We start from the raw sequence: 72,089 nt of genomic DNA on the forward strand, positions 1-72,089 counted from the left end.
GCATACACCTAAAGCCTCCAAATGGCATGCACTCTTAACCAAAGCTTCCTCTTGTCTTGTTATACCTCATATTACATTTTCAACTCTTAACTCAATCTATAGCCTCATTTTTTTCTTTTTGATACTTACATTTTCATAAGAAAGTGCTTAATTTAAATAGGATGAATCCAATGCAATGTCTAACTTCAACCTTTCATCAAGTGCATCAAAATTTTGTACTTCTAATACTACATGTGACCTTGATAGATTTTTTTCTTTAACAAATACCTCTTTAAATTCTTTAACATGTTTTCTCAATTCATCTTTCTAATTGTTATTGTTGTTATCAGTTCTTCTAGAATTTATGTTACTATTCCTTGCAAAATTTGGATTCTTTTTGATGTTCCTCATCTCCATTCTACTAATTATTGCTATATGACCAAAATTGTTGCATAGCTAAGATAATGGTTTACTTCTTATCTAATTAGGTTCATTCTTATTAATTGGTACTCAACGATTTCTAGCAATGTGTCCAAAGTTGTTACATTTGTAATATGTAATATGATTCCTTGCTACATTAGGTCTTTCTCCTCCACTAGATTTCCTTTCACTAGATCTAGTTCTCTCATTTCTTGTAGGTTTAGTTTCTCTAAACATTCTACTATTTCTATTATTACTATCAAATCTAGGTTTCTTATAATCAATTGCTTTATGATCAAAACCATGACAATTATAACAATAAAAATTTATAATAGGTTTGATATTTGGCTTACCTATATAGTCTCTCTTCATATGATCAACTTCATTAAATAGAAAACATCTTACTATATATTCATACCTTACCTCTTTAGATGATTCAACTTTCTCTATTCACTTTTCTCAAGTTGACTTGCTTGTTCAACTTTAGTTGGTACATCTTTAGTTTGACTAGATTAAATCTAATTTTGATCACTTTTCTTTGGGTCAAGATGTTCAATAACTAGGTCTAATTCCTTTTAGCTTCAAATTTCTTTTCTCACTTTTCTCAAATGAGATATCCAAGACCAGTCTTATCATAGAAAGGTCTTTGAAAATATAGTTGCTCACCAATTTTCTCACTAATGGAATATAGCTTTTGTAATTTGTGTTTTTCCTAGATTAATTATCCTTTCACAATAGTGTTTTACTTCTCAAGTTATGCATACTCTATCTTGATGGATTCAAGTTTAGATGTCACTTTTGTAATATGGGATCTTAGATTTGCATTTTCAAATTTCAAATCTAATCCAATCTTGCTATCATCTTTCTTCAAACTCAGCTTTAGTTCAATGATCTTCCACTCATGTTTCAGAATCTCATTTTCTTTTTTTAATGTTGATATTGTTGATATCTAAGCCTAAATTGCCTATTAATTTATCTAATATAGTCATTTCAAAGGTGGAATTCGATTATCATCACTGAAACCAATCCATCTAGAGATGATCGATCTATTAAAGGAATTTTTTTTATTTTTCACCACATGCTAGGCAAGTTAAAAATTGTTTAGCACCCCAATTGAGACTAAGCAAGCATATAAGCCAAGTAACATAGTTGAGACTGAGAAAGCATACAATTAGTTATTGTCTAGTGTACATAATATGCAAAATCCAAGTGACAACATGAATGCTAGTTATGAATCAGTTTTAGAATATTTAAGTGCAGAGTAAACTAGTACTGACATATGAACTTGTAATTTAATAACATATGATAAAAATTAAAAAAGTCAGACCATCAACCAAAATACAAGTACCCTTTAAGACTGCTTGTATTTTTAGACTTTGGTAGATTGAAGATTTATGTTCTATTTTTATCTTTGATTTTCATCTTTTAGTTGAGTGTGTTAGTTGGTGTTGGTGTTTAGATATTCATTTGTTGATAGGATTGTTGTTTGAGTATTCTATTGCAATCTTTATGATCCTTGTATATTGGTTTTTGTGTGCATCTATACTTGTTTTAAAAACATATATATATTAGCTTCTATTTATCCTTGTTCCAAGGATCTTTGAGTGGGGAATTACATTCATGGTGCTGGACAAGGAAATATTCATTGAGGAATTTTACTTGGGAAGCCCTATGTCATTGCCAACTAACATAGACAAATTTAATGAAAAGTTCAAAAGCCACAAGAATTTTTATTTGGTTAGGGTTATGACTAGACATATCTCTCAAGTACACAAAGAGAAAGGTGTATAATAGGGTCTAGTGTTGGATTTTATTTCTCCAACTCAATCTCTTTCTCTTTGGCTTCCTTTTCTTCTTTCTGCTCTATCTTGTCCTTGACTTTATTTGCTATGTCTTGGACCTCACTCAACAACTATTCAAGTTGTGCCAATCTTTCTCTTAAAGACCTATTGTCTTACTCTTTCTCTTCTACTTTCCTCTATTTTTCTTCTACCTTCTTGGAAAATTCAGCATTGGTCACCGTTGTGTTGGAACCATTGGATTCACTAGGTGATAGCATTCACCTTGCTTTGCACTTACTTTTCCCACATCTTTTGTGAGCTCTGATACCACTTGATAGGGAGATTTAGGGATGAACCAATCACTGATTCATGCTTCTGGTCTACCTGTAAGACTTAGGGTGTCTTGCTAGACCACCACATGGATTTATAGGACCTTTTCCAAACAAAGATCCCCAAATCCAAAATCCTACTCCACTATCTTGATCAATTTCCACTTCTTGTTGCCTGTCAGGCTCTCATAGTGAATGAAGAACATTTGAGGTCTTCAACAAAACTAGGTCTTTTTGACCATTCTTCTCAAACACTTGTAGGATCATGGAATTAGTCTCAAAACCTTGCAATGTATTCCTTTGGCATGCTAAAAAAACTTTCAATGGTTAGGCTTCCTACCAATTTCATCCTTTTCTCTCAAAATAGGGCTACAAGGAAGAGCCCCAATTAGTCCTATTTCACCTAAAAAATAGGGATTTTATCACTTTTATTTCACTAAACCTTCCAAGGTGTCTTCATGGAGCTCTATTCATTTTTTGAGAGCTTTTTCATTTTCTAGGTTTTATGCCCTAGAATGGTTATACAGTACTAGTGCTGAAATGGAGGGTTTTTGAGGGTTTACTAGGCCAACTTGTTGTTTGACTTGGTAAGGTGCCTCAGTGGATTTTCCACACCTTCTCCTTCCACTCAAGGGGTCTCCTCTTACTACCTTACAACCTTAATTTTTAGTTCACTTCCTAAAATATCTCCACAATCCCTACAAAGAACAAGCTCTATTATCTATTTCTTCCCTAGTGAGGCATGCTTTGGTTCACCTAGGGAAAGAGCTTATAAATTCTTGCCATGGCTTTGAAGGGTCATATTTTTTCCATAATATGGTACATTGAGTATACTCACTATCCCCAAGAGGTCATTCAATTCCTACAATGGGATGATGAGTTATCTAATTTCTTATGCAAATTGTTGATAACCGGACAAGAGATTGGTTGAAAGTAAAAGATTTTTAAAACTAATGAAAGATAAAATTTCAAAAAAAACTTTCTAAAACATAAATGTTCTAAACTATCTTATCTAAAATATCAAAAGGTACAATACAAAAAAAAAAGTTGCAAAAACCTTCAAAAAGTTAGTTTCATAGTCTTTCTACACTCAAAAATTATGCTACAATATGTTGTCCATACAAATGACAATTACTTCTACCTATGTTAGGGTTTGGAAGGTATTTATATGTCTCCTTAGGTGTTTCCCTTTCATATTAGGGCATGTATCAGCCTTCTTCATGGTTTTGAAAGAAAATCAGCATTTTCTTGCAAAATTAACATTTCTTGCAAAAATTGCAATATAGCAATATACCAAAGAAAAAGGAAGGGGATTGAATCATGCCTTTTGAATTATTTTAGAGGTATATGATGAATATTTTCTTTTCTTTAAATAAATTCTTGGGTTCAGATTGAACCATGTATGCCACTAGAGCACATTACATCATGGCATTAAATATTCAGGATACCAACACAAATGTGGGATATGATTTTGTTGAGTACATCATCACCAAAATGCATGATCGAATTGTTTCTACTTAGGAGGGAAGAATGGATAATTTTAAATTCTTTAACTACTCCATGCTCATGCATATGATATGTTAAAAAATGTAGATATTTTTTATTAGAGTTTCTTCAAGTACATAGAGGAGTGGGGAGAAACATCACTTGTGCAACGATGAACAAGCATATGTCACATATTCTACCCTTATTCTAATGTTATTTATTTCTATAATGACTCTGTGCATTGTGTGTTAAATATGATAGGAACTATTAATGAAAGCATACCACATAGGGTGAAGAAGATAGTTAAGCCAAATTTATCCTTTGATGGGGGAAAACAAATAGGAAATAATTTGGGTAGTGTTTTCCTTATTGAAGATTATACTATCATTAGGGTTTTTGGATGTTCTCAGCCCCCTCATCTTCCTCCAAAATTTGTGCCAAAGAGGTTAGGAATTGTAGAAATATTCTAGCAATTGATTTTATTAAACAAAGAATACTTAGAAAAAACTGTTAGGAAGGGAACTTCCTATGTAGGTGTACCAAAGTAGGAGACTTTGAGATAGGAAAAAATGCAATTGATGAAAATGATGCTTTCCTTAGGGAATACAAATTTCCAGTAGCCCTTGCTACAATTTATCACCCCAAAGATATAGTCAGGAATTCCTTGAAGAACATGAGGAATTATACCTTACCTCCAATAAAATGTCTAAGGTAGGAGGATGCCATTGCTAATAGATTGGATGAAAATGTATGTAGGGAAATAATGATAAAATTTAGGGATGTAGTAGCTTTTGTGCAAGAGATGAGGAAGGTAGATCCATTTTTAAAGGGATTTTATCCTAAAAAGGAGTGTTGGGCTATATTGAATAAATGTGTTGAGGATTATGATGAAATTTCAGCCCAAGTACATGAGGAGATCTAGAAAAGAGTAGATCCTGAGTCTTCTGACTAGGATATTATGGTAGAATTCAGTGATGATGAAGAAAACTAAGCAGAGTTTAGAGTGGGCTCAACAGAGAAGGAAGAAGTAGAAAATGGTCAAGATTCCCATAAATGATACATAGGAAGGCTTACAAATCCTCCCAAGGTGTCACTAGAATTTTGATACTATGATGAGAAATGTTTTGATAAGCTAGGCCATTGATGATGAAAAAAGGTCCAAGAAACTGGAACTCCAACCAAGATCATAGAGGAAAATTAATTCATGAGTGATGATAACTTCATCAAAATAGAGGAGTTCAAGGGTTTTCTATTTAAAGAACTAGAATGAGTTATCTATATAAATAAATCCAAAAGACTCAGATGAAGTGGTTGTTGAGATGGTTTAGAAACTATAGGAGTATGGCCATACCACTGAAACCCTCATTATGGAAGAAGCCAAAGAGCTAGCGCAAAGGATTGGTAAGATATCATCCTAGGATAGGACATTAGTTCTTAATTTTTATAGGACCAAATGAGAAGACAAGAAATAACCATCTCTTTTGAAGATGAGAATCAAATTGGAGAATTGAGAGGCTCTAGGTATAACATTGATACCCAAACTATGGCAATATGGAGCTTAGCTCTAGAAACCTAGAAGTTGACACTTATGGAAATCAAAGATTCCCCTAGGGGAAATGTTATATTCTAGAATGTTCATTCTACTTCTAGTAAATAGATATATGGATTGTAAAATTCAACAACAAGGATAAGGAAGAACAATTTCTATGTATTGGAAGAACAACTAGAAGGATCTTATGAGTGGTACATTAAAACTAGGAGGAATTATGATGTGGAAATGAAGAAGGCATATTTATTAGAATGGAGAAATCTTCAATTAGAAAAGAAAATATTAGTTTTAAATAACACTACAAGGTCCACTACAAAAATTCAAAATAAGGGCATCCAGACAGAGGGCCAAGCATTTGAGATGGAAGGTACATAAGGTAAAGTTATGGTAGTTGATGAGGAAGATTTGGAGTTAGGCAAGGAGATTGAAATTAAAACCATAAAGAAATTTCTAGCTCACAAGGTAAATGCATTTAAACTAGTCTCTCAAAATTTACACAATAATTATCTTGTTTTCTAGGGGGTTGAGTACAAATGCTCTGAGGTAGTTGCTCTATTATCTCCAAATTTTAATAGATGGTGTCCTTACACCTATTTTTTTGATAATATTGTACCTATGCTGGCACAAAAGAAATATTTTCCAAAAGTAATAATTATAAATACTAGGAAGATGATAAATAAAGTAAAGGATTTGAATGGCTTCTTTGTTGGCAAGTTGCAATTAATTCAGAACAAAATGAAAGAAATTTCCATAGGAATACCCAATTTTGTGCCTATTATTATGGATGATGATGGAGGATTTAAGGATTGGATGGTGTGGTCATCTTTTTTTGACAATATTTTGAATCATCCTAGATTTCTAGCATATTGCAATAATGAAGCAAGTGTAGTAGTAGTATATGATTTAATAGATATTCTATACAAGTTAGAAGCTGAAATGTAAAAAATAACTATAGAGGTTAGGGCCATAATAGATGAAAAGTGGTACAAACACCTTGAAGAGTTAAATGTAGTTAGGTATGCCACTTGGCCTAATGTAGACACCAATATTTCTATCTAGGAAATGATAGCGAATATACAAGCCATACCATCAGATGAAAGTGATTAGGACAGCTCAAATATGCAATTAAAGGCAGAATAGACAAAAGATAAAGAAAAGGAAAGGAAAGTGATAGGAAGTTAAAGACCAATAGAAATATGCTCAAGACACCTACAAAATGTGCCACCTACCAATTTTGCAACTGCATCCTAAATTTTGATTAAAGTACAAAGAATGTTTCTAATGTAACTGTATATGAAATATCTTTATATTTTCTTTCCAATAGTTTTTTGACATATTTCTTCCCATCTGAAGCTTGTTTCAATCCTTCTTATAAAATGATTTCCAAGATGTGGAGTGAGGGTTCAAAATCTGTATAATTTTTAGTGTTTATGCTATTTTGCAGTCACTCCAATTATTTTTGTATCAATTTAATGATGTATTCAATTGTACAAATCTGAGAATACAAATGAGTTTTGAATGATAGTTTTTGTGATGTCTTGAGTTATATTTTGAGTATAATACCAGTGATGTATTATTTTTAAAGAATATAAATATAAATAGGGACTTCTAAATATCTCTATCTCTAAATTTTGTCTCCATTTTCATATGCTCATTATTTTGGGATTGAATTAGAAAAGTTTGTGCAATTTAACTTAGTTGGGATATGTTATATGTCAATTTATTATTTCTTTTAATTCAAGGAATTAAGTAAATGCTTCCAAAAAGTGATAGGGTTTCTAGGCATATGAGAGAGATATCATAAGAATGGAGTGTAGTGTTAACAACTAATGAATTTAATTGCAAATCAATTAAATAGGTTAATTATTTACTGGTATGACTGTATATAGCAATGGATAAGGCACTAATCATCATTTTAGATGCAAATTGACAAGTTCATGTAGTTGCATAAAGAATAATTAAATCAAATCAATACTTACTTTCTATAATGAAGAATCAAACTGTTCGTCATTACTTATTTGTAATAGTTTTCTTTTGATTTATAGTTAGCTGCTATTATCAAGAAGTTAGCTACAAATCCAAGAATATTTTTTACCATTTTCTACTATAGGGGATCGATCTAAAAAGAGAGTGTGAGTGAAGGAGTTCTAAAAAGTAATATCAAATAACCAATCATTTTCATCCCTAAGGTGCACCCGCCTTGGCCCTACAAAGCCTAAAGTGTAGAGAATCCTTGTGCTCTATTTTAGTTGGTCTAGATCTAAGATGAATTTAGTTAAATATAGGAATAAGCTATTCCTTAGATTGAGTTTTGTCTTCTACATTTTCATATTAGGTATTTTGCAACATGATAGTTTTAAAACACCCATGCACTATTCTTGTTATCAAGCTTCTTATTCTTATTTTCCTCCACTCATGGGGAAAACTTGTATGCCTCTTCAATATTGTTCACTTAGACCAAAATTAACTCCTCCTTATGATTGGCATCAAACCATTGAGATAATAAACAACCTTCACCTCATTATCTTCCACATGGCCAATTTTAATGAGAACTCAGTAGAATGTGTTAGTATACTCTTAAATGAATCTTCTTGCATGCTTCAACCCTTGTATTTTCTTTAGTATATCAAGCTCATAATCTAGAGGAATGAATTATTACTTCAATTTAGCTATAATTTGATCTCATCTAGTGATTTTTTCCTATCCTCTTATGTTTTTCTCCAACTAAATCTCCTACCACTAGATCTTTGCCTGTCACTTTAGTTTTTCCTTTGTAAACTTGACCCTATTAAGATCCTAAATGTCTTCATACTCAAAGTATTCCTCTAATACATTGATCCAATTGATTAGCTCTTCTAGGTTAAGATTTCTCAAAAATGTAGGAACCTCAAACTTAGGTATTTTTCAAATCTAGGAGATGGCCTTGAAAAGTATTTGTTTGTCTAGATTTAAAATTCCCTCTTCTTTAACTTTTTCTTCTTCTCCTTTATCCCCACTTCCATCTCTTATGAAAAGATTTATCCCTCTACACATTTTTTTTGCTAATTCTTGAATTTGTCTTTGGAGGGTGCTAAAACTCTCAAGTGTAATAGCTACAACTCTCCCACCATGCTATCTTTTTGGAGCTATTTTTACACTTCTGTTGAAACCCTAGTAAAATCTACCTCATAATCGATGATCTATCTACATGCTCAGCCCAAAATATAGCTATGATGCAACTACCTCATAGTCAGAGATTTTTTTACATAGTTAGGAACTCCTACTATAATACCACTTAATGAAGGGTGCTTCCCTTAACACCACAAATACATAATAGAAAAAAAAAAAAAAAACAACAATTGGAGAGAACAAAATATAGACTCCTTATTATCACCCTAAATGTAGAATTATAAATTTTTTAAATATAATATGTAAACCCACATGGGTGTCTTCCTTACAGTAATTTACAACACAAAGCTACAAACTATCAACCAAAGTTTTCTGAGATAATTTAAGGGCATTCCTTAAATATGTATTTTAACACTACCAAATAAGTTTCTAGATATCAAGGCCTAACCCTTCAGACTGACTAACTTTAAAATTACATGTTGAGCAGCTTATACACCTTTGACACTATGTAAATTTTGGTTGGACTAAACCTTGAAGGCCATAACATTCAAACCAAAACTTTGATTTGCTATTATAACCACTTTTTAGTTTCCTTGGCTTTTGATCTATAGGTTCAAACTAGCGCAAGCTCCATTCAACCCCATTTTGAAGCCCATCTAGGGCTTCTAAGGTCCTGAATCATGAGCTTGAAGTTTTTATACCAAAATTGCACACCAAAAATCTATAATAAATCCATGAATACTCATGAGATTGAATTAAACCTCAACTGCTAGGCTGATATATCCATGGTGAACGTCCACCTCTAAAGTTAAGACATTCTAAGATTGTATGACTAACTTATGGTTGACATTTAGGTTAATTTGTCTATTATTGACTAAACGATTAGTCATATGGTTGCATTGCTACCAAGCTACATAGTTTCTATCAACCTTATCATTCATCCTATAGTGTTAACTATTATCCATAGTTGGCCTCCTACCAATAGTCATGGGTTTTCAAGTACTCAAATGATTAGATGTTATATAAGGATCTATTTAAAACTTTGGTCATATCTTTTAATCCTAAATCTTGTAGCCTTATTTTTATGTTATGCCTTGGAAAATTTCAAGTTGTGATCATACAGTCACCCTTTGGTTCACATAGTCACAGTAGTTTAAGCATCAACTAGAGTTCAAGTAGCAAAGGTGTGATGTAATTGTGTTCACGTCATCATAGAGTTAGTTGGCTCAACTAGGGTCAAGGTCTTGATAGGGTGACTATGTTATTTTCACTCAGTTGTAGGGTTAATTTGACAAACCATGGTTTAAGTTGCAACAATGCAATAAGGGAAAAATCTTTAGTGTTTCATAGATGTATATCAAACCATTAGATCTTTCAAATCTATGGACATTGCACTATCGCAATGTATTAAGAAGAAATTATGGTTAGAGTTTTGATCAGGTGATTTGCTTTGTTTCTCTTGGTCATAAGGTTAAAAGATGAACCTTGGGTTAGAGTAGTGACATTGTGAGTGTGGGTAGGATCTAAGTTTTGCAAGGTCATGATGGTCAGTGGGAAATTTTGAAGATAAGTTGCGAATTTATGCTTCTGAGTGAGAAGGTGGGCCTTTGCGATTCACACACAATTCAACATGATCCTTATCTAAAGGATCATCCTAGAATGAACATGGTATTATTCATCCAAAATGTCTAACAAGTTCATATGTTACCTCCTAACTAGAATGATTTTGCTAATTGTTCTCAAATCGAGAAACTAGCAATCAAATATCTAGAATGAAGGATTTTATAGCTAAATGAGGTGCAATATTAATCTATATGAAATGCATTTAATCTATGAATATAAAGAATTGATTAGTCTAGATGAATGCATGATTAATCTAGTATGAAAGAGATAATATAGAAGTAATAAGTAAGAATGCAAGAATAATTGATTCAATAATTCAACATAAATTCGATATAATTCACTTGCAAGCTCTTGAAATGAGCAATTGAGAGCTTCCTAAATAGAATTCTAGAATTGATCAATGGTCAAGATCAATGTGGATAAATGGTTGAGATTGGAAATGGGATTCAGTTAGAGTGGAAACTTCCTTGTGCAAATGAAGTTAACTAATTCACTTTTGAGTGTAAGAAAGAGTAAATTGAGTTAATTCCATTTCTAATTCTAGTTCACTCAAAGTTTTCATTTCTAAACTGAAGAGAGAATTCAAAGAGTATATTTAATTTAATAAAATTGAATATGACCTCATTAATGCATAATCTTAATTAATTGAATAATTAAATTCAATAAATTAAAATGAGGATATATTTAATTAAATTAAATACATTTAATTCCTTAATGTGTATTTTAGCAAAAGGGGTAATCTTAGTTTAATTAAAGTACCAGGACTTAGAATTTAATTAAATTAATTAATAAGTTTACCTTTGCTAATTTGATTAAACTTAGGAATTAAATATAATATGTAATTAATTCAAATTAGGGATTTTTTGCATTTGACACTTAGGTCAAGTAGCAATAGGACTTTAAGATTGATTAAATAGACCATAATTGGTTTAGCATGGTAGTGTGATAATTTTGTGGTATTATAATGATAGACAGTTGGTTGAAGTTTCACAAGTGATAACAGTTAATGAACAAGGGTGGTGGTGAAGCTGTGACCATGGGTGGTCAAACATGAAATATAAGGTTGAATGGTGAAACAATGAGAAAGGATGTGTTGATGTTCAAAAACTACTGAACAACAAAATTCTCAATACCAAAGTGATAATACTCGCATAATCTAAGGATTAGCCACTTCCTATTAACAATTACATGTGCTAACCACTTGGATCCAACTTCAACAATAGAAAGGATGGTTTTTTACTCTTTAGGATCTACAGAACCAAGGTGCGTATACCTAGGGGATGATTCAAATGGTTACTATTGTATGAGAATTATTTTAGTTTCATTCTAATTCTCATCTCTAGTCCCTAACACATATATAATTTATCCAATTCTTGATATTTTAGATTTGTATAAATCCCTCATAAGTAGATCTGGTCATAATCCTCCTAGGGTTCACAAATATTTCTAGAAATAATAGTTACGTAAGACTCAAAAATTAGATATAAATGAGTGGTGACCAACATTTATAACCTTGAATAGAATGGAATGGAAATGATTTAGATTTGATTTATATTTGAATATAAACTAGAGATGTAATGGTAGAATTTACTTCCATTTATTTCTAATTTATGTGACCAGTGCCTTATCCATTGTTACATAGAGTCAACTATTAGCAGGAAATTCAACTCAAATAACTTGTAAATGAATTGATCAATTGTAATCACCCATTCCCATTCTTATGAAATATCTCTTTTATAAACTCATAAACTCTATTGATCTACTAAAGAACTTTCTTAATTCCTTGAATTAAAAGCAACAATAGAACCATTATACAACCTATCCAGATTGCATTCAATCAATTAAACCTTATTTAGCTAATTTCAAAGTATACAAACTCATAAAATGGAGACAATAATCAGTGACATAGATGTCTTGTAAGTACCCCTTTGTATTATCCTTTTAGAAGACTGATACAATAACTAATAGAGACTCAATGAAAAACCCAAAATATCTTACTAATTCTATCATTTATATATAAACATCAGAAAGTACACAATCGACAGTAAACTCAAATCAATTACACACACATGGACCGATAGTACTTTTCTTGAAGAAAGTAAAATACAACTCTTGGACCCATTACAATGCCTTGAAAACTCATTTATATAAGTATGAGTTGCAACAAGCAAAGGGAAAAATGTGACTGATAAGTGTCCTTTTGGAAAAGATATTTAAACTTTGAAAACAACCATAGAAGGACAAATTTCTATGTAACAAAAAACTTAAACATCAATGTATTCTTTTGGTGGGGCCCTTCTTCTATTATATCTCCTCATTTTTTTTAATTTTTTGATTGGCCACTGCTACTTTGAATCTTTGGCATATGCAACTACTATATTGGCCGATGATGAATCTTGTTGTTGCACTTGCAAATCAATTTCTACCTGAGGATTTTCACTATTCTCATCCTGGACTAACAAAATTACTTTTACCCTTGTTTGTTCCTTTGTCATGTCAAAATCTTGGGCCTCTAGATCTAAAACTAAATTTGGTTGTTGGCCTTTATCCTCTTCCTCTCTCTGATCTAGTGTTGTTGTATCAACAATCTATACTTCATCCTCTTTCACCTCATCATCATTAGTTTGAACCTCTTCAAACTATTCACTAGAATCAATATTTGCCATCTAATTTTAAAAAAGTGTATCATTGGGCCAATTAAATTGCAAAATATCATGTTGCTTCTTAAGTGCATACTCAGCTTCACTGTCAATAATACCAAAATCTTGTTTTAAAGAATCAAATAATAATTGGATTTTAACCAATTCCTCTATAGGGGTGGCCCACCATGCATGTCCTTTTTCATTGATGACCTTATTCATCCTTAAATAGAATAAGTCATCCAATTCCTTAGCCCATTCATCTTTATTCTTCAATTTATTTTTTCTATCTAAAGCATGAGGGAATAAATCAAAATTTTCATCTTTGTACTTATTCAGATAAGAAACAAATTTTAACTACAATGCAATTCTTTTATTATCAAAATCTGGTAAATCATGGGTAACATCAAATTTTTTTTCCATTGTAGTCATGGGAAAACGTTATGATAGAGTAACACAAAAAAGTAATTTATTTTCTTCTCTTTCCCAACTTATTGACAATGGGTTTCAAAGTCTCATCATGGGCTTTCATTTGTTCCCATATTCTTATTACTTTTGCTAATTGATCATAAAAAAATAGCCATTCAATTTTATCTACCAGATACATGAGAGCCTTTCTCAATTTATCTTCATACTGCACATTCAACTCTATATGCAATGCCCACAATTTGCTCTTTTCTTCTTTGAATTCTTTAGCTGTGTAGTATTCTGGTCTCTATGGACTATTTGGCATTTCTATGAGAGGAGTGGATTTAAAAGGTTCCACTGGAGGGTGAGGATATGTACTCCTTGGTCTAGAAGACCTCCCCATCACTTTATTCTCAAGTTCAATCCTCTTCTAAACCTCTTTATTATAAGCTTCCAAAACTCTCTCATACTTACTCTATAGTCCAACCATTGCCTTCTCCTCTTTCTCTACAGTAGCTAAAACAAATTGAGATGTTTCAACACCCATATGTGCAGCATGTACATGAGTGGTATCTACTACTCTTCTTACAAAAATATTTCCCATTAGTCTTGAGTCATTTGGCTATGATGAAGTGGCCCTTGATCCTTTCCTTAACAATCAAATAACCAAGGTAGTTTGATCCTTGCTGAATGTGGTACCTTGCAATTCTTTATTGCTTGGATCTTACAAGTCCAATTTATTTGAAACATAATTAAAATTAAAGCATCTGCTATATCCCAATTGGGTAGTAGTAGAATATTTGATTCTTTTACCATCTGCCTCCCTTCTTTAGGGGTTATACTTTGGAATTCCTTTATCATTTCTCCTTTTACCTAATTCTACAAGGTTTCTTCCTCCAATTCAAGATGCTTTGTTCTCAACTTGTTACACCTTTTCTCATACTTTCCTATGTTTGCTCATCATGCAAACTGGTGGAAGGCCCTGGATTCAAGAAAACTATCATCTGACAAAAAATGATGACTAGCTTGATCTAACATAGGGTATAATTCCCTTCCTTTATAATCTACTACTATTAAATCTAAACTTGGTATAGGAGGCTCCTAGGGTTTTTCTTCATCTAATTCAGCTTGAGTAATAAAAACTCCCCTTTGTGACCCTAGCTATTAAATTTTCTCTCTACTGAGCTATTCCTCTCCAATCCACAAAGGGGATCATGTAGGTGAATATTCCTCAATTTTGGGACCTTTTTCCTTCATTTTTTTTTCTCTTAGGAGGTGGTTCATTAGGTCTCTCTTCCAAGGCAACACTAGTGGATCCTATTATTTGTTTTCCCTTATCCATAGTGGCCTTTTTATTTTGAATTATATTATAGCTTGGCCTCTTTTGGACAATCAAATGTCATGCCCCTACACTAGGAGTGAATGCCAATATTCTCATGGCCTCTTTGGCCCTATTTGGATAAGCATCAATAAAAAAATGCTTCTTCTCATTCATAGTTTCCATTATTTTAGGAAAGGTAATCATGATTTTATTTATTCTGTCTACCTCTATACTAGCATTATCTACAGGACTATAATCTACATCAAAAAAATGTATAAAATCCAAAAACCTTGAGAAAACCCTCCACTTCTCATTCTTGGTTTCTTGATCCTGTAAGGAAAACTCATTTCTTATTATGTCCTCCGAGTAATATAGTTCATGTTTTATTTTACCTAGATTGGCTCTATGCCTAAAAGCTAAGTCATAGAATCCCTCTGTGTCACAGAAACATGGATAAGAAACAACCATATTGTACTGATCTAATATTTTATACAAAAAGAGCCAACCCCCTTTTGTGATTACAAATTGGTGAGCTAAAGTACAAGTTGGGAAGATTGAGCCCCTAGCCTTTGTCAATAGATAGCTCTCCTCTAGTCTTCCTAGCTGCCACAAAAATTTAGTCACCCCTATCTCTAAAGGTACCTGGTAAGGCAATACATGAGGGTTTCCTTTAAAACCATAAACTTGAATAATAGTAGAAATAGAGTATGGGGTAGTGTCTCCCCAATTATATGAAACTTTCAAACCAATAGGATTATCGATGGGCCTAATGAGACTCATAAGTGCCTTAGGCAATCTGGAATTGTCACTTAATAAAAGGCACCTCAACTTTGAGGCAAAGTACCTATCAAACCTAATAAAACTAGCATTTTCAGCATCCCAGGTCATATTTGCACTCCACAACTAGACTGACAATGCTTCCCCATCTTGTTCTCTATTTAATTTAATTTCCTTACCAAAATATGTCACTCCTTTAAACAAAACATGTGCATTAGCAAAGAATAATGGCCAAAAGTTTTTTCCACTTTACCTTTTGCAATCCCTACTAGGCTAGTATGAATTTCCTCTATAAGAAGAAACATGAAAAATGACATTTACACCAAAAGAGGTAATTTGAGTTATCATGTACATAAAATTGATGGGCATAAAATTTTTGTCATCTTTCTCAAAAACCCAGCACAAGGTCTTGTATGCCTCCATAGCCTAAGAAGTGAAATATTCCTTTTTGATGGGTTCCCTAGAGGATGCTATAATCACTGAAAAATTCCCAATTGTTCCTATTTGTGCCCTCAGTGCACCTTGCCTAATTGCACCCTTCTTTGACATATACTCCTTTTCTAATTTTTGTAAATTAATTGACACATGATAGTCTATCAAAGGCTTTGAATGAAATACCTCTCAAATCTCTTCAGGACTAATTGTGACCAGAGGCACACCATCAACTCTCCTTACTACTCTAGTTGCTTGATATAGCTTTTTTCAATAGCTTCCAAGAGGTTGAAATCCATAAAAACACTTGGAACTACTAACTTTTCTAAGTCAAAATTCTAGGTATTGGCATGTGGGGCAAATAAATTTCTTTCTATGAACCATTTCTTAAACAAAGAAAACCTAGTTTGAGAAATTTTGGCATCCCTAACCCAAGCACCCCTATCATATAACCCCTCTACAACTTTGAGCCTAGGGTTTAATGAGGTTAACTTCTTCACCTTCATAGTTTCATTTGTGGACTTAGGGAGCAATTCAAGTAGGTCATCATGAATATTTCTAGCCAAATAATTCTCTTTCCTAGAGAACACCTTCATTGGAGGCATATTGACTATAATTCAAGAAGAAAACTAAAATACTACAAAGAAAATAGAACACGGGAACTTACTTGACCTTTGCTTGTCTCTCTCTGTAACTCTACATTGTTTTAAGAGTAGAAGGAAATTGTTTCTTATTTCAATCAATCACAACACAAATTTCTCACTAATTTCTTCTACTCTAAAAGCTTGAAATATTTTTCACACAAGATGGAAATGGTAAGATCTTTTGCAATATACTCTATCTTTTTCTCACATGTGAAGCTTTCATTCCTCGTTACTGAACTACAAGTGCAACAGATTGGTGTTACCTTCTATTTTCAAATTTGTACCATTGATCTTAGAAAATTTGATGATGTTGGAATGAAAATAGGTATGATTCATTTTCCACTTGACATGCTAGTAGTCAACCCAATGAGATTTTTCCACATATACTTTTCTTTCATTATTGGAAATATAGACTAGACCCACTAATCCTTGAGGACACATGTCATTGAGTCGCTAAATCGCTATACATAAAAAATTAGCATGTTGCCATAGAAAAAAAGTGATAACCATTGATTTCATCTCAATTTGATGGTAGACATTTTAATGCATTTTTTAATACCAGAGTGGTGGGAACCTCCTTCATTGGCCTTGTTCGCTATGTCACTATCCTTAAAACCTAAGAAACTTCCCATGGCAACAAAGAAATGATCATTGATTTCATCTTGATCTAATAGTAAGGAAACAACATCAACTTTATATAACTGTGATGGGTCCCTTGGTCACCATGTCACATTGATTAAAACAACACGCAACTTCTCATAGTGACTTGGTGATGATCGTTAATCTAATTCAATCGAATGGTCACTGTCTTCCATCTAACTTCTAACTTGGGTGTAGGTCTATGCTACTAATTATGTGGACATGTCCTATCAAACTAGCATGTCATTTAGTGTTCAAGTCCTTGTTGTGACACCATGTGATTTTGGGTCCCGTTGTATGCACATTTTTAGGATTGCACCATGTCTAGGATACTACATGGTTCATTTTTGACAGAGCATATTTTGGGACCAACTTTCAAAAATTGCAAACCATTTTCCATCGGGTCGCTATGTCACTACTAGTGAGATCCATTATCTTTCCAGTTGCAACATGGTGACCTCATGAATACTATTAAAATATGTCACCAAAAAGAGAGCTTCAGTCAATCATAAATATTTTAATTAGTACCTATCACAGAATAATGAAAGCACATGTTCATAACACCACTTGGGAAATTCACAATCACTATCATTTTTCAAAAGGCTGCCATTTTCTTCATTCACCAACAAGGTGCTATTTCACTACTAGCAAGGCACAAAGGTTTTCTAGTTATGACATAGTGACCTACCAAAAAATCTAAACTCTGGTGACAACCACTGTAACTTATTCCAAAAGGTTCCTTTCTGACACTGACAATTCTAACATGGAGCATGTGACCAATCATTTTCAAAACAATGTAGTTTTTTGGTGCCTGCCTTCCACTTTACAACACCGCCAGTCAATTTCATGAAAGTCACTATGTTGTTATCATTAAAAACCTTACATTTTCAGATAGTGACTATGGGACATCTATAGATCTTAAATAGATCAGACGGTGGGATAGAATGGGTAAAAGGTACCTAGTATAGTAAAAGATTTAAACAAGTCAAGAAATATTTGTAAATTAAAAACTTTAAACTCAAATAAATTTAAAAAGAAACAATACTTAGGGCTTCATAGGGTTTTTAAAGGCTATTAAAATTGCAAGGGAAAAAACCCAAAACCCTAGTAGTCAAGCAATGGACTCAATTCTGATTTTTTATACCTAGACTTTACAAAATTTTATTTTGTAAAAAATCAGACCAATAGGATGATTGGTCCATGTGGAAAGGCCTAAGGGTTGTCTCTGGTTGATTGATTAAATAGTTGATTTGGTGTAAGAATGATAGAGGAAGAAACTCTTTGATGATTGATCTGATCTTTTCAATCTCATGCAACCACTTTCATTATTCCTCAAGTTTGTTAAATTCAAAAGAAAACTCATTGTTGCCTATTGATCCATCTACTTAGTCAGAAGTTAATGGCCATTTTTCCTAACCTCTAAGAGATTTTTTTGGTGGACAAGTGAATTTCCAATATCCAATTTCTTACCATGATTAGATATTTTCTAGATTTTCAATTGTGGTTGGATGTAGTGGTTGTAAAGTAACTCTTAGTTAGAAACATCTACATTATGATTAAGCTATAAAAGTACATTTTCTAACCCCTCCAGGGTCTAGTCAATTCTTCTCTATTCTCTTTGGCATGTTTTGGTATGCACATTGTAAATTCCTTTCACCTCTAAGGTATTCATGATATGTTGCCTTACCATTTTCAGCCATTGATAGACTATGCAAGATCTATTTGCTTCTCTTCAATGTTTTGTGGCTATCTGCAATTTGTTTGATTGTATCTATTTTAACTTGTGAATGATATATAAATGAACTCTCTTCTTCCTTGCATTATTCACGTTGATTGTCTAATCTACATGTGATTGTTGGATTTAAAAAAGTTTGGATCTATATACCTTTGATCTCATAATAGTTCAAGTGTGCATATATGGGCAGAGATAGGATTGAACACTCTATTTTGGTGCATCAACTCCTTAGAATATATTAGGTAGTTTCTTTCATGTATTCATTCTCCCTTTTCCTCTTCAAGTATAGTTTAGGTGCATCATAATAGTAAAGGAAGTTGGCCTTGTCGAAAGACTCAACCTCATAGTTCAAGTCCCACAGCTTCAAGATTGTTTTCATGTTTCACAAGGTTGTCATTAGGTAAAAAATTTGGACAAGGGTGCAAGCTTTTGTGACAATAGTTTTTGGCACACCCAGTGGAACAATATTCAAAAGATTAAAAGTTCACTAGTGTCAAAGAAGAATAATTACAATATGTGTTGAGTAGATAGTGTTGCTCTAAGTATTTTTAGGTCATTAAGAGGCTCATATCAAAGTACTTGGAAACTCAATTCCATCTCACATCTAGTATCTAGACCAAGTTGTTGTAGTTCATGCCTAAAGATGAAAGAAGGGAATATTCTAGAGGTAAGTTCCAATGCTAGGGGCTTTCATTTTTTTATCCAACAAGAAATAGTAGGGTATCTCTATCACTAGTTAGGAGTGAGTAGTAACATATACCCCTACAAGATCCATCTCCAATCCTCATATTGTTAGATCTCAGCTTAGAATACCATCTACTTATATCAATAGATCACTTGCTTACCTAGCTATAGCACATGCTTTCGCCACCTTTAAGAGTGGAAGTCCTCTCCTTTTGGCTAAAAGACATGATATTTCAATGTCATTTCTTAAGAGTATACCTTACTTCACTGGTGAAACTTCCATCTCTCCATTAGAATACATCCAAGAAGTTGAAAATGTTTGTAATATATGAAAAATATTTGAGGATGATGTTGCTATTAGGTTTCTAGCTTCACCCTTGAAAGGAAAAATACTACAATAGTATAGAGGTTTCCTTCATAACTCTATTATTGATTGAGATGGGTTAGGAGTAGGACTTTGTAAGAATTTTGAGGTCAAAAGTGATCACCTATCACTTTTGGAGTAGCTAAGAACTATCAAGAGGGCACCCCATGAGTGTATGATTGATTTTAATCACAGATTTCAAAAGACATGGGACAAAATATTTACTATAATGAAGCCTTCTCCTAAGTATTACCTTAGAGCCTTCAATAGTGATATTTCCACCACTCTATATTCTATGGGATGGGACACTTTACCAAATTCTTATGAGGTTTCCATAAGGGAAGAAAATATCTTGATACAAGGAGGGAAGTTAGCTCCAATACCTCCAATGCCATTCTTTCCTAACATGCCCAATCATCATCTTATTATAGCCCTTATTCATACTTTCTCTATAAGTCAACTTCTTTTTGTGGTCCCAATAGATTCCAAATCCTCTAATGGAGTTGATAGGATTGAGTACATGATGTAGAATATGGACAGGAGGATGCAAGACCAAGAAAAAAAGATGGAGGACAACAGTGCAGTAGTACAAAAAATGGGTAATGATTTGGTAACAATGAAGAGGCAACAAGCTCATAATAATAAGCCTCCACAACTTCAACATCAAAGTCCCATACATAATTGATCACCAAACTAGAGTCATGTTCCCTACAATTAGAATAGATCTAATGAAAACACCTAGAATACAAAGACCAACCTAAAAAGGGCTTTAGTCCCTTAGAACAATCTTTCTCAAGATCAATATTTTTTCCCTTATTATAACTACTCCTATGGATATTGCATGTGTTAGAAGGAAGAATGTTACTTGGCATTAACTATACTAGAATAGGTAGTTTCCCAACAACACAATGTTAATCAACTTGTTGATGCTCTTTAGCAAGGTAGTTGTTCTTTCATGAATCATTAGGTGGAAGAGCATTGTAATTTATTCATGTGCTTACAGTACTAGGAGAAAGAAAAAAGATGTTGAAGATTTTAGTCCTCCTCCTCTCAATTAGGCTTCAACATCTAGTGCAATACCTCATCTACAAGCAGTGGATCAGCAACATAGTGCTAATCAACCTACTAATGCTCCTTGGAAACAAAGAAAAAAAAATAGCAGAGGATATGTGAATGACCCTCAAGTTGTTCCATCTCAACTTCCTATATGTTTAGTTCCCAAGGTTTCTACCAAAGAACCTAATGCATGATTCAATGTGCTAGAAAAAATGAAGAAAAATGTGAATATTTGTATGTGGGATGTTATTTCTACTATACCATCACAAAAGAAGCTACTATAGTAAGAATTGGAGAGCACTGAATCAAAGGATCAGCTGCCTAACATGGAGAGTGCTACAAATTTTTGTACAACCATCAAAAGAGGTAAAAAGTAAAAAGGTTAGACCTCCTCCATTTTATGTTTCTTCAATTATAGGAGATAAACTAGTCAACAATTACATGATTTATTTAGGGGCTAGTAGTTTAGTAATTCCTAAGTGTGTTGTTGATATCTTATAAATGAAATATGAGCCCATTGTTAGAGATGTATTGTAGTTGGATGGTAGTACAATAAAGACTATATGAGTGCTTAAGAATTTTGAAATGGCCCTACATGCATACCCTAGTTGTACTTTAGTTTAAGATATATTAGTTGTTGAGGTTAAACCACACTTTTCCATTTGTCCCTCAAGAGATTTCACTATCCAAATAGGTGGTTACATATCCTTTGATTGGTCATACATTTTTTTAAGAAAAAGATATGGAACTAAAGCCTCAATAAAAGAAAATCCCTTAGCTCTCCATCATATTGAGCCCTACACTCCTAACCTCATCAATATGAATTGCACCATCCTAGAGATAGATGAAAGTAACATAAAAAATGAGCGTAACACTTCTCTAGAGGAGATACTTAATTTTATCTAAGATGAATAGGTAATGCATATCATTTTGATCCTATATTAGAAACCTTGGAGATAGGCATTTGTACTTATTGTATATCAAAGAAGGATGCTCTTGTCCCTAACCTAATGAAGGGCAAAGACGATACAAATGAAGTATGGAGCATGTAATTTGATGGATCAAGAAACAAAAATTGATTAGGAGCTGGTGTGATGTTGGTTTCTCCTAGACTAGAAAGGTACTACTTCTCATTTAGGCTTCAATTTAGTTGTACTAATAATGTGGCTAAATATGATGCATTAATCCAAGGTCTTCTACTTGCTCAAAAAAAAGGAATTCAAGTCTTAAGTGTATATGGAGATAGGAAGCTGGTGGTTAATTAGGTAAGAAATCAAAATATCACTCAGAATGGTTTGCTCAGGTCTTATAAACATAGAGTATGGAATTTTCTTAAAAGTTTCAATGCATTTAATATTGAAAGCATCCCTAAGAAAGATAATAGACATGCCAATAGACTTGCAGTAGTGGGTGCATTTTGTGATGTGCCATAGAGACTTGAAGATGAAAAGAAGAAGAAGGTTAGAGTGGTGGTTATGCCTATGATTCTTGATAATAATATTGATTGGCAAGTCTTTGAATCTAATGCACAAATTGTAAGTTTCTTGTAGAATGAAGTAGAATTCTCAAATAGAAATTAGTCAAGATTGCATGACTAGTATGGTGATCAAATCCTCAACCTTAGTTCCAATAAGTTTCCTAAGGGTCTCATTACCTTAGAGAGTGTCTTCAATACTAATGACTAAGCACAAGATAGAGGCATTGACCTTGTTGCAAACAAAGATGATCATATACCAGTTGTAGTTGCTAATGGAAGGATTCTAAACATGGGGAACATATGTTCTAAAATTGAGCAAGAAAGTTTTATTCATCTATGTCAAGAGTTTATTGATGTATTTTCTTGAAAATATGATGATTTAAAGGGTTTGACCCAAGTTTATTTCAACATACCATTGATTTAGTAGATAATGTCAAACCTATTAGGAAAAAGTAGAGGCCAGTGAATCCCAAGATTGAGCTAATAATGAGCAAAGAGCTATCCAAATTGATTGAGGCCAATATGATTTTCCCTATCAAGAACTCATCTTGGGTAGAAAAGCTTGTTTTGGTAAGGAAGAAGAGTGGAGAAATTAGACTATTTGTAGACTTTAGGAATCTTAACCAAGCCTCCCTCAAGGATCATCATCCCCTCCCTTTAATGGAACAAATATTATCTAAGGTTATTGGTTCAAAGAGATTTTCATTCCTTGACAGATTCTCTAGTTACAATAAAGTGTTAGTCAAGGAGTCTAACAGATATAAGACTGCTTTCACCACCAAATGGGGCACCCATGCCTATAGTAAAATGCCTTTTAGACTAAAATATGCAAGTGCCACATTTCAAAAGATAATGAAGATGGCCTTCAAGAACATAACTGAAAGGTTTGTGCTAGTATACCTTGATGATATCACAATATATTCAAAGAATGTAGTAGATCATTTTGGCCATCTCAGAAAAGTATTCATAAAATGTAGAGAGTATAAAGTATCTTTGAATCCAAGAAAGTGTGTCTTTGCCACTAATCAAGGGAAATTGTTAGGACACATTGTATCCAAAGATGTTGTTGAAGTTATTATTGGTAAGGAACATATCATATGGGTTTAAACCTAATACCAAGAAGCATAAGATAGGGACAAGCCTAAGGATTAGCTAAATCCTATATATAGCAGGGCTAAATCTTAGTTTTGGGCCAACATTAATAGCCATTAGGCCTCACTTCACTTTAGGCTCTATAGAACCAAGGTGGGAAGATAATAGGGATTGATCTTATTAACTTAATAATCTTCTCTTCAAGACTATCCCCTATAGTAGAAATGATCATTGTTCCTCTATGATGTGCTTATAAACTTCCTAATCATAGTAGATAACTATAACTAAAAGGAAAGGAAAAGAAAACAAATAATGACCAACACTTCTAGTTCATCATTACATAAAATGGTAAATTAATTATTTATTATTTTTGTATTCAATAAATATATGAATCATCAATTTGCAACTTAAAAATTAATGACCAATGTCTTATCCATTGTTCTATAGAGTAAAGATTAGAAAGCTAGACCTATTTTGTCAACTTCTAAATAAATCTCTCAATAGTAAGCTTTGAGTTTCATTCTTATCATATCCTACTTATAAACCCTAAATCTTATCACTTATGAAAAGAAATTACTTAATTCTTTGAATTATCAACAATCAATAAGAGATACACAATTCATTCAAATAGAATTAAGCTGAAAGGAAATTGTTAATTTCAATCTTAAGATCAAAGATATATAAAGAAGGAGACAAAACTCAAAGGCACTAATATATAGATAATTTCCTTTGAAAATTTTTACAATACTGACAGAGACTCAAAAATAACTTAGAAATTGACAACTGATATTTGGTATTCACTATATTTTGGAGTATACAAAACTGATTACATTAAGATAATTACCAAAATTGGATGGACTAAAAAAAGGGGCATAAAACATGAAAATTTCTGTAGGCTCTTGACCTCTACTCCACATCTTGGGAATCCTTATATAGAGAATTGCAACAAGCTTCAAATGGGAGGGTAGGTGACAAAACTATCTAATCAAAACAAAAGCAAAAAAGCTTTTAAAAGTTACATTAATACATTTGTTGTAGTTCGAGAATAGACAAGAAAGTGGGTGCATAAAATAGATATCATCTATGGCAAGAGTCTTTTCCTTTATTGGTGTGTCCTCTTCTATCTCCTACTATCTTCCCATAGTAGATTAATAGTTGTCTCTATCTAATCATCCTCCTAGGATGGTAGAGCCTTGATGTCTTCAATCAATTCCCAAATAACTAAATATGATTCTACTTTCGGCCAAGTAGCATCCCTTAATAAATTTAATTCTTAAATGCATTTACTCCACTTAGAATTAGTAATAACCTTCAACTCTCTACATAATTTACTCAAATCTGATTTAATTCTTAAACGAAAATCAACTAAACCATATACAACATTTATAGAAGTCTTATTATTAGAGTATGCCAAAAACCTTGGATACCTCAAAATATCTTCAAAAGAAGAAGACCATTCCTATCATTCCTTAAGATCTCCATTAGTATTTATTATACTAGGAATGAAATTTGGTATCCCCACAATAGTAAACTTCATTTTTTCTTGGATTAATTGCAACTTTCCTATGAAGAAATTATACAACTCCTTTACCCTATTTATCAGCTTTTTGGTATTAATGATTACCAGCTTGGGTAAATCCTTTCTCTATGGTAGAAAAGGGACCAAATTATTGAAGAATTGAGAATAGGGTACCCAAGTTGTGAATAGAGGGGATAAAAGGTCTAATGCCTCTAAGAATTGGTATTTAGCTTCCTGTAGGCTTATGTAGCTATTGTGCACAATTTGTGAAAGAATTTAGAAGGCACCAATTTTTTGCAAGAGGAGATTCTAAATTGTCTTTATCTCCACCTCCATAGCACCATCCCATTCATTAGTATCCATATGTTGGGCCTCCTCTACAATTGCAATCTCAACTTTAGTTTAAATTTCACTATCCTTTACCTCTATAATAGGTGTGGTTACAACCCTTAAGCTCCTTATTACTTCTTCCATGTTAGCAATTTTCTTTTCCAAGACATAAGTCCTCTTCAATTGCCTTCTTATTTTTGTCTTACATAAATGGATATACTATAGGTTGTGTATAGTTATTCTTGTAATGTATCCATTTTTCTCTTCCCCATTACTGATGTCATATTCACCAAATTGTGGATTTGATCACTGGATACAGTAGAAACATTCCAAAAAATCACATTTCCCTAGGGGATCCTTTATTTCTATAAGAGTTGGTTTATTATGATCTGGAGACGTGCTCAAAATTGCCATTTTTTTGCTATCTATGTTGAATCTAGAGCCTTGCAACTAACTAATGATATTATTTTCTTCAAAAGAGATTAATCTTTCTTGTTTCCTTGGTTGATCCAACATAAAAGAGGAACTAAGTTCCCAACTAGGAAAGAGAAGCATTCCAGTTCATGTCACTAATTCTCTTGCATCTTCAAATGTGAGATTCTCACTATTAGGTTCATAATCTTGCAACCTCTGTACTAGTTCTAAATTTTTCTTAGGTGAATCCCTAGGTGGCAACTATAGGGAAAGTTCATTCCATTTTAAATTATAAAGGATTGACTTAAATTCATTAGAATTTACAAACTGGTCATCCTTAGTGAACTATTCATTCTAGATTATTCTTTCATTCAAAATTTGGATTTTCAATTCAATCATGTTGGGGATATTTTCATGCTCACCTACCTATTTGATTAGAAAATTGTGTCTAATTATATCAAAGAATTTTGATCCCTAAGGCATAATTTTCTCTACCTTTCCTCTAACCTTATTAGGGATATGAATCATCTTTTATTTTTTTCTTCCTTAATCTCATGAAGAAATCTCTAGTTGATCATCTTCAACCTCTATAGTTACAAAATCCTCCTATTGAAGAGGTGGCATTTCTACTCTATCTCTAAATTCTATATTGACTTGAGTCATTAGCTCATCAAAATTTTCCATGAACTTATTGTATCTATCAAGGTATGGCACATCGTGATGAAAACCATTAAATGATGGGTTTGTATCCTTTATGAATTCTTCTATCTTTATTATCCTTTTCCAATTTTGAGTCCTCTCTCCACACAACTCTATTTCCAGGCAGTTCATTATGTAATCTTCTTTCCATATTGGTTTGTTGTTAGGAAGGGTGTACTTCCTCATTTATTTAAGATTTGTCCTCACCAAATCATTTGGATCATAGGTCCTAGCTAGAGCAGAGGGAAGTATGAATTTAGCTAAACACTAATCTATTTCTTCTATGGCATCTTTTCCTATCAGAAAATCACCATTTTTAATGTTTCTGGCTATAAAAGAGACTTTCCTAATAATAGGGCCTAGATGCTCTTTGTTCATCATTAGTAATTGCTAGAAGAATTCTAATTGGCATAGTCCTTTAGGGACATACCTAGTTAATACATGAGGAGATTCAGGACAATTGAACACTCTTATAGTTGAAATTTTTTCAAATAAAAACAAACTAGCCTGATCATGGCTAAGTACCTTATCCTCATTTGGGTAGGCATATTGTCTAATTAACATTCTTAACCCTCTAGGTATTCTTTCATTTATATCTATTAATATATTTAAGATTGGAAATACAAATTTATTATAGAAAGAAATAGAACTAGCATAGGGATAAAAACTTTTCTAGAAGTGAGTCCATACTTGCATAGGCAAGGTTTCTTCATTCTCCTTAGTAGCCTTGATGAAGTCTAGAGTAATGTTCCCTATGTTCTTGAAAACAATGATATGCATCAATAATGAATAATGGAAAAAAGTTGAGGCTTCCCATGTCCCCCATCCAAGCTGCCTCAATTTCCTCATGCATTATATCAATGATGTATTCCTCAAAATTACAACAAAAATTATGATTTGGATCATGGATATCCAAAGCTATGATATACACATAACCTAGGGTATCCATGAGACTAGTTCCCCTACTTTCTTGGGAAACTCTCCCTCTTATTTCTTTGATTTAGGAATGTGCCTCCTCATGATAGTTCTAGTGTATAAATTTTTACAATTCTTGAAGGTTTCATTCATATTTTCTTTCTCAATTTTCTTCATGAGGGGCCCTCCTAGGTTAAAAAATTTAGCAAAGGTCTCTCTATCCAATCTATTGAGGATGCTCATATCTTTTTTGTAAAAGGCCTTGGTAGTCATATTATAAGACTTAATGAAAGCTTTCACCAAATCAACATCAATTATCACCTCTGGCATTATTAATTTTTCCATGTTTCTGATCCATGGGTTATATATTGGAGACTTTGCATACCTATTTTGATAAAAATACCATAATAACGTATTCCCATTAGTCTTAGGCACAATGGAATCCTTTAAAAATGAGTATATATCTTTGAAGACATGGACATTTAGAGTCTAAGCATGTGAGGACCCTGGGAGAAAATACATGCACTCTTTTGCATATAAAGTTACCAACTTTGGCTTTCTTGCTCTGTGGCCTATGAAGATCCTTCCACATCAACGTGTGCTATCATCTTTCCTTCCTCTTGTGCCATGACCTTTGTAACTAAATATTTTGGAATAATTATCTATCAATGTTGGCTCTAAGAACTTTGAAAATTCTTGCAAATTTTTGGCACTCAAATTCTTGTTCCTGACCTATGAAAAATACTATAACTAAGGAATTAGTTACATCAACCTTTTAATGGAGATAAAAATTTAGAGGAGCATTTATGTATCTTAACGTTGATATGTGTGGAAAATCTCAAAATTTGCAAAAGTGCAGAGCCATGACATGTACAACTAGTAATTTAATTATTTTATGGATCTTTTGATAGGACATAATCTCTAAAATCATAATGGGGTTTACAACAATCACTTTTCACTTATTATTTCCTGCTTACAACCTGGTGACCATAACATCTTACATTCTCTGTTGTTGACAACTAATTGTGTGATCAAGTAATCATAGGTTCTGATCCTTTATATTTCTTCAATTGTGTAGTTGTCACCTTATGTTAGCATCAAAACCTAACATTAGTAACCCTAAGATCACCTTCAATTCATGAAGTCATGACATCATGCATAGTTAAGCATTTTTAGAGCTTTGCTCTTATGATTGAGTGACTCTTACATTTAGCTTCAAATTTTACCACATCACATGGTCATGGTCAAACTTCCTTTTATTTTTGCTAACTGCACAATGAAGTGATCAAACCCTTCTAACCGTCTTTGTCAAATCGCTAAGTAAATAGTCCTCATTCCTTTTGGTGATGTGACTGGGTGAAGCAACACTTATGTATCTTTTGTAAGAATGATCATCAAGTTGCCACTTACTTCTTTTATTGGTTAGCTAACATTGTGACCCTAAGATCACCTTTTTTAAACCTTTCACCATTTTATGGTTAATCATAGACCTTTATTAACTAGATGCCTAACCAAGTGATCAAAATAATCTCCTAGTCACATCCACACTTTGATAAAAAAAAAAAAATTAAGGCGACTGTGAGATCAAGGTAATCTTAACTATCCCGATCAGTCACAATTAGGAAAAAGACTTTACCATCGACCCAGTATGACTTTGAGATCAAAGGGAAATCATGACTTTTCCAGGTCTCACCCTTCATTTTTGTAGTTTTATTAGGGTCCTCAACTATACAAATAACCATAGTCGCATGGTCACATATTTAAAACAAAAGAACCTTGATCAAAAGATAAAAGATATAAAATAAATCACCACTCTTGGGTATTTAAAAATTTGAAAAAAGTGGCAAGGCTAAAAAGAAGGTTATGGTTAGGATAAAGCATAATCATGAAAATTGAAAAGAAACCCTTGGTACCTAGCATAAATAATAAATCCCAAAATAAGGTTTTCACTAGGAGATGAAAATATATTTTGATTAACTCAATTTTCTCACAAGTTTGGAAAATTTGGAAAAATAAATTAGGCAAAAAGGGCTATTTGAAATGAGGGCTAATAGGTGGTCTAACCATTGATCTAGAAAGAATGAAAGCAATACTTGTTCTCTCTCTTCCTAACCACAAGAAAGCTCTACAATTTTTTCTCGGTAGAATAAATTTTGTGAGGAAATTTATTCCTAATTTAGCTACCATGGTGAAACCTCTTACATCTATGCTTAAAAAGAATATGGTGTTCTCATGGGCCAGGGAAGGGAAATAAAGTTTCAAAGAGATCAAAGCAACCATAGCCTTAGCTCCTACTCTCATCAACCCAAATTGTGAAAGGGATTTTATTATTTACATCGTGGGTGGTGAGTCAAGTATTTCTACTATTTTGACTAAATTGAATGATAAGAATGAAGATCAACCCATAGCCTTCTTTAGTAAAGGGCTTAAAGAGTATGAAGAAAAATACAACTATAAGGAAAAGAAAACCCTTGCAGTCATAAGAGATTTAAATAAAGTTAGGCATCTTCTATCTCATAATAAGATTCATTTACTAGTGGCCCATGCCAGTGTGAAGGATTTTATCTTGAGAAAAGATATAAATGAAAAAAGGGCAAGTTCGATCACCAAACTAATGGAGTATAATGTGGACATTTAGATCATCAAGTTGGTAAGAGGGAAATGACTATGCAAGTAGATGATCCCATCTCAAGAATCAAATTTTGAAGTTGCCTTGTTATTGTCAAACCAATAAGAAGTAGATGATGATAATCCAAAGAGCTAGATAGATGACATGAAGACCTTCTTGTTAGGCAATGGATATCCTCAAGAATTGGATAGATCTGAAAAGAGAAAGTTTAGATTGCAGTCAATCCCCTATGCTATAGTGGATGGTATCCTATTTAGCAGAGAATCTAATAGAGCTTTGTTGAGGTGTATTGAGGCAGATCAAGCAGAGAGAATGATTAAGGAGCTTCATGATCATTTTGATGGTGGTCATTTTTTATCAAGGATGACCACCATGAAGGTTTGCATGAGAAAGTACAATGAGTCATGTGAGGAAATGCAAGATCGCACATGACACTTCAAACTCTCACACGAGAGAGTCTGATCTAGCACAAGGATTCACAATAGTAAGCAAGAAAAAAATAAGATAAAAGGGTAAGAAAGATAATTTCCTCCACATTAGGGAGGATTGAATACACAAGTCAAGGATTGAAAACTTGAGCACAATAGCAGAAAGATAGAAATACAACTATCTAAAAAATAGTAGTAACAAAGTGAACTAAAAGAAACATCACAACGTACAAAAAAATTTAAATTTATGTGTGGTTCCACCCAACTATAATATCATTATGAGACCTCAAAGACCCTATCCATCCTCTATGTTTAACATTCCAAACTACTAACTAGATAGGTGAAGTTGTCTTATGAGGACATCACTACTAAAATGTAATAACATTATAAGAACAGAAAATCTAACATGCTAAACCAATAAGCAATAGATACTCCAACTAAGTAAATCACATCATCTAATCATATGCTGAACATCATAATATAGAAATGCATCAAATAAACTATATCATCTAAACATGATATCCAAGCATTCCAATTAAAGCATAAATAACAAGAAAATATACTCTAGATAAACAAAAATACTAAGTGAACATCAAGCATTGGTCGCACTGGTAATAAATTTTCTTTGTACATTGGTCCCTAGTAGTGATGTAGGTAGCTATGCCTCCCAAATATGTGAAACCCATAGGTCCACTCTGATTGTGTTGATGGATGTAATGATCCAACCATAAACACACATAAAGAAAATGTCCATGGCTAACACTCACATCAGATAGTAAAGAGGACTGCAACCAAGATCATGAGATAATGAAAGTGGATTAGGTCTTGGTCAATCACTATATGTCTTACTATATAGGGCCTCACTAGAGGGTAAATAGCTTGGCATCAAGTAGCCCAAGCTAGTGGTCGCAACTCTACTTACCTAGGAAGGAGCACAATCTTGTCTCCTCGAACTTAACCAGGTGCTAACATAACAAGTGTCCTCAAACTGAATTAGGTACCCACTTATCATTTTGTTATCTTTCATTGATTATATAGTTAATTTATTTAGTTATTTATTAATTAAAAAAATTATTCACACCAACCCTTTGGGCATAATAATCACTAGGCTACGAGAGAGAAGCCCCCTCCATGCTACCCTACATACCCATGCTCATTACATAATGAGTGCCCATAGGCATGCATATTCCCAACCCAACCCCAAATGAACATACTCTCCATAATACAACTAGGATTTTAGGCCTCAAAAGTCACTCAAAAAATTCACATGCACATTCTCCTATGTAGTGTACCACCATCATTAAGATCATAACACAAGGGTTGGATGAGAACATGAGTAGAAAATAACACTCAACTAAAAATAAGCTTGGGAGGATGGATGCAACACATAAAAGTAAAACAATTTTTTGATTATCATCCTATGAATGATCGAGGTCCATGACCAATATTATACCAGGAAAACCCTTAGAAAACATGGTGGCACACAAATTGAGGTAAAAACCCCAAAACTCAAAAACTTTGAAAATAAAACTCATTTGGTCTTAGGGAAAACTCCACAAAAATCTAATAAAATTCAAATTTTGACACCATAAGGAAAAATGACTAGTATAATGGTGTGAAATCCCAAACTCTCATCCTGAAAAATAGGAAAATGTTCATACCCAACCAACTAGACAGAGCTAGGAATCAAAAAAGGGGGGGGGGGGGGACACTAGTTCATAGCCTCCTAACATACAACTACAATAAATGGAAGTGGAAACAAAACTAAAACACAAAAATGGGAGAGCTTTACCTGATAGCCAAAAGGGTTAAAATGAGAATTAGCTAGATAAAATAAATATCCCACCAAATTTGTCGAAAGTCATGGAAAAACATGGTCCCCTCGTGCTAGATCCAATAAGACCAACCTCAAAAATATCCCATGCCCATAGCTCTCACAAAAAATAGAAACATTATCCTTCAAAAAAGGATTTTTTAAAAAGCTCTCGAATTTGTAATTTCCAAAAGTGAGAAGTGAGAAGTAACAAATTAATTTCCTCTTTGGATACTTATTCACCTTTTAGGTCAATAATCTATTGGTTTGGTTTTCACTTAAAATTTTATCCTAATACATTTTTAAGTTAATGTTCTTGTTCCTTTTGTGAAAATTAGAGTTTGGTGTTTCTAATTTTGGCTAACCTTAGAAACACCCTAATTTTTTGTTTCACTAAGTATTGTTGTAGAAGGCCTATGATTATGTTTACATAGTGTACCCTTTCAAACTAAAAATATGTGGGAAAAAATCTTTTAAAATACTCCTTTTATTTCTTCCAGAGTACCTTTTAAAACTTTTTTAATTGTTCCTAAGTCTTTGAAAATAACTAAACCTAAGCTTTCTTTTTAATTTTCTATGAGTTCATGTTTTTATTTGAAAAAAATGATCGATGATGATAACCCTTGATCTTCCCTAGAATCAAGGGTTGTCACTTTGTCACCATAAGAAATCACATTCTATTTTATTCTTAGTGACATAAAGATGAAGCACTAGTTATCCATGGGACCTAGTCATGAAGTAATGAGGTTATAAGACAAAAGGCTCACATCGTTAGATCTTCTTATGATCAATAGTGGTCATCTTGTTGCCAAAGAAAGTTGCAAGGTTTTAACTCTTGATGATATAGTGATAGCCTACCATGTGGATATGTTGCGGAACCAACCCTTGAAGATAGTACCATAAATTTCAATTTCATTAATAGCTTTTCAAGTTGTTAGGATGTTAGATGCCATGATGGGTTCACTTTAGAAGGAAATAGAACATTGATCTGCACCATTAGATCTTCTCAAGATCGCTGATGGTTACTTTTTCACTAATAAAAGTTGCAAGAACTTTGTTCTTGGTGACATAGTGACCTAAATGAAATGCCATGGCCCCACATTGTGTGTAATATAATTATCATAAAGCTCTACCATCTAATGCAAGGTTGATCAATGATGGCTACGTTGTCACCAAAACGAGTTGCCTGACTTTCACCCTTGGCAACATAGTGAGAACATGACATATGTCTGGAGGTGTAAGTGGTTCCAATGTAAGTTGCCAACAATGAAAGAAAAAACTTATGTGGAAGGATTTTATTAGAAATTGACTATCAACTAGGAAGGTTGAAGCTAAGTCATAAAATATTTTATTCCTAAATCATTAGATTTTTCAAAAAATTGGTGGACTATTTTCAAATTTGAAAGGTGATACCACTATGTTTCTCTGTGATCCATTTATGAGAATTAAAGATCATCACACTAAATAAAACCAAGAATATATTGCATAAAGTCAAATGATTTATAAATGTAAATGTATTTTTTATTTTCTAGAGCTAGAATCTATTGAAGAGCTATTTTTCTGCCTAGTTGAATTGTGGAAGACTTTCTATATTAGTGATTCATTGTAGAATTTAGAGAAAGAGACTAGAAAGCCAAGTAAGTACCTTAGTCTGAAATATAATTCAAAGAATTTTGGTTTTTTTGCACTATTATCCAATATGCCTTTGAAGAAGGGTTTCTTGGGGAAAGTAGAGTAATCCAATAGGAATATCAATGATGATTTCTTGGAACAATTAATTGAATCCATAAATGAATCAACCCAAATTAAAAAGATAGTTCCTATAAACCCTAGGCTCCGAATTATAGATGGTTTGTTTGATAAGGGGAATTGGACTAGGGATGCCATAACCTCCAAAATAGAGCTCCAATTATTCAAGAAATGGTTCTCAAAAAGGAAATTGTTTGCCTCCCATGGGAATGTTTGGAATTTTGATTTAGGAAAGTTAGTTGTCCCTATGGTTTTCATGGATTTAGGCCTACTCACAGTTGTAGTCCTAAATTATGACCCCATAGATAGGATGGTGAAAAGAATAGATGGGGAGTGTCTGATGAAAATCATTTTAGAAGAAATTCAAGAGGTTTTTGGAATGGAGCCAACCACAGATTACCATAAGATCATTGACTTTCAGGGATTAGAAAAGGAATACTTGTCTCAAAAGGATCAAATTAGACAAGGTGTACTGAGAGGACACTTGACAACAATTGGAAATTTTACCTTTGTTACAACATTGACAAAAGGGCCTTTTAAGAAGTAGTTTTCCAAATCAAGGGCCATTAATATTTACATTACTTTATGTAGGGTTTCTGGTGAAGATGAAGAAGATTTAATGCAAATAAAGCTCATGTATATAATGAGATAGATCTCTTCTTTCAGTGTAGATATTATTTTTGATTTTGCATCTTATTTAGTAGAGGGAATTCACATAGCTATAATTGGAATTGCAAAGAACAAAATTGAAAAAATAGTTTGTCATTATTCCTTATTGATACATATGTTCTTATATAAAGGTGCTACTTTCTTTGAAAAATAAATAGTATTAAACAGGGAGCTTGAGGAAGAAGCTCTAATAGTTCAATTGTGGAGTGTAGATATGACTTGGGATGCATAAGAGGCAATTTTTTAAAGATTTGATAGATACTATGTGTCAAGGTTGAGGAGCCTTTTATTAAGGGACAATCCCAAAATACCTAAAGCACTACTAGATTTCATTGGGCCAATGGATAACCCTATAGGTTTAAAGGTTTCCCATAATTGGGTAGATATCATAGCATACCATGTTTACAATTTTTAGAGTGTATGGATTCCAAGGAACTCCACATGTACTTCGTTACTAGGTACCTCCAAAGATGGGAATAGCTGAAATGCTATGGCAGATATGTGGATTAGAGAAACCACAATTAATTGGTTAGTTTAGAGGTTCAATTTTCCCATCTTTTACTATTTCCCATCAATTCATAATCACTAAGGGTGGTTGGTTGTTTATGTATAAATTTTTAGACCAACATAAAATGGTTGTTTCTCATGATCACTTTAATGATAGAGAAGGATTCTTTGATATATTCAGATAGAGGACTAAGAGTGGTGCTAGAAAATCAACCCTACTTCCTTGAGGATATAATAAGAATTGAATTCTCTCTCCAAGAACAAGAGATCAAAGAGGAGAAGTAGAGAGTTTATTCTTGGGTGCTAGAATTCATTAATTATTTTGATAAATATTATAAACCTTTGAAGGATGACAAGATAGAGGTAGATAAAATAAATAAATTGATGATCACTTCTCCAAAGATCATGGAGGCTATGAATGCAAAGAAAACATTCTTTATTAATTCTTATCTTGACAAGGCTAGAGAGGTCACAAAAAAATTATCTTTTACCCCTGCAATAGGATTAGGGCAGCTTGTTATTCAAAAGAGACCTAGCTATAATATCATTAAGAACAAAGCACATGCACTTGATAGGGGTGAGAAGATAGTAGGATCAACTAGTGCTATTATGTAGTAGAGGCTTGAAGAGCCAAATCCCAAGAGGCAAAAGATAGAAGAGAAATAGGTGCCCCAAATAGAGGAGTACTCACCTACTCTATCCCCATTGTATATAATAGATGAACATCACACTAAGGAGCAGATGGGGCAATTAGGATCCCAAGGAGGAGTCTTTGTCACTATTTTAGAATTAGAAGAGGGGAATGTTCAAGAGGCTCTCATGCCTAGCCTAGAATTAACTATTACTAATTACAAAGGAAGGGAATTGGACCCTATTATAGAACAAGCTAATCATGAATTTATTTCTCATGAAAACTTTATTAAATCAAGAGCTTTTTATCAATTTGAATGGAGAACCAATATTGAATTATTTGAAGAAAGATGCAATAATAGAAAAGGTAGAGCATCCTAAGATGGAAGAGGCTTCCATACAAGGCCAAATAAAAGAGGAAATGATGTAAGAGTTTAAGAACTTGACCCCTAAAGAAGGAACAAAAATGATAAAATCATCCAAGGTCTTGCTTCTACCAAGTTAGGACATTGCAGATGCAATAGTTTTTTACTCTGTGACCAAGAAGTTGAATGTAGATGAAAAGGTGAAAAAGGAGCTGAAAGGTGCCAAATTTAGTGAGGATCATGCTTGATTAGTCATCTGGTCTATGAAAAAAGGATTTAGAGCCAACTCCTACAAGCCTGATGATACTAGTATAATTAGAATCTTGACTATAAAAAGGGTAGAGGACACTCCAAATGAAGAGGCCATAGAGATAAATGTTGGAACAACCAACCTCACCCTAGCCACAACCTTAAGGGAGAAAAATGATAGATTAGAGTTATAGGAAAAATATGAACAATTTATGGATTCTTATAATAAAGAAGTATAGAAGAGAATAGAACTTGATAATAAGGTGATGGACACCAAGGAAAATCTAGCAGGAATAGAATTACTTATCCTCATCCACTAGTGGAGCCTTTTAAATCCACTCCTCTTATAGAAATTCTTGATACACCACAAAGACCTCAATATTATACTGCAGAGGATTTTGAAGAAGAAAAGAGAAAATTGTGGGCATTACATGTTGAATTAGATATCCAATATGAGAATAAGTTGAGGAAAAAATCCATGTATTTGGTTGATAAAATTGGTTGGTCCATATTATATTAAAAAATGGAAAAAGTAATAAAAATGTTGAATGAGTTGAAAGAAAATGAGGAGGCCATGAATCCAATTGTTAATAAATGGAACAATAGGGATAAAGATGTAACTCTTCTATGTTTTTCAGTCATCAGTTTATCTTGTGAATAGATAGAAAGGACTTTTGATTTGACAAATGATCTCTCCAAGTTTCATGATAAAAGAATTGCATTACAAAGAAGGATCATGAATTGTCTTGCAAAGTACAAGAGTAAAAACTTTGAACTCTTCCCCCGTGCCTTGGATAAAAAAGATAAATTAAAAGATAAAAAAGAATGGACCCATGAAAATGATGATCTATTATGCCTTAGGATAAATAGAGTCATAAATGAGAAGGGAAATGCATAGTGGGAAAATACAACTAAAGAAGTTGTCAAAGGGAAAATATTTTATGATTCTTTAAGAAAAGATCTTATTGAAATAAATAAATTGGGAGATTATGTGATGAAGAAACATCATTATATTCTGAATTTCAATTGGCTAGATGACACAATTTTTGACAAGTGGGTGGTAGATTTTGTGAATGCAAAGAAACTAGAACTTGGTGAAATTGATGATGATGAAATGGAAAAAAAATGATTTGAAAATAATTGACATATTGGCAAAAGCCAAAAAAGATAAAGATGCACAACCAACCATAGAGACAAATACATTTGTTCAAACTGATGACTTGACAATAGGACAATTAAATGTGACTGTCAGTTTGTTAGTACAAAATGACATGGATGGAGAACCTTGAGTTTAGCTCAGCTTTCAAGTATTAGAATAGGGCCCATCACATGCACATCTAAAGGTCACATGCTCCAAGGAATATCAATCATAATAAAACTAATTATGAATTCCTCAACAATGAATGAAATGGATGTGGTCCCACAATAGAATAATCATCATGTAAACCATTCTGTTGCACAAACTTTTTTCTTTTATGATAGTAACTTTGTAAAATATTTTTTTTTCTTAAGGACAGCTATTAGTACTCTCTAGACCTGAAGCTTGTTGCATCTCACACTATATAACTGAGATTCCAAGGCTAGAGAAAGGGTTTGAACTATTGTGCAATTTTTTGTTTTGCTAGTTTTATTAGGTCTAGTCCATGATGTAAATTTTATGATATACTTTCTCTTCAAATTTGAAGATGCATTAGCTTTGAAGGATTAGATTTTCTGGTCTTGAGTTGTTCTAAATACTATTTCAATGTTACATAATTTTCAAAGAGAATTAATACAAAGATGAATCACCATTATATCTATTTTCTTTAAGTGTTGTCTCCATTGTTATTGATTGGTTATCTTGAGGTTGTATGAGTAAAGCTTTTTCAATTTATTATAGCTAGGATAGGATGTGTATTAACTCATTATTGATTTTAATTCAAATAATTAAGTAAATTCTATAGTGATATGATAGGACCTCTAGGCAGTAAGAAGGATTTTCCTAAGAATGAGTTTTAGAAAGATTGCTAATAATATTGATTATAATGCAATCAATTAGATCATGATAGTTGGGTATACTCTAAATCCCAATGGATGAGGCACTGATCAATTATTTTAGTTTTCATATGAAGAGATCATAAGATAGGCATCAAGAAAAATCTTAAAATAAAAATCAATTTTACTTTAAATGTATGAAGAGCATTATAGCTAGCCAATACTCGTTTGCATTTGATCTCCATATTTTAGTTAACTGCTATTACCCAGAATTACTTGTAAATCTAAGAAGAATTATGACCAAAAATTTTCTATAGGGATGAGTATTGTAATAGAATGTCATTGAATGAATGAAGTGTGAAGATATATCAAGTTGTGAATCATTTGTCCCTTAGGTGCACGTGCCTTGATTTTTTAGAGCAAAAAGAGTATATAATATTTATGATTTTGTTGAAGTTGGGTCTAGATCTATAGCCTATTTAGCTAAGCATAGAAAGTAGCTAATCTTTAAGCTAAAATTATTCTTCACTATCTTGGTATCAAGTATTTTGTTACTTGGTAGTTTAAAACAACAACATAATCAATTAGGGTAATTAACTAGGAAACCTAGTTAAATCCCGAATCAACCTAAATGAAAATAGGCTACTCCAAGTAATTGGAATTCATCTAGATGGAAAAAACCAAAATCATAAAAATTCCTTAACAACTTTCATGAGAAATGTGAACCTTTAAATGCACAGACATGTTCATAGGTCTAATCACATAATGCAAATGAGTCTTGATTTAATCAAATCACTAGAGGGTTTAGTTTAACATTTAAATAAGATATGTTGACAATATAATGATAACATTGATAAAATATGAACAACCAAATCACTAACTCCATGTTCCACTGCTAGGGATATGAATCTTGTACACTAAAATAAATGATCAAGTGAAATTGCAGATAATAACATAGCTGAAGCAATAAATGCATTAAATACCTAATTTAATCATTTACTCCAATATACTAAAATAATACATTTACATCACTCACATTCACACAAATCATAACAAGGAAAGAATGAAGTAAATCACCATAGCATTAAATCCAAATCTAACACAATTAGAGATATGTCCAAATACCAGATAACTAGATATTATCATAAAACATATTGTCATTTCAAAATGGCATCATCATGCAAATATGATCAGCTAAACAACCTAGTAATCTAGCATCTATGATACTAGAAATTAAAGTATAACATCTTACCCTTAGGTCATCATTGTTAGTCCCAAATTGGTTTTGACATTTGAATATCAACACACTTAACAAATTCTTTAGTTGATGCCAAGTATAATATAGAAGCTGAGCTAAAATGTATGTTGAGCCATAAAATTCAATAGGTCCTAAGTGAACTTGAGGTGCTAAGCAATCTTTAGGTGTCGAGAAAAGTTTAAGTGCTGAGAAAAGTATAGATGCTAGGTCACTATAGATTTCAAGTGAAACAGAATTGCTATAGGAGCCGGGTGAGCTAGTTTTTATATATGTGTCAAGCATCAACAACTAGTATGTGCCAAGTAACACATAATTAGAATATGAGTTTGTGCCTTCACAAACTTAGATGTAAACCATTTTTGGAGCCAACATGGGATGAATATCAAAGGATCTCAAAGATAAGATCAAATATCTTTGATTACCTATGTAATCAACATGTAGCCAATAAGAAAAATGTAGAAGACATGCAACCAATAAGAAAAGTACAAGAAAATAGTGGGAAATGAAGATTTAATATTGATCATAGATTCATACCTAACCCTAAGTTTTCAAAATCTTTAAAAGGAGAACAAAACCCCATTATGTGTGCATAAGAGAAGTGTATGGGTGAAATATAGTGAAGTGTAGAAGGGTAAAAGACTTAGTGAAGAACAGAGAAGCATAACATAATACAATTATTGAGGAATAGAGTATTAGAACCTTATACAATGACATATCAGATCAAGTAAGGATCAAATCAGTTAGAGTAGAACAAGGATCTAGAATAAGTAATTGAAGATTGCAAAGCTATCAAGTCAAAAGTTTTCTAATACTCTCTAGAAATTGTATTAGATATGGAAATCTATGGACATCGATTGGCCTAGAAGCCATTTGTAAATCCTTTAATAGGGTGACATTCCAAGTGAATGTACAAAAGTCCTCTAATCAGGCCTCCTTTTAGAAGAGTAGTGAAATCCTTTAACTAGGTCACTTTTTACAGAGTGTAAAGTCTTTAAAGGATAGGCCTTTCATAGGGCAGACCATTGGAAGTGGTCAAACATTGTAACCTTGAATAGTTACACATTTCTGCAATAATATTTTGTGGGTATCATCCCCAGCCTAGTTTTAATTTCTCATTTTGGGGGGTGTTTGGGTTACCAAATTTGTGTGTTGTCTATTTTCATGCATGTCTTTACTTTCATTTTTATTAGATAAATTATATGCATGTAAGATGGTTTTAGTTAAAAGGATTTGAAATGGTTAAAGTTAGTTACTTCTGATTCAACACACCCCCCACCCCACCACCTCTTAGAAGTAAATCTTCCCACTTGTTAATTCTAATAATTTGTATGAAAGGTCGGTTCTCACAAGGACAAGCATTATAGCTTGGAGAAAAGATCTAGAAATGGAAGTTTAGAAACTTGGGAAGATCATAGAGAATCAAGAAATTCACATACAACTTGCCTTACATGCTTTGGAAGAAGCTAGAGGAGAATTGAGGAAATCTTTAAAAAGAAGAAAAGAGATTGTCATAGCTGAAAATGACACATAGTACAAAGAGATTGACACCTCAAATCTATTTTCAAATGGAGATTCCAAGGAGTATGATGCAGCAATAGCAAACCTAATGGAGAAAAATAGAGCTCAAGTAGAAGAAATTAGAATCCTCAAGCTTGAATAAGAATCACAAGCCATGATGCTTTGTGAAGTAACTAAATAGAAGAAAAGAGCCATTGAAGACAAGGCTATGCTAGAAGAAGACAAGAGAAACCTTGCCAATAGATCAAAAGAAAAATTAATACCTTGAGTCAGATGATGAATGGACATCATGAATTGAATGTAAATGAAATTGAGATCTCTACACTAAAGATGCAAAATGAACAATTGCAAAATGACCTAAAAAGAGAGAAGGAGATTATAGAAAGCTTCAACAAACACAATGAGGCCAAAAAGTACTTTGAGTAGCTACTAAAATCACCAAGGGCTAGCAATGATATTTTAGGACTTGGTTACACTAGCACTAAACAAGGAGAGTCCTCCAAAATTGCAAAAGAAAGGAGTAACAAAGGTAAGAACACTAAACCTACTTGTCATTTCTATGGTAAAAAGGGACATAATTATAATGTATGTAGGAGAAAGAATACCCATCAGCATGATAAGGCTAAGAATGCAAGTTATTGTCATAATTGCAAAGGCAAGGACATCAAGGACATAACTATAGGACTAGGACTATCATAACACCAAAATTTGAAGGTCACTGCTACAATTGCAAGAAGTATGGTCATAGAGCTTTTGAGTGTGGATCAAAGCCTATGTGGACATCAAATCAAGTAGCAAGGGAAGGTAACCATGTTCATCTCTACAATTGAGACTACAACACTAGGTACAACTATCACTACTATCAAGAATATGGAAACACTCCTAAAAATTGCATAACGAAACATTTTAAAGGAAATTGCAATAGATGGATGAGCCAAACTACATGTTTTAGTTGCTTGAAGACTAGCCATATCAGTAGGAGTTTCCCAACAAGGTCAAAGGCACCCAACTCAAAGAATGAAAAAAGAAAAGAGAAGGTAGATGTTGAACATATCAAAGGAGAAATGAATAAGACATGGAAGAGGAAAGTTGAGTGTAGCACATCAAATGAAGGGACCACTTCACCTAACAAGTCAAGTGATCACACTTCATCAAACTAAGCAAGAAAAGGCATAAGGGAATAATTTATAAATTTTTATCATACATCAATTCCTAGACAAGAAAGTACTAAAAAGAATAGATGAACATAAACAAATATACAAAGTTGAAAATTCAAGATTTTACAAGTGTTGCCAAGTTGTCCTCAAATGCTGAGTAAAAATCTAGTGTAAATCAAGTTGGTAGAGGAAGCCGAGTAAAGAGGAAAATCTAGTTGAAACCAAGCAAGTAATACTCTAGTGGAAGCTGAGTGGTGAAAAGACAATGGAAGCCAAGTAATGTAGAATCCTTTAGAAGTCGAGTGGACAATTGTAATCATACTAAGCATTAAATGCAATGAAAATAAGGTATATTATCATATTTTCAATAATTTTTCTTCATCATGAATGAAAAGAAAAGACAAGAAAGAGCACAAAGAAAATCCCAAGCAGAGAATATAATGTATAAGAAGATTTCAACAACATTCCAACACAATTTCAATGTATTTATGACTATGTCAAGCTATGCAGCTTTGTGTTTTCTTCATGTTAATACCCTAGATTGTGTAAAATGGCTTCTAGCTCTAGAAAATCCCAAGAGAAGGAATCATTTGAAGTCCACTTAGTGTCCAAAGAGGTTAGACAACCAAATTTCTATCCAATACCTAAAGTTGCATACAAGAACGACCTAGCTCAAGCCCTATCCATCATACCCCCTAAGGTTGTAATGGTTCAAGATATAAGGAAATGTTAAAATTGAAAAATTGGAGCCATAAGTGACATGTAAATGAGGGAGGCATATGAGAAATTATGCAAAAATGGAGTGTTGAAGAAAGAGAAGAAAATTGTTGAGAGGAAGGGTTTAGCACATGCCCTAGAATTCCCTACAATGTTCAAGATAGAATGGATTAGGCTAATGTTGAGCTGAATGCATGATGGAACCTTATGGTTGGAGGATGAACCTATAAAAATCACAAAGAAAATTGTACATAGAGTGATAGGGTACCCAACCCTATATCAGTTGAAGACCCTTAGGAGTGATTCTAAGGAGGCAATTGAGAAGAACACAAGTGCAAAATGGAATAAGAGAGGGATGAAAATTGACACTATCCAAGACCCTCTAGTTGACTTTGCTATTAGGATCATTACACATAGATTATACTAGTCTACTAGACTCAAAAATGTGCCTTGTATTGTAGTAGATGTAGGATATAAATTGGTGAAGAAGGATCATATATATGTTCTTGCAGAGCTGCAACTACAATAGATCAGTGAAAATCTCATAGTAATTAGGAGAACAAAGGGAGCCCAATGCAAATTTGGTGCCATTTTTATATGTATTTTCTTTTAAGTTTAGAATGAATTTCCTTTCTTTCAAAAAGTTGCATGGAAAGCTGATGGGTCTATTATAGCTCAAGTCAATGAATACATAGAGTAGATGGGAGCTAATTCTGAGACCTTGATGACAACTTATTTTGAGTATTTTAAGAAATCAATGAAGCAAAGGTTAAGAATTATAGTTTCCTTAGTAGAAGAACTTGTAAATGATGTATTTTTTCTTGTATATATAGATTATACATACATACAAGTGGCCATACCAAGAGTGAGATGGTTAAGACCTCTTGGGTATGAAATAAACATAGATGAAGAATCAACAACAATAATTGCATTATTGGTAGAGGAAGTTGACAAGGATGAACTACATTTTGGAACCTATGATTTGGTGAGATATAAAGTGGATATGGAGTTGAAGACTGCCTCCACTTTGAAAAAGAAAGAAAATCTAGTTAAGAAGTTAAAAGTTAAATTTGGGGAAGGCACTATAGAAGAAGCAAAACAAGAAGGTGAAGATGTCAAGGGTGATGCAGAAGAGAAAGATTAGGGGCCACTTTCCTTAACCCAAGGTATGGGGGAGGATGCAAATGAAGAGGAAGGTGCTAAGAAAGAAGCACCAAAGGCTGAGCCAAAGAAGAGAAAAGCTCAAAAACAACCTACTACATAGCCCAAAGGAAAGAAGAAAAAATGAACAAAGCCAAGTCTAGCCAAGCCAACTACAAGGGCTAACACTAGGGCTACAACACAATGGGAAAAGGAGTAGGAAAAGTAGAAGGAAATAGAACAAGGAGGACTTATAGAGTAGGAAAAGAGAAGAAAGTATGTTGCACCTCCTGAATTAGACGAGGAAAGAATAGAGTTTTATGAAGATCAATTTAGATTGGTAAGCTATTCTACAACATCTAAATTGGAAAACATTTGCAATAATATTAGAGATAAAGAAAATTTATCTAGTCTAAAGACCATAGATTTCAATAAGTTGTCAAAAGAACAAAAAAACATAGTGGAAGAGTCCATCAACACTATGATGGCTAAGTTGAAGACTACCCCACTTGAACTAGATAATTCAATGTCTAAGGAGCTAAGCTCATTAGTTGAGAATAAATGGCATTACTATCTTAAGATGGAGAAAGGAATAAGAGAGTCTACATTGGCTCATTTAATGCCAAACCTTACTGAAGGTCAAATAAAAAAGGCTAGTAAGAAGCATGGAAGAAAATTTGCACCCAAATATAGAGCCTTCAATATTTTACAAAATCAAATTGAAGATTTTGTCCAAAAGTCCACACAAATGTGGAAATTAATCTATGGATTGACAACTATGAAAGAAGGGCAGGAAGACCCATTTGAGGGTAGAAATGATGGAGAAGAAGAAGAGAATGAGAAAGAAGAAGAAAGAGAGAGAGAGAAAGATGAAGGCGAGAAAGAAAGAGATGAGGTAGAGGAAAAAGAGACAGTGGAAAAGACACATGGTGAAGAGGCAATAGCTAAGGAATAACAAACTAAATAGAGTGTCCAAGATGCCTAATTGCCACCACCAAGCCCTCCACATTCAACACCTGTAGATATAGTAATTTTATAGGATGTTCTTGACACTTTAGCTTAGAACATCAATCCTTTAACTACAGAGGATCTCAAGAGGATCCTTCACCAATCTACATTTCAAGCACAACTTTGTAAAAATCTAGTTTTGATGAGCATTGATGAACTACAAAAAGATATAGTAGAAATAATAAGGGAGAAATAAAGTACACAAGAACAATCTTCACAACCTCCCACAACTATAGCAGATCAACCCATAGAGCAAGAAGAACAAGACAAAATTGCTAAGGTTGGTTCTACAATAAAAGTGACAATTGTTGAGGAGAAAGTAAAGGAACAAATAGGGCAAGATGTTCCTACAGCACAAACCCAAGGTGCACCTCCTCAAATTATAATTATTGATCAAGGAAGTGGACAAGAGGAGAAAGAAGAAGAGAAAATCCCTAAGGAGTAGGAGGCAATAAAAATATTGGTGAATTTTCCTACCTTAGGGACTCCTAATAAGAAGTCAAGCACTGGTGTAGTATCATTATAGATTTCAGCACTAGGCATGAGCTCCACCAAGGTCACAAGGGTACTTCATGATGGAGACCCTACACTTGATGAATAAATAGTCATACTAAGTTATGACTCAAGAACCATGAACCTTCAACAGAGAAATGAAGTGCAAGAGGCACTAGAGAGAAGGATGAGACAAGAGATAATTAGAAATGAGTATACGAAAAAGCAAGCACTAGTGAAAATCAAGGACATATTTCTTGATGCATTTAGCTTGCAAGTACTTGATGAAACCCAACCCATCATGGAGAAATTGTCCAACATTATGGACCAGGTACAGAATGAGGACCTAGAAACTAATGTTAAACTATTAGAATGGTTAGAAAAGAAGTTTTAGATGAAGGTGAATGAGAAAATATCAAGTGAAATAGCACTTTCATAAGTTGAATTGGCAAAGAAGATTGAAAAAGTGAAGAAAGTACTTGAGAATGTATTCTCATTGTACAAAAAGTTGTGTGATTCATCATATTTCACACATGAAATGAGCCAAAGGATATTGAGCTTAGAACAAAATCTAAAAATTTCTAGCACTTAGCTACCTAAAGATCTAGCTCTGAGTGAGAAGCATTTTGTAGCTATGCTTCACACATAGAAAGAGTTAGCTATGTTGATAGCTAAAGAGGCCAATATTAAGGCCAAATTGATGTAAATTCAATCTTCCATTACTCCACATTTGGAAGTACTCCATATGTTCTAAAGAAAGATCCTAATATTTCTACTCTAGAAGGCCTTGTACATCTTGTAGTAGAGACAACCATCTACGACAAGTCATTGGAGATTACTTTAGATAATTGGGATGCTTCTCTCTAGATGATTATGGAGGTAAATAAAACATTTTTGGTAAAGTATTATATTTATCCTTAGGACCCTTTGACATAAGTGTCAAAAAGGGTGAGATATGAATAAGAATGGTAACATAATATATTCTTTGATGGAAGCAATATAGAATATCCAAAGGGGGAGATATTCACATTCACATTTTGAGGATGTAACAAAGCAAAGAAGATGCAAAAGTACACGAAGATGTGATAGGAAATAGATACAAAGTATAGGAAGCAGAAATAAGGTAGACAAATAAAAATAAAGGCAGATAAGGTAAAGAGTATTAGATATATCAGCATGAGACATATTCAGCACAATAATTTTGGTTACAAGAATGCTAATGGCACATCAGCTTAGGGGGAGTAACAAGATTTTGAGGTATACAAAATTTTGAACAAGTTTTTGAAGTCTTGTACATATGCCGAATAGAATATGTAGTATACTCATAAAGGTCAGATTTATAATGTTTACTTAAGTGTTTTTTCCACTCATGTCAAAGGGGGAGATTGTTAGTCTTAGATTGTTTTTGAGATTTGAGTGTCAACATACTTAACCAATTCTTTAGTTGATGCTGAGTATAATATAGAAGTTGAGCTACAATGTATGCCAAGCTAAAAAATTCAATAGGTGCTGAGTGAACTTTAGGTGCCAAGTAATCTTTAGTTTCCAAGAAAATTTCAAGTGCTAAGAAAAGTATAGATGCCAAGTCACTATAGATGTTGAGTGAAACAAAATTGCTATAGGAGTTGAGTGAGCTAGTTTTTCTATATGTGTTGAGCATCAACAACTTGTATGTGTCGAGTAACATAGAATTAGAATATGGTTTGTGCTTTCAAAAACTCAAATGTAAAGTATTTTTGGAGCTGACATGGGATGAATTTCAAAGGATCTCGAAGATAAGATTGAATCTCTTGAATTACCTATGTAATCAACTTGTAACCAATAAGAAAAATGTAGAAGGCATGCAACTAAGAAGAAAAGTGCAAAAAATAACTAGAAAATGATGATTTAATATTGATCATAGATGCATACCTAGCCTTAAGCCTTCAAAATATTTAAAAGGAGAATGAAACCCCATTATGTGTGCGCAGGAGAAGTGTATGGGTGAAATATAGAAAAGTGTAGAAGGGTAAAAGACTTAGTGAAGAACAAAGAAACATAGAAAAATCTATTTTTTTAGGAACAAAGTATTAGAACCTCATAGAGTGACATATTCGATCAAGTAAGGATCATATCAGTTAGAGTAGAACAAGGATCTAGAATCAGCAATTGAAGATTACAAAGCTGTCAGGAAAAAAGTTTTTTGATACTCTCTAGCAATTGTATTAGATATGGAAATCCTATGGACTTAGGTTGGTCTAGAAACCATTTGTAAATCCTTTAACGGAGTGGTATTCCAAGTGAATGTACAAAAGTCTTCTAATCAAGCCTACTTTTAGCAAGGAAGTGAAATCCTTTAACTAGGTCACTTTTTATAGAGTGTAAAGTCTTTAGCAGAATAGGCCTTTCATAGGGTAGAACATTGGAAGTGGTCAAACATTGTAACCTTAAATGGTTACACATTGCTAAAGTGATATTTTGTGGGTGTCATCCCCACCCCAATTTTACCTTCTCATTTTGGAGGGTTTTTTGGGTTACCAAATTTGTGTGTTGTCTATTTTCATGCATGTCTTTACTTTCTTGTTTATTAGATAAATTAGATGCATGTAAGATGGTTTTAGTTTGTTGGTAAATAGATTTGTCCTTTCTTGTTTCTTATGAAAATATGACTCTTAATGCTCGAATGATGAACAATATCTATTTACAACAGTTGAAAAGTCATTCTCTGAATATTGCCTTCTCTCTGAATTGGTAGGTACAGCTCCCTATGTGAATGATGTTCAAGGAATTATGTTTTGTTTCTAAAACTAATGCGGAGTATGCTCTTAACCCAAGAGTAGAAGAGGGAAACCAAATTAAGCCTAACTAGAACTCAATTCAGGCAAGAAAAACTTCTCGGTACTGAAATAGATTCACGTACCCACACATCTTATGAATCCATAAATCTATTCACATAAGGCTAGAATAAGCTGAAATTCAAATCTAAACTATAACTAATAAATCAGGAATGTTAACAAAATCTTTCAGCTGAATGAATCATAACAATACTTATCACATCCATTCATGATTTCAAAAATAGAGGAAAGAAGGTCTATTCCTCCCTAATTCTTTGTGAAGTGAAAAGGAAACATAGACTGAACACAATATCTATTGGAATAGAAAATGATTGATATTAAATACCATTTAATTGACTTTGCAACAAAAAGTACCTCACACAAAATTTTTGTGACCTTTCATTAATCATTCAACTTCATACATATAGGGTTGAGAGATGACCGTTATAATAGGAATTTTAATTGGTTCATCTTCTAAGGATGACAAATGGCAAGATGCCAGTTTTTCATATTACAAAATTTAAAAAATTTGTAAAATTTACATTAGAGAATGAAAAGGGAGTGTTAAATGAATTACTTAGACTTCTTTCCCCTTTTAGTTTTTTCCCTATATGTCTTGGCAGCTACTATAATTGGGATCATTTCTTTGTGACTAGGCACATGTACATTAGTAAATCTTAAGAGCCACTTTGAATGCTACTAAGCCAAGTCCTTTATCGTATTTAGCTAACTTGTCAGTTCTCCAGCAGCCACATGTACATATCCACCAAGCGTCTACAACTCTACCACTCTATTTTGACTGCTTGGAGTCATTCCAGATAGATTACTCAAGTATGTGGAGAAGTTATTTTTTATTACTTCTACCTCAATGAGAGCTTTCCCTTGTCCACTATTTTGTGGGTCAGTGTGTAATCCTCACATGAGTTCAAATTCTCTGTCTTGGATCTTTTTCACCTTTTCCCTTGTTTCTTTGAGTCCTTCTTTAGCTTCTTGAATCATCTGCTTCTTAAATTTCATGTTTTGAAGCCATTCAAACAAAAGTTCAGTCCCCTTCTTCAAAATATTCACTTCAATTGCCTCTTTTTCCTTCATTTGGATGATCATATTCAGGAGAGAAATACATTCATCACACCTTGCCTTTTCTATGGCCAAAGTGTTGTGATTAGTAATGATATTATCCTTCTCAATTTCCAATTGAAGGATAACATTTCCAATTTGATCAATCAGAATAGCTCCATCTGTATTGAGTTTCTCAATCCATTCTTTTCCGATCTGACCAATATGCCTATCCTTTTGAAGCTGTGAGATGAAGGCTTACACTTCTTTTGCAGTAGGGTTTTCAATAGCAAGTACACCAGTAATGGTTGCCAATGGAACAACTAATTTCCTAATAAATTTTTTCAATTCTTCAATCTCGGCCTTCATTTTGATTTTTGACAATTTGAGGTTCTCCAATTGTTCTTCTATCACTTCATTACTTGATCTCCATAAGCCCACCTTTGTATCATGCCTAGCCACTCCAAGATCAATCGAATGCAGAGTGAAATCATCTGGTGTCATGTCCTCAATTCTCCCTACTTTGTTTGGCTTTGCTACCTCCATTGTTAAGTATCATGTTTCTGGATCTTGCCCCAATATTGATAAGGTCTTTTGCTTCTTAGATTTTACTACTATAGATCTAGAGCAGATTGCTTGAGATACATTATCCTTTGTAGGGATACTCTCTTCTTTCCTCTTTCTTTTTCTTTCTAAGGTATCTTCTAGCCAAGACTCTGTGCTGATCACTTTAGAAGCAGCCCCAAGTGACTCTATACTAAACATCTTCTTCCTCACCAGAGTCACTGGCACTGATGTTGCAGAAAAAGGATTCTTAGGATCTTGAAATAGAAGCCTAGAAGAACTCGAGACTTTCTCTTGCTCTTGAGTTTTCCTTGCAGCTTCATTAGACTCAATGGATTTGCTACTACTACTTTGTTCATCCTCAATTTCTACTATCTAAATGGGGGAACCAGTCGGCTTTAAAAGGGGAGTGCTTGCTGATGGACTAGGGCTATGATGAGGAGATGGAGTAGCAGTCACATGAGGAGGTGAAACAAGAGCAACAACATGAGAAAGTGAAATTAGAGAAAAAACACCATCTTTCAGCTCTTCAATCCTCAATTCTTTGATGCTAGCTTGGGCCCCAATAACCGGTAGAGGACCACCTTGGCAAGTTGGATCTATGGAGATGTTATTCTTCGAGGGTTGATCGCCTCCTCTTGTAGATTGAGTAGGTCCTTGAGTAGCCAAAGTTGTAACACTAGGTGTGGCACTTTGAGAAGAAGTGGGAGTAACAGCAGTTGGAGAAGCTTGAGTAGTCTTGCTCCTACTCTGGCCCTTTTTTCTGTCCACTCGATCCATTTTCTGGTTCTTTTGACAATCTAGCCCATCATAACATCAAGGTCTTCCTCCACATCAACATATGGCTCAGAACTGATTGGAGTATTTCTCAATTTGGTTAAATATGTATTACTATACATATTTTTCCCATCATCCTCTAGCCATTCCACCTCTAAGTTAATGCCATATATCTTTATTTGTTCTATTTTTAATCTTGCAAAAGCTTGACCTCAGCTTTCCAACTCATTTTTACAATCTGCCCAATAATCTTTCACAGTAGTAACATGCTTAATCACGCTTCCAATTTGAAGTACATCTCTAGCATACCCATTTGGGTCAAACATAGGCCTCAACACTTCATATTCTTCTAATTTGAACTTGTTCTTGAATGCCTTGAGCATGTTTTTGGAATCTGATCGAGACTCACAACTATATGCCCCAACTTTTATGGGAAATTTGTATCCCTTTTTTTTCAAACTAGCACTTAGCATGTTCACCTAGATCGCTTGTCTCACAATCTCAATGAGCACGATCATGTCATTCGAATATCTAGGCAGCTTCAGGGGAAATCCATCGAAAGTTGCAAGATGCAAATATGAAAAAGATGAGAATTGGATGAAATAACTACCCAACTGACTAATGGCTACCATTTCTTTTGGGCCGAATCTCCTCTCTAGACACCCTTGGAGTTCCCTGCAAAGCCTCATTGTAAATGCATCATTAACTCTGATATATTTTGCATAACTATTATGTAACTACAAGCATGGGTAAAAGTCATAACTCTTTATATCATCTAGAAAATTCTCTATTCTAGGAAGCCCTAACCATAATTGTAGGTAAGCCAACATATATATCAAGAAAGAAGAAATATAAAATGAATTGTAGAACTTGGCTACACTGAGAGCTCTAGAAATATGCTCACTTACGTCATATGCCTAGTCAACATATTATGTATCCGAGCAGATAATTTGAACTAAAAAAAAGTATTGTTCTACAAAGTTAAGGGCTTTGACCTCACCTTTCAATCAATGCAAAAGAACTAGAATGTCCATGATCTTGGGCTTGAGATCAGTGCCAAAAAGGGTTTTAGGAACTTTACTTTTAGGTCCTCTTGGCTTTTGGAACCAAGAAATCATGATCTCCTTTCACCACAACATCTTCTTCAGAGAAAATTTGGACATAGCTCCTCCAATTGTTAATTCAAATAACTCCTCTCTTTCTAGAATTTGTAGGCAATTGACTACTGCTTGCCTATAAATTAATATTAACACCATTTGATTAGGCAGTAAGATTTGCTTCGTATCTGGGTTATAGTGATTGTTACATTCAATAATTAGCTCTAGGGCTTGCATTGCTATGGGAAATCCTACTGCCTCTACTAGCCCACTTCTTTAGAGTTTTTCTATTATGGTATGTACTGGTTCTACCCTCAACCTTCTTTGGAAATCTTGCATGTCAAAGAAATGGAGTGAAGTGTCTATGATATTCTGCCATGTAGACTTGATTTCGCCCAATCCATCGAATCTGACAAATCTTGTTGCCATTTCGATTAAGGTAGAGATAATTTGGAAATATTAAAACTCAAAATAAGATAGAGAGTAGAACTTGGTAACTATGGGGATTTCAGAATCAATAATCAAGTTAACAGCATAACAGTTCAAATGAGTAAGTAGCAGTTTGAAAATCCATTATGTTCATCTCTATATAGAAACTCCAATCCACCTGCTAATCTTTAAAATCTGCACCACGAAAATAACTTAAATGATAAATCCATTAGATTAGTAAATGTGGAGGTTACAATAGATTCCTTCTTGTCTTTCCACTATTTCCATTGGCCCAATGGTTATTTTCCTTTATTACGGCTTACTTTCCCATTTTCTACCAAGCTACTGAGAATTAAGAATGGAGTACTCCATGAGAAAAAATTTTCTAGGCTAGAATTTGAATAGAATACCTCCCTCAAAGTGATAAACATGCTTCCCTTACCTTTTTTAGCCTCCTATAATTGATTCATCAAATAACCATGCTCACAAGAGTGATCTTTTGTTGAATGTGGAAAACTTGCTTCCTATTTCAAAACCTTCCAAGGAGAATCTATTTCTGAGTTTTTCTCCGATGCCCTTTGATTTACCTTCTCTGCCCTAATTAATTTACTTTAAGCCTTTGGAAAATATAAAACTGACTTTTCAAGTGAAAGGTGGGATCCATTGGCTCACTTTGTTCTTTTACAAGCACCTTTTTGGAAAACTGACTTCTTGGTTCGAAACCCGCCAAGGAGAAGTTGTTTCTGAGTTTTTTTCCATTGCCCTTTGTAATCCTCTTAGTGAGTTTTGAAAGGTTCTTGTAGTAAAAAATATGGCAACACTTGAATGATCTATCCATAACATAATTTGTTTCTCTTCATTTAATCTTGAGAATCACATTTGGGAAACTAGGCAAAGTTTCACCTTCGAGGTGCAAAACCCGCCAAGGAGAAGATGAAACCAAATTTTTTGCCAGTCCAACTTTCTATTAGTTTGGAACAAAATGACTTGTGAGTAAGTTCATTTGAATTCAAATAATTTAGGAATCTCCATCGAGCAAGGTCCTAAACTACCCCAAAGACTCATGATGATAAACAAAACCCAGCTGGCCATACAATGCGAGAGAAGGGAAAGATGAAAACCTAATGGAGATACTTATTACTTGAGGAAGGAAAAGGGGCAAATGACTCAACTAAACTAAAAACAATACAAGCTAATCTCCACTTTGCAAAATTGGTCCATGGTGAAAAGTGAGGCAACATAGTTAAAAGATTTGAAATGGTTAAAGTTACTTCTGATTCACACCCCCCTCTCAGAAGTAAATCTTTCCAATTGTTAATTCCAACAATCACAACATGTAAAAATAACATAAGTATCTCTTAGACCAAAATATAAAAATTTATAGACTACAAACATGAGAGGCACTACAATGAAGATACAAAGTTTCTATCCTTTCTATGAAAAGGATTGTTGACTAGGTTGTAACATTTTATTAATGCCTTCACCAGGTTGACATCCACAAAAACCTCTAGCATAATTAACTTTTTTAGATTCTTGGCCCAAGGGTTTCAAATTGGGACCTTTTCTATCCTATTCTTGTAGAAATACCAAAATGATTCACTAGTATTTGTATCAGGTAGCATTGTATCTCTACATAATATGTAAGAATCCTTGAAAGTATGGTCATTTGTAGCTTGTGCATTTGAGTAACTAGGTAGAATCTACATCCATTCATCCACAAATGGGCTAGGGTTTTTCACTTTTTAGGTTGATTCCTCAATCACAACTTGTTCTATTAGTTCTCCTTCCTTTTGTGCAATATTTGCAAAATAATCTCAAGTATGTTGAATTCTAGATGCTAGAAATCTACTTGAATTCTCTCTACAACTCTATCTTTTCCCTCAAAACTCAAACAATCCTACAACTAGTAATGAAGATATTTTTTCTTCTTAGAATTTATCTATATCTACAAAAGGGAGCATGGCATTAAATGAATTCAAAACCTGTATGCATGAAATCCTTGAAAAGTTGGCAACATTTTCAATTTTTCAATTATCCATGTTTCCAACTCATATTTTTCCTTCCAACTCAGACATGGTCATTGAAAAGTATTTTATGCATTTAAAACTGAGCATTGTGATGGTACAATGACCTCTTTTTCATTACTTTATTGTTTTCTCCTTTCTTTCCTTACCTCTGACTGCAACCATGTAAAGAGGGCTACCTTAATTATTTTGTGGCTTCACTACACTTTTTCATGATTGTCATGCCAAGCTTGTGACACTGCAATTCCCTTTAATTTATACTTCACAACTTTATTTCTTCATTGACCACATTGTCTTGCAAAATTATGTTCTCTTCATTTTATGCTTTATCACTACTTCATAGCTATCTATCATTTCAATTCATTAACTACTGTGATCTTGCAATGACCATTAAACTTATTACCTTGTACCTTTTCTGCAATTCAAGACATAACACTTCTTTTAGTTGTGAAACAATGATGGCTCAAACAATTACCTTGTTAGCTCTTCACAACCACCAGATATAAAACCTTTCTTAATCATGCGACATTGTGATTACTATTTTGTTTGACAATTATTTCATTTCACAATTTTGCAACTAAAATGTAGACTACTATTGAAACATTGTGATGTTGCACTAGCCCTTTTAACCTTAACATTTTCTTTGTTCACAATCTCACAACCTCAAATTTTATCCATAGCTTTAACCCCATGAAGATGTGATCAATGCATTTCACTATTTTTCTACTCTGATCATAGGTTGACCTAAACTCTCTGCGATGTTTCAACTACTTATACATTAACTATCTTAATTACCTTTTGCACATTTGTATCTTAACTTTTACTTCAATTCAAACCCTTGTGATAGTGCAATGACCATTTCCTTTAACTTTCAAATTCCCTTCATAGTTTCACAACATAAAATGTACTCAATGCTTTCAAACCTATGATATTGTGATAACTATTTGATGTTAATTGTTTTCTTTCATCACAACATTGCCACTTGAATCCTTAATTCATTACTTAACCCTATGAAGCTACAATAGCAAGCCTTCAATGCTTTGCCACCTTAACCTCAGGTTATTTTTAACCACTTGTGATCGTATGATAAATGTAGAACTTAATTATTGTTGAATTTCTTTCACACATTTGTGACTTAGACTGTAGGGTTAATCTGATTGCTTCATATCATGCAATGATTAAAATTTAGACTATGTGGTTCTAAATCCTTCATTACAACTCATAATATCTTAAGCTTGACATCACTTGTGACCTTGCAATCAACAACTTATTTCCTCCTTGCAAGTTAATCTTACCATTTAACCTTAATAGTTCTAAAGCCACGCTGACTATGTTTATGAGTATTTTGCATCCTTGGACCCTTCAAGATGGTTAGGGATCATAAAGGAGAGATGTTATGATTAAAATACTTTCACAACATCACAACTTAAAAGTCTTTAGAAACATGAAATATAAAGTGACAAAAGATCCAATGATTTAGGGATATTGAAGTAAAAAAAAAAATATTTCACATGTCCCTATTTGATAATTGCATGAAAAAAATGAATTTTTCAAGAAAGAACAAGATATGACTCTTTTTTGTAGGGTTTTTTTCATTAGGGAAAACAAATTTTAAGAAACCCTAAGAAAATTGAAACATAAATTCTTCCTAATTTTCACAAGGTTTCACAAAATTTTTGCTAGGTGAAAATTAAGGTCATCAATTTCTTTTTCTAGAGATGATGGATAACTTGTATCCATGCAAGAATTTGGAATTTTTGGGTTAAGTCGACCACATACATGATAGTAACTTTGACAAATCTGAGAGAGAAACACTCACAAAATTGAAACAACATATATATATATATATATATATATATATATATATATATATATATATATATATATATATATATATATATATATATATATATATATATATATATATATATATATATATATATATATATATATATATATATATATATATATATATATATATATATATATATATATATATATATATATATATATATATATATATATATATATATATATATATATATATATATATATATATATATATATATATATATATATATATATATATATATATATATATATATATATATATATATAGAGGGGAACACATATTTACAATAAATTAAACAATATACAGACCTAGCTATTGTTCATGGAGATAAAATAACTTCAAAAAAAGTATTTCTTCAAGAATTGTCCATGAACTGGAAATTCAATAATGTTCCCTGATAGTTCTTTGATGAGATAAGATTCTTCCCCCAATTCTTGTGAATGAGATATGTACCTAACTAGATGGGATCAAATTTACCATGTTTACCATTTTCTTCCAATTTGATATTCCATAACAATACCATATCTTTAGGATAAAACTTTCTTGATACTACATTTTTGTCATACAACTGTTTAAACTGAACTTAGAACTTTTCATTCTTGACTAAAGCATTTCTTTTGGTCTTATCGAACTATAGAAGATCATCCACTCTAATCTTCATCTCATAAATGATATCATCATCATAATGTTGAACAAATTTATACATACTCCTTAACTTGTTATGTGGCCTATGTCTTTGTTTACTATTACCCTATCAGCCTAGAGTACAAATGGCAATTTGGAATCCCAAGCTTTCTTTTCTTCTTTTAAAATTCTCTTGATGATCTTTAGAAAGCTTATCTTGCTTGATTCAGCTTGCCCATTTCCATGTGGATGATATGGGGAAGAGGTGCATCTAGTTATAAAATATATTTCACAAACAACCTAGAGATTTAGATTTGAAAAACATTGCATTGTTTGTAACTATTTTCTCTGGACACCCAAATTTTGATAATCATATTATTCAAAGTAAAATCCATCACCACTTTACTAGTAGATTATCTAGTAGATATTGCATCTACCCACTTTGTAAAATAATCAATAGCTACTAGTATCTAGGAATGTCCTCCACTTAACTTGTTTGTAAACTCACCTATAAATTCAATTTTCCACTACTAAAAAGTTGTTTGCACCTCTATTAGTTTTAACGGAAGATTCCTAGAGAATTTCAGTTTCCCACTGAACCTTTGATAGGCATCACACTTCTTCACAAGCTTATATGTATCCTTAAAAAGAGTAGGCCCCCAAAATCCTACTTTGATCACCTTATGGGCTATTGTATTACCCATATAATGGCTTCCACATACTCCATGATGCATCTCATCAAGAATTATATATGAATGTTTCTCATCAACACATTTCAGCAACACACCTTCAATAATTCTCCATCATAATTGACCAATTATAATGAGATATTTAATATCCTATAAATTTAAAGTTCTTCTATGATTATCATTCAATTTTGGTTGATCTTTCATGTATTGTAGGTAGACTATAATGTCCTTATACTAGTCATTGACATTCATATCACATAGCCCATCTATAGCATCAACTTCAAGTTGATTTACCTAATTTTCTTCAAGGTTGGCTTCTACCATTATCTTGCCAAGTGCTAGACCTCTCACTAGCTTAGTGATATGGATATCTATATTAAACTCTTGGATTATGTTGATATACCTAGATCTTCTTCTTGAAACTTCTTATTTTGAGAAGATGTCTTTTATTGCAGCACTTTGAAAAAACACAATTATAGTAGCTCCCATCATGTAGCACCTAAATGCTTTCACATCTTTAACCAATGCATAAGCTTTCTTCTCATTATACAATATTTTAATTCCATAGCTTGCAAAGGCTTACTAAAAAATGATATGGGTTTCTCATTACCATCCTCATTCTTCTACAATAACATTGCTTGTACAATATGGAATGAGGCAAGAGAGAATATGTGCATGGGCTTGGAATAATTAGGTTCTCTCAAAATAGGAGCATCTTTAATTTCTTTCTTTATCTTATGAAAAGTCATGCTTGGTTATTCATTCCATTTGATCTATGAACCTTTCTTCAATAGTTTAGAAATCTTCTAAGAAAGTTTATTTTTCAAAAGAATGAGTGAATACCATTTACATTCTTTGGCTTCTAAATGTTATCTATAGCTTCTACTCTTTTGGGATATATTCTAACTTCTTCCTTTCCAACTGAGTGGCCTAATAGTTTACCCTCAGTAATAGCAAATGCACACTTCCCATGATTCAAAGAGATACCAAATTTCAAAGCTCTAATGAATACCTTTTCAAGATGTATATAGTGATCATTATCATCTTTTGAATGTACTATCAAGTCATCTTGATATACCACTAAGAATTTACCAATAATATCAGCAAAGGCCACATACATTACTCTTTAAAAAGTGGTGCTAACATTAGTTAAGCCAAAAGGAATTTTTTTATAAACATAAGTTCCCCAAAGTGTTGTAAATATTATTTTACACTATTCTAATTCTCTTATAACTACCTAGTTATAGCGAGAGAAGCCATCTATCATAGACATCAATTTTGACTCTGTAACTCTTTGTAACATTGATTCCATGTTTGGCAATCCATAATTATCCTTTAATGATGATATGTTTGAAATTTCTAAAGTCAACACATAGTCTCATATCACTATTTTTCTTTCTAACATGGACTAGATTTGAAACCCAAGAAGAATACCTAATTGGCTTAATAATTCAAGCATCTCTTAGCTATAATAATTCTTCTTTCATCTTTAGAGCTAGTGTTGGACTAATATGTCTTTTTCTTTGTCTAAAAGGCTTAGCTCCCTCTTTCAACAGAACTTCATGCTAAAAAAGATCTTCTCTATAAGCCTTCAAGTCATCATAAGACCAAGAAAACACATGTGTATATTTTCTCAATAATTCAATCAAAGTTTTCTTGATTTTAGGAAATAAAATTTTCCCTATTTAACCTTCATAGATGTTTTTGTGGTTCCAAGGATTTTCTCCTCTAATTCCTTTACATCATGCTCCTTTTCACTTGTCTTGAATCTATCATGATTATTTATTTTCAACTAAACAACTTCTTCACCAAAAACAATACACTTACCATCCAATGGTTTCTACAAGATCTACAAAATCAATCTCATGTCCATAGAATTGATTTTCACAACTAAATTTTTTTATTTTATTTCTATCTTCTTCAAAGACTTGCCAATTTTGGATATTGTCAAGAACTAAGGGCCTAGCTTGTATCTCCACTTTTGACTGACTAGTTAAGGTTACATCATCAAGCTTAATAGCAATATTTGACAATATATCTACCATCTTATTATTATTTATATCCTTCCATGTGATTCTAAAGGCATAAAAATATCTATCATGTCCCAAATAGCATTACTAAATTGCTTTAGCCTTTTATTCTTAGAAACATCCACTTCCCTGACTTGGAAAACAATCAATTCTAAATCTCCTATACCATGCAAACATCTTATACAATGCTTATGACCTACCCTTAATCCTAATAGTAAGGCCTCTTATTTTGCTATATTATTTATACATGGAAATTTCAAAGTAAATGAGAACTTATAAGTATGGCCATTAGGACAAATCAAAATAATGCTTTCCCTTGATTCTTCCTTGTAGTAGGCTCCATTAGAATGCATCATCCACAAGTCACCCTTTTCTAATTCTAACTTAGCTTCTTTTGCAATGGGTGAATTTGTTTTATTTTTATTTGGAACCAACACCACATCTCTAAAAGCATTCACATCAGTGTCTACAAAACATGTCATATCATCTCCAACTTCTTGCTCAATCATGTAAACACTCTTAGGTTCTCTATTCACCTTTACTAGCTTGTCATCAATTTGAAAAGTAGCATATGAGAGATCACATTGAAAACTTCCCCCTATTGTTGCACTCCATTTTTTAGACAATAACATACAATACTGGGGTGGGATATCTACAACTAGCACACTCATGGTTTTTTCCTTTTTAGGATAAGCAATTAATTTATAAGGCATGTCTATTATTGTCCCTATCATAGTAACTTCCCTTTTTTCCATAGCACAACATCTAGCCTAAGTAGTATCCACTTTTAGTCCTAATTCCTTCATTGCCTCAAAAGGCACTACTATATTAGATGCTCTAGAGTTAATCATATAGTTCTAAAAAGTTTTTTCATTGAAAATAATACTTAGGAAGAAAGGATCCACACTTCCTAGACATTGATTCACTAAATCATCTAAATACATATGTGGAATTTGGCACACAATAATTTTAGTATCTAATTTCTTCTCAGGTTCATCAAGGATGATTAACTTTATTATCTACACCCTTATCCCATGCTATGGCTTTTTATCTCATGCTTAGGGATTCTTAACAATTATGATAAATGAGCTTTTACTATGATCTGTGGAAACAATGACAACATGTCAATAGGAGGAGAAATAGAATTGTCAATTGACATACCTTTTATCTCTTTTTGCTTGTTAGATGAACTTGGATTTTTATGATTTTTCTATTTCTCACTCACAATAGTGGTTACTAATGATCCCTTTTCCTTCTTACTATCATTAGTATGAACTTCAAGATCTTTTTCAATATTTCCTTTCTTGGATCTCCATTTTTTATTAACAATTTTAACCTTGATATTGCCTTTCCCCTGGGCTCACTAATTTCTATTTTCTTTGGATCAGTCTTTTTGATAAAAATACTAGATGCTTTGTATGCTTCATTGTTTTGTAACATACCTCTGGTCTTAACTTGAGCAACCATGTTTGCAGTGATCTGAGAAATCTCCTCTTTAGTGGGCATTCTTAGGATCACTTCATTCTTTGATGACACCGTATTACAAGTACTATCCTCTTCTTCATCTTCATCTAAGAAGATTTTTTGATGCATTTTATTATGGAATTGTCTTCTATCATGAACATCACTATCATTATCATCATATCTAGAATCATCATCTCAATATGATCAAACCATGTTACACCCGACATCTTCAACACCACCATCATAGCTAGGTTTCTCTTCATTTTTTATTGACTAGCAACAAATGATGATGCAACATCACAATATTCTAGTGCATGAGGTAATTGATAGATCATACACAACTAAGGGTCATCAACCATGTTCATAGATGCTTTTCTTAAGGGATCATGTGTATTATTTTCACCAGTATTTATAGTAAGAGGAATAACAAGCTTTCCATCTTTCCATCAAGTGGTATAGGGAAAGTTTTGCATTCTATTCTACCTATATAGTTATTGTTGAATGGAGGCTTCTCACCATATTTGTCTCATTTACATTGTATGTTGGTGGATTAATATTCTTGAGAAGATTCAAAACTGGACCCATTGTATCCTCTTCAAGTTTCTTACCTACAACATGTTTTCTACCAAAGGCTTTTCTATTATTCTCAATATTGACAACCATCTTATAAGCATCCCTCAAGGTCCTATGATACTTATCTCTCAATATATATGTCATCTTGTTGTCAAAGGAATTTAAATAGGTAGTAAGAAATACAACTTCACCAAGTCTCATCACTTGGAAGAACTTATAAATCCCTTTATAAAATCTTACATTGAAGTCAAAGGTGGACTCATTTGAATTCTTTTTTATGTTGTTGAATTCATTCAACTTAAAACCAATGTTGGTGTTGTCACCATACTACTCTTTGAAGAGCTTCTCTAAATCATTCCATGAGCCGAAACTTGTTACAAATATAGGATAGGTTAGCTTACTAAGAGGGGAGGGGTGAATTAGGAACCAATAAAACTTAATCTTAATTCACCAATTAATCCTTTATATGTATTGTGATCTAATTGCATGCATGAAAAATTGAAAGCATTAAAACATTCATAACACTTTGGCACAAGATATGGTGATCCAAAACCTTCCAAATAGAAAGTAAAACTAGGGTGGGGATGATACCTACAAGATTTAGTACTATAGTATAAAGTTGGCTAGTTAAGGCTTACAATTGATCACTTTTGATGATCTACTCTATTAGGAGCAATAAGGACTATCAGGTCCACCTTGCTAAAGGATTTACAAAAACATACAACGAAGTATGCACTCAATAAAGAGATTTGCAAAAGACTATTGAGTCTACCTTGTGAAAGGATTTAACTATTCTACCTATTAGGATGAACTAGTGGTTGATCTCTGATCTGCAACTCTAATTTTCTGGTTGAGATTCCTTTGAAGTGTAATGATCACCTTGTTTGTGATAGATAAATCTTTTCTACTCCTTATACTACTTGTAGCCTTCTTACTCCACACTTCTACTCTTATTCTTTCTTACACACACACACACACATACACACACACACACACACACACACACATATATATATATGTATATATATACATATGTATATGTATATGTATACATATATATATATATACATATGTATATGTATATGTATACATATATATATATATATATACATATGTATATGTATATGCATATGTATACATATATATATATATATATATATATATAGATATATATATATATATATATATATATATAATATAGATATATATTTGTATACATATACATATATATATATATGTATGCATATACATATGTATATATATATATATATATATATATATATAATATAGATATATATTTGTATACATATACATATATATATATGTATGCATATACATATGTATATATGTATATATATGTATATGTATAAATATGTATATATATTGGATGTGATACAATACATTACACATATACCAATCCAAATCACAATTAATCAAAGTTGGCTACAATACAAGTTTCCCTAAAATACACAAAGTTGACCCAAGTACTGGTAATTAGCTTCTAAAGACAAAATTAGTGAGGTTTTAATACCCAAAAACCATTGTCAACACTCATCATCATCATGCTCTTGGTAGACATAGAATCTCATTTCATACTAATAGTACTCTGAACTTAGTTAGCACTGGTGACTCAGTGAACATTGCAAAACTTGGCATTTGAACTAAATCACTTGGTTGACACTGCACAACTTGGTCAACACTAACACTATGAGTTTGGTATAAACTGAATCACTTGATTGACACTTCATGGCTAGGTCAACAATAAATTCACATCACTGATGCTGTAAACATGGTAAACACTATAGATAAGTACTATGAAGCTTGGTTTGTTCTGATAATCATCAGCTTGGTATATGCTACTTAGTGTGAACTAGATACTAATTCTGGAATTTGATAGCAACTATAAAACTTAGTAAAACCTGAATTACCTAGTTAACACTATAAACTGCAAGATAAGATCAATAACTACTAACCATTTAAAAAAGTATGAGTCACTAATAAAAAAACTTGACCATAATCTCAACAATCTCCCCCTTTGGCATTAGTGACAAAAACACTTATCAATCAAAAACTAAATTCTCAAAATTTTAAGTTCAAAAACAATCTTTAGTCTCCCTATGTCTTCAACTTAGACATACTCTATTTTTGGGATTTTTGAAATTGCTTTTGTAAAGAGTGTTTTCTAATTCTTTGTACATGTATATGTATAATATTATGCTGCACCCCCATACATATACATGTATTACTTACTATATATCACATGCCTTTATATCACATCTTCTTTGCCTTTTTATGTTATCTCATCTTCTCATCTTTTCCCCCTTTTGATATTAATGTCAAAGGTGTATGCTACATGGTAATTCCAAAATGTGATAAGAAGTCAAAATCTACCTTCATATCAATGCCATTATCTTGTCCCAATTTTCTTGTAGCACCTTGCTTGCATGTAATGGAATCTATACTTCCCTTAATAACTCCATCATGTAATTAGCTATGAAGTTATTATCATGAATGAGAGATTTGGCATGTGCAATGTGATTTTTCTATGCATCCATGTTCAAGAGAATCATGCCTTGATCCAAGAATCTTCCCTTAATAATTCTTCTTACATATTAGTCAAAAATATGATCTTTGAGTAGTGAGCAGAACTGTAGCTTGGGTCAAGTGACAACTAGTGTGCACTTTCCTTCAAGTCTTCACCTATCTTAGATAGTTTTTCTTTTATTTCTTAAGTGAATATAGATGTATTACATAGTTTGATGAATAATTATGTAACATTATTTTCAAATGTTTCTAATGAGTTGATAATTGTAGACAACTCTACTTGATATATTGCAATTTTTTGTGCAAGTTGCTCCAATACTTTGTTTTCAAATTTGTTTTTTGCTTTCTGTAGTAACTTCTCTTTCCAATTTATATCTTCACTAAATTTTTGAACAACTTCTACTAACTAAACCAGAATAGGTTGTGTATTATCAACCATAGTACTTAGTGCATCTACAAGTATGTTCTTCACATTTTTAAGCACTTGGTTTTCTCTGCTTTTCTCTTCTCTAAGCTTTTGTTGCTTAGCTTTATTCTACAATAGTTCTCCTTTGATGTTCATTTCATCAAGATTTAGAGTAGATATATCCCAATTTAGGATAACTATATTCTCATCAAGATCAATGTCTTCTTCTTTACCTATGCTCTTTCTTGAAACTTTGGTACTCAGTTGAGGCTTGCTCTCAATTACTTTGTACTCACTATTTGCATACTGGGAATTGTAACAAAAATAGAAATAGGACTAGAAAAAAAAATTAGATATTATAATAAAAATAGAAATACCTAGTTGTTGTGTAGCCAAATTTGATGAACGAGGAAGCACTAGTTTCTTGGTAGATGAAGTGTTGATCACTTCAGTCAATATAGTACTCAACTAAATAGGTGAAGAGATTTGTTGGGTGCATGGAGTTGTAGTAGTTGCCACAACCAACCTAGTAGAAGCTTTGTCTAAGCTTGATAGAATTCAAGCTTTTCTCAGAGAATGAGGAAATGAGGCCATAACCATTTTTGCAATCTTTTCTAAGTCATTTTCCTCGATACTCTGAATATCAGGGAGATTCTCCTCGATAGCTTCCTATTCTTGCTCCTCATCATCTAGATTTACATATTTGTTTCTATATCTTCTTCATCATTATTTTTCTTTTCTTCCTTGTCATCTTCATCATCTCCATCTCTAACATGAACAAAAAAGTCAATCTTTTGATGAAGATTGTAGATATTCATCCAAGTAGTAGTAGTTTCTTTCACCACATGTTCAATGTCACTAACCAATATCATGCAAGTGTTGAATTTTAGACTAAGTTTTTCTTCATTTCTCTACATGTATTCTTTCATTTCTTTATCATTAAGACTCAACATGAGTTACCTTAGAGTTTGTTCAAATATATCTTTTGTAGTTTTCTTATTTCTCATCTAGGCTTGATTCTTTCCATAAGCTCATTGGGAATATACTATATTAGTTGATCAAGTGAATATTTCTATTTACCTGATTTGAACATAATCATGTCTTCTACTTGCTTCTTCTCATCTACATTCTTTTCTCATATCTGAGAGATTTGAAGTTTTCCATGCCAGCTCCTACATCAATCTCTTTTAATTTTTCTTGAAATATAGATGGAGGTCATTTGAAAATAATATCCTCTACATCTTCTTCACCTAATTTCAATTTCTTTCTAGATCTAGATGCTATTCTTGTGAATACTATAGTAGATGATTTGGTAGGTTTGGTTATGATAACCTCTTTTATCTCATCTACATGATCTTCTTCCAAATCATCTCCTTTTCCTTCTATCAATAGAAGAGTAGAACTTTCTTGTCTCATTTTTTCTATCCTATTCTTTGCTTTGTTGAATACTTGAGGATGCTTAATTTCAAGTTCTATTCTAGCTTTGGCTTCATCATAAGTACCAAAATATGTGGTCTTTGGATCCATAGGTTCATTCAATAGTGCCTCAATGATATCCTTGGTGTCATCAATGTTAACCTCATAGCTTAGAGGCTTAACCCACACTACTCTAGGTTTGATTTCTTGAATGTACACTTTGTCACAATCCACCACAAAAGAAACATCATCCTTGTAATATTCTACAAGTTTCTTAGAAATTCTAAATCTTCTATTCATCTTTTCCTTGAATGAATAAAAATAATTATCCATGATATTAACAAAGTTCTCACCCATCTCTACTATATACTCATTAATATGATATAGTATTGGTATATCTTTTCTCCATATGACTTTTACTTTCCAGTTCTACTCAACTTAGGGTTTTGGTAGTCTTTGCTTTGTGTAGTATTGGGAGCCATGTAATTTGATGAATCATATTCTTCATTATTTGGATAGGTTGCTCCAACCATAGTTGCACATTGTTTACATAGCAAAGGATAAACCTTATCCATTTATCTAAAAGTCTCAGGGCATATGCAACATATGTGTTAAACCCTTGGTCTCCAAGTGTTAATGCTTGGGTTTCAATGCACCATTTACACATAAATTTTCCAAAGTCTCATCCATCTGTAGGATTATAATATCTTGTATTGAATAGAAAAAATGTGAACAAATATCATTAACAATTAATACCTTTGGTGGATCTATGACTAAGCTCTAGTTGGATCAAGTTGGTAGACAAAAACATGATATTTGGTGCTTTCCAGTCAACTCCTTGAACCAAAATCTTACATCCTTTCTCATTTTTTATACTAGATGACACCATGCTCGGTAGGGTTTATGAAAATACAAAAATCTTTGACAAAAAATGCATAGATCACTTGGAAGCATAGAAATTTCTCTCAGTAAATAGTTCTTTGAAAATTCATAATAACAAATGAATTCAATTCCTTTCCTTTTAACAAATTTTCATTTTCCAATTGCCATAAAAGCTTGGAATGATTTCTTATTTAGTGATAGATTATCTTCCACTTGGTTTGATCTTAGTTCTTGGTAGAATCATTCATCACACAGTGTCTACACTATGTTTTAGTGTGTCCTAACCTTGCTTGGTAGGGTCATGCAGCTTGACCTTCCTTGGTAAGGTCTAGATTTTCCTTAGACACTTAGTGATCCCTTTTCATCTTGAATGTTGATATGGATCTTTCCTTCTAGCTAACTAGAACTAACATAAGATTTTTGGTTTAGAGTCTTAGTTCTAGTTATCCATATGGGAGATCAAGTAGAAATGCTTGATTTACCCAATTCTTGAGTGACATGTGCATCATGGCTTGGACTTATATTCTTAGAATATTTTAGAATCCATTGCTACATTATCTTCTTTCTAATGCTATTAGCTTTGGCTTTCTTTTTATCTTCAATCCTAACATTGTTCATATAGTTCTTTTCAAGATGTCCAAGTTTTATACATATAAAACATCTTCTAGTGGTGTCTCTTGTCCTCATGTGGTATTTCACATAGTTTTCTACAATGTGCACAAATTCTCCACAATAGTGGCATATACACCATGTTTTGTAGTCTCAACCAAATATAGCTTTCACAATCTATTTTGCTAGGTTTTGTTGAATGCTTCTGAGGGGGAGGGGGGGGGGGGGGTGAATCAGAAGTACTAGCTTTTAACCTATTTTTCTCAAATCCTTAATAACATAATATTGTAATGTAAATGCATGCATATAAACATTAAGTAATTATGAAAAACACATGTGCATCACTAAATAACACTTGAAATTTTGAAAACCTAGAAACCCTCCAGGAATAAGAAGATAAAACTGGGGTGGGGATGATACTCACAAAATTACTGCAGCAATAATGTTTGACCACTTATGATGACCTGTCCTATTAAAGGCCTACCATATTAAAGGCTACAAAACATTTTTGAATGTGACCTTGTTAGAGGATTTACAAACACTTTACATGAAGTGTTACCCTATTAAAGAATTTAATCACCTATTTAAAGGATCTACAAAATAGCTGTTAAGATAACCTATCACCATAGGATTTCCTTTCTAATATAGTTGTTAGATAGTATTAGGTATAATAAACCTTAAAGCTTACAATCCTTTGATTACTAAATACAGGCACTTGATATGGTTTCTCTGATCTTGATCCTCTGAGATCTGATACTCTTCACTTTGAAATAGTTTCCCTTACACAACTTCATCCATTCATACATACAATAAATTTTAATCTTCCTTATAAAGACATTCGAAGACTTAGGGTTAGATGTGGATCTACGATCCATATTGAATCTCTATTTCCTGCTCATTCCTTGCACTTGTATTATTGGTTGCATGCCTTCTCCATTTTTCTTATTGGCTGCATGTAGATTGCATAGGAAATACAAAAGATTTGATCTCAACATTTTAATTCTTTGAGATTTTTCATATGTTGACCATGAAAATGGTTTACATCTGAATTAGTAAAGTTACAAACTCATATGTACATTTTATGTTACTTGGCACTTACTGATTCCTGATACTCAACACTTATAAAAAATTAGCTTACTTGGTTTCTATTGCATTTCTGTAGTGCTTGGCATCATCTATGACTTGGCACTCAAATATCACTCAATACTTGTATAATGCTCAACACCTAAAGTCATTACACTTGATTCTCAGTTGGCACTTGATCTTCACTTAGCACCTGAAGGCTACTTGGCACCTGAAGATCACTCGACACCTATTGGTTTTTCTAACTTGGCACATATTGTAGCTCGGCATACATAGTGTACTCGGCTCCAATGTAGAAAATGGTTATGTTTGTTGGCACTCAAATGTCAAAACCATTTTGAGACTAACAATCTCCCCTTTGACATGAGTGACAAAAACACTTAACTAACCTTATGAGTACATTCACTAATCTACTCGATATATATAGAGGTTCTAAAAACTTGATCAAAATTGTGTAACTTGCAATGTATACCTCAAAATTATTGTAACTCCCTCGTAGTTGATTGTGCCATTTTGATAACCAAAATTGATGTTGTATATCATGCTCCCCTTTTATCTTGTCTCCCCCTATTTAACTTGTGTAACTCCCTCATTCATCTTGTCTTCCCCATTCATCTTGTCTCCCCCTTTTTGACACTTATGTCAAAAGATTTTAAGGGTTAAGACCATATTTCACCAAAAATGTTCTATTTACCTCCATAATCATCTTGAGACTAGCATCCCAATTGTGCAAAGAAAATTCTAATGACTTGCATTGGATGGCAGTGTCTATAGCAAGGTGAATAAGTCCTTTTGAAGTAGAAAGATTAGGATCTTTCTTGCAAACAGTTTTAGCCTAGAGCTATTCTTTATGGAGTACTTCTAAATGTGGGGTAATGGAGGAATGGAGCTATATTAGTTTTGCCTTGATGGTGGCCTCTTCTATTGTTAATACAGTTATTTGTTTTTGAGTGTGAAGCATTTGAGAAAAATGCTTCTCACTTTGAGTTGGATCTTTGGGTAGCTACATGCTTGAAATATTCAAATTCCTATCTAGGCTCATTATCTTTTGGCTAGTTTCCTGTGTGAAGTATGAAAAGTCACACAACTTTGTGTACAATGAGAATATATTCTCAAGTACCTTTTTCACTTTTTCTATTACCTTTGCCAATTCAATCTATGAAAGTGCTATTTCACTAGATATTTTCTCATTAACTTTCCCTTGAAATTTTCTTTCAGACCATTCCATAAGTTTTGCATTTGTCTCTTGGTCTACATTTGACACCTGGTCAACAATATTTGTCAATTGTTCCATTCTATGCTTGGATTTATCTGGTGATAGAATACTGAAGGCATCCATAAAGATGTCTTTAATCTCATGCAGTGTTTTTTTTTGTTTATACTCCTTCTTGAGTATCTCTTGCCTTTTTCTTCTATTTAAGGCTTCCTGTACTTCATTGATTTGATCAATGGTTATTGTTTTTGAGTCATAACTTGGTATGACTATCTCCTCATCTAATTCAGGGTCTTCATAGTGAATTACCCTTGTAACTTTTGTAGAACTTGATCGTGGTGCAGATATTTGAAGTGGCTATTGTGAAGGAGTCCCCGAGGTAGGCAAATTTATCAATGTTTGTAGTGCCTCCTACTCTTTAGGGGTTTCCTCTGTTTTCTCCTCCTACTATCTACCTTGATCAATTATAGTAATTTTAGGAAGTGCACCTTGTGTTTGTGCTATAGGATCAGATGCAATCGTCTGTCATGTTTGTTCTATTTCTTTGTCTGCTACTGCACTGAGCTTTTTTATTGATGTGTCAACTATGCTTGATGAAACAACTATTGGCATTTGAAGTTTACTAGTAGTAGCTGTAGAGATGAAGGAAGGTGGTTCTTTTGGATTCGCCTTATCTCTAATTATGTTTTCTACTAGTTTTTTTAATTCATCCATACTTACCAATACTGGATCTGCACATAATATTTCTTGTTGTGTGGATTGGTCAAGGATTCTTTTGAGATCCTTTGTAGTTAATGGATCGATATTCTGAGCAAGTGTCAGGAACATCTTGTACTGTTATAGCGTTTGCAGGTGTGATGGGTACATGAGGAGGGCTAGTAGGTGGCAATTGTGTGTCTTGCACACTTTGATCTTGTTGCTGCTCTTGCTTAGCTATTGTTGTTTCATCTTTCTTTTGTGTCTCCTCCTTCTCTATTTATTTCTCTTCTTCTTCCTTCTTTTCTTCTTCTTGTTTCTCTTCTTCTTCCTTCTTTTCTTGTTTTCCTTGCTCTACTCCTGTCTTCTCTTCTCTCCTTTTTCTTCTTTCTTCTGGTGGGGCAGTAGCTTCTTCCTTATATTCTTCTTCAAGAAAATCTTCAATCTTTTTGTACAAGTTCTTCCATGATTTTTTTGTTCTTTATACAATTTCTTCCATTTTGTTTTGGAGAATGAAGAATGTCCTATACTTAGGTGTAAACCTAGCATTATGCCTTTTGAATACTTTATCTATTTTCTCCTTAGTCAAATCAGGTAGTATGCTTGCTAGGGTTGATTCTCTCATCTCCTTCTCCATTTTCAAACAAAAATGCCATCTGTCTTCTATAATTTTAGACAGTTCATTTGGAAATTGTCCATCTAGTTCAATAGGAGTATACTTGAAATATGCCATCATTCCATAAACTGATTCTTCTATTCTATTTTGTTCATCTTTAGTGAACTTATTGAAATCAACTTTATTTATGTTGCTTAAGTCTCCATTTTCAATCTTTTTACATAATGTATCAACTAAAAAATGGCTTACCTTTTCAGATTGATCTTCTTCATCAGTATCAGGTTAAGCCACAATTTTTGTGTGGAGGCCCTCATTGCAGCTCTAGTTGTTGGCTTTTGTGGTGATGGCATGGCAATTTTTTTTGGTTTGGATTGAGTTGGAGGTTGTTCTATTGCCTTTCTCTTCTTTGGCTCAGCTATGGTTGGTGCAACCTTGGCTTCTTCTTCCTCAACACCTTCCTCCTTCTCTTCACCTAGGCCTTGAGTTAATTCCATTTGGCCTTACTCCTGTTCATCCTCATGATCATCAATGTCATCATCAGCTTCTTCTTCTGCTTTAGCCTCTATTCCTTCACCAAATTTCTACTTAATTTTCTTCATCAATTTATATTTCTTCTTCAATGTGGAGGCAGTCTTTAATTCCATATTTATCTTTGACCTTACCACATCATAAGTGCCAAAGTGTGGGGCACTCTTATCTGTCTCTTCTACCAATAATATAGTTATCGCTGCAGATGCTTCATCTATGCTAATCTCATAACAAAATGGCCTTAGCCATCTCACCCTTGGAGCTACTGCTTGGATATAGGTGAAGTTAATATCAACTAAGAAGCATATATCATTAATATGTTTTTGGACTAAGGAAACTGGTATTCTCACCCTTTGCTTCATGGATTTCTTGAAATCCTCAA

This window comes from Cupressus sempervirens, chromosome 3, assembly GCF_028749045.1.
Source record: "Cupressus sempervirens isolate cs-2001-9-10 chromosome 3, ASM2874904v1, whole genome shotgun sequence".
Classification (NCBI taxonomy): Eukaryota; Viridiplantae; Streptophyta; class Pinopsida; order Cupressales; family Cupressaceae; genus Cupressus; species Cupressus sempervirens.